Raw genomic sequence first — 72,089 nt, 5'->3', positions numbered from 1 at the left:
GGCTAAAGAAATGTGTATTGGCACCTAAAACCCTCCCAAACCTTTACAAATGCACAATTCAGAGAATACTGGGCTGTATCACCGCCTGGTATGGCAACTGCACCGCCCACAAACCCAGGGTGGTGCGGTCTGCCCAACACATCACCGGGGGCAAACTACCTGCCCTCCAGGACACCTACAGCACCCAATGTCACAGGAAGGCCAAAAAGTTAATCAAGGACAACAACCACCCGAGGCACTGCCTGTTCACCACTCTGTCATCCAGAAGGCGAGGTCAAGACAGGTGCATCAAAGCTGTGACCAAGAGACTGAAAAACAGCTTCTATCTCAAGGCCATCAGACTGTTAAATAGCCATCACTAGCACATTAGAGGCCTATATACATAGACTTGAAATCACTGGCCACTTTAATAAAATGTAACACTAATCACATGAATAATGTTTACATAACTCATCTCATTTGTATATACTGTATCTTAGTCTATGCCGCTCTGACATTGCTCGTCCATATATTTATATATTCTTAATTCCATTCTTTTACTTAGATTTGTGTGTTTTGGGTATATTTTGTGAAATTGTTAGATATTACTTGTTAGACACTGTCAGAGCTAGAAACACAAGCACCTGCTAAACACGTGTATGTGTAACAGTTTTGCTTCTGTCCCTCTCCTCGCCCCTACCTGGGCTTGAACCAGGGACCCTCTGCACACATAGACAACAGGCACCCTCGAAGCATTGTTACCCATCGCTCCACAACTACTTCAAGGTCTCAAAGCGAGTGACGTCACCGATTAAAGCGCTATTAGTTACCCCGCTAACTAGATAGCCATTTCACACCGGTTACATATGTGACCAAAACAATTTGATTTGAGTCCCATAGCAAAGGTTCTGAATACTTACGTAAATAATGCATTTGTGTATTTTTTTATATTTTTTTATAAATTTGGAAACATTTCTAAAACCCTGTTTTTGCTCTGTCATTATGGGGTACTGTGTGTAGATTGATGAGGATTTGTTTTATTTAATCCATTTTAGAGGCTGTGATGTAACAAAATGTGGAAAAAGGTCAAGGGGTCAGAATACATTCCGAATGCTCTATATAAAAGTGTGGTAATGTATTCTCCCAAACCTTATTTCCGAATGTAATCTGACATGGAAAAATGAAGGGCCTCAACCATGATATGTGAGAGGACTACATTGGATGGGCACAGGCTTTCTGTGCACGTACACATGTGCCACAAGCACATGCACACAACATGCAGTCCTCGCACATATATTGTCCTGAAAATCTCTCAATTTCTGCCTGACTGACATGCCCAAAGTAAACTGCCTGTTGCTCAGGCCCTGAAGCCAGGATATGCATATAATTGGTATAATTGGAATGAAAACACTCTGATGTTTGTAGAAATGTTGAAATAATGTAGGATACCCTAACACAATAGATATGGTAGGAGAAAATCCAAAGACAAACCAACCGTAATGTTTTGTTTCTTTGAGAGCCTGTGCTCTTCCAATGGAACGTATCGGTAAAAAAATGAAATCTAGCTCCCAGTATGCAATTCCAATGGCTTCCACTGGGTGTCAGTAGTCTTTGTTCAAGGTTTCAGGCTTGTTTCTTCCAAAACGAGGAATAATAATGAGTTTTAGTACAGGGACACAGACTTGGAAATTCGTGTATGTAGGCGCGTCAAAGAGGACACGCACTTTCTAATATCATTCTCCGATTGAACATATTTCTTTCCTTATGAAATATCATAGTTTAATTACATTTTAGGGTATCTGAGGATTTGATAGAAATGTATTTTGACTTGTTTTAACAAAGTTTAGCTGTAGCCTTTTGGATTCCTTTCTCTGCAGGTTGAACGAGTGGATTACTCAAATTGATGGAGCCAACTACACTGACCTTTTGGGATATAAAGAAGGATTTTATCTAACAAAACGAAACTACATGTTGTAGCTGGGACCCTTTGGATTGCAAATCAGAGGAAGATTTTCAAAAAGTAAGTGAATATCTAATCACTATTTGTGAATTTATGAAACCTGTGCCAGTGGAAAAATATTTTGATGTGGGGCACCATCCTCAAACAATCACATGGCATGCTTTTGCTGTAAAGCCTACTGTAAATCCGACAGTGCAGTTACATTAACAAGAATCTAACCTTTTAACCAATATAAGACACTTGTATGTACATAAATCTTTAATATCCAAAAATTGTGTGATTATTTATTTGAATTGCCCGCCCTCCAGTTTCACCGGAAGTTGTCCCGCTAGTGGGATGCCTAGCCTTAAGAAGATTTATTTTAAATAACATCTCTTATAAATACACAGAGAATGTGCAAAGGCTATACTCAAACATCTTTTCTGTCTGAAAGGACACTAGACACAGAGTAAACAACATCTGAAAAGAGCGAAAACAGGGGATGGGGAGGGGGTGAGAGCTAAAAAGGGACAGAGTAAGCTCTGGTCTCTCTAAGCAATGGGAAACATTCAAGAAAATATGACCCCACACACAAACTTCACCAGTAAGGACTAACAGTCTCTTTGGATCTAATAAGTGTGGGCTTTGGTTAGAATCTTTGCCACTAGTCCACTGACTTGAGCTGACCAACATTTGATACAAATGTAAGTATCAAGATTTAGGAAAACACCATGATCACGTAGCAAAGAGGACTTGGTCTCAAATATCGGTAGCACCCAGATGCCAGCCCTCCTAAATCCAGGGATCTGTCCAGGAAGCAGCATCGCGTGGACATCGGCGAATTTGTTGACATAGTGGACGATTCGCTAAATGTCCTCAGAGGAGAGTATCCATTTGCTGGCAAGACAACCACCACACCTCTTCTTCCTTGGAGCCATACCATGTACCTTGTATAACTGCAGTCAACTTATCGTATCTGTAAAAATTCGTAAACAAGAACATTTATTTAAAACATGCCTTTAATATGTGCTGAAAGGCACAATTTATCCTCAGCTGTTTTATTGCAGCTTGATTCAAAATATATAGCTAGATAGTTTGTAATTCATTCATGATTTCGGAATATGGGAGAGTTTTGATAGCACAGATAAAATAGTGCCGCAAAAGTGATATGTTACAAGCTAGCATCTTTTATTTTTTTTCCATCTATACCAAACCGATGTGAAAGTGCTCTATTGCTATGTTTTATCGTACGGTTAAGATTGCTAGCCAGCTGAGAATCAATTAAACAAATAAACGATTTATACACATTCATCATTGCTACCAAATCACAGAGAATGAGTTAGCTATATTATATTGAAAATTCTATTTTTAGTAACCTGTGTTTTCTAGTCAAAGTTTGAATAGTTGGCTACCATATTGAGTTACTCCTATTTGATAACGTTAGCTAGCAGTGGCTACCATGGCATAGGTGAAATTGATTGTCAGTTTGTAGCCAAAAGATAGCTAGCTAGCTGTATGATTTAGCTGATGTATTTTAGAGTTCAATACAGGACTGTAACGTTAGTTAGCTAGCTAATTTACCTAGTTCAGCTAGGCTAGCAAGCTAGCTAACATTACGTTACCTCTAATCGAGAATCTTCCGTTTTGTTGTGAAATAAAAAAACGATGGTATAACATAACTTCTCAGCTGTCGTCGAAATGGATTCTCCATCCATTCAGCCTGAAAATCCCTCTGATCTTTGGTCACAGTAAACATCATTCTTGATAGCCGCAAGTCACTTGCAGCCTTGGGGCAAATATCTGGTTGGTAGAACGGTGAAAGAGAACACGTTTTTGCGATTGGTTGTAATTAGCACAGCCTGACACAGAGCACCACACATGCATGATGATAAATGTTAGTGAAAAATACATGTTTCAAAAATATGTGTGCCTAGAGAAGTTCTAAGATTACTGTGTGTTGATTGTTCAAAGTAAACAACGCCATCAACCAATTCTTCTTCTGTGGATTTTATATGGCGGTTGGCAAGCAACTTTGTAAGGTGCATTACCGCCACCAACTGGACTGGACCAGAGAAGGTCTCAGAATCTAAGGTGGCAGTGACGAAAAGAGCAACGGATTATTTATCCGTTTACAAAATGGAGTTGTTGGCCATACTATTGGCTGCCGAGTGGGTGGAGGAGGTGAGGCCAGACAGGGTAGTCATCTGCTCTGACTCCTGTGAAGCACCGATGAGCTTAAATTCACGTGTGTCTAAGAGCAGACAGGATGTATTGTGTGAGGTTTTGCAGTGCTTGTATAGGGTGAAACTGATGCAGTATTTGTTATGTTCCTCTGGGTACCAGCTCATGTGGGAGTAGAGGGGTATGAGGAAGTGGATATTATCACCAAGCAGGCTCTTACATATCCTAATGTTGAGATGGAATTGTCAATCAGTAAAGCAGAAGCCAAGGGCGTAATAAGAACAGTGGTTCAAAACAAGTTGCAATAGTTGTGGAACAGGGAGAGAAAGGGAAGACCTCTTTATAATATCCAGGAAAAGCTGGGGGCAGGGAGGTCCTCAGGCTGAGAGAGAAGGGAGGAAAGAGTAGTCACAAGGCTGAGACTGGGACACACAAGGCTGAGACTGGGACACACAAGGCTAAATAGTACATTGAAATTGGTGGGGACACATCCGACTGGGAGGTGTGATCATTGTCAGGAGGAGAAGGAGACAGTGGATGTTCTATTTCAGTGCCAGAAATATGTGAGAGAAAGGGAGTGATTGTTATTAGATTAATAATGGGGTTGAAAAGCCAGGATTAAGTGAACTACTGGGGAAATCTTCAGGGGATGTAGAATTTAATTATGTATTTTGTTTCCTTAGGGAGATGAGATTATTGGGTAGGATTTAGACCTTAAAAGCTGCTCCTGTCCTCTCTGTTTTAGGGTCCTTGGATCCATCTGTGAATATATTCAAGAAATTGCATTGTGTTCTTAACTGTTCACTTACTGAATCTACTCCTTCCTCAACATATCTTACCCTCTTAAGCAACCTTAGATCTATCACTGGCTGAGGGAGAAACCTAGGTGGGATAGCAGGAAAACCACAGAGGGGCTTTTAAACTCCCTCCCAAACAACCCCATCTCTCTCGCCATGCAATTGCCTATCCACCCAAAGCTTGTATTCTATGGAACGCCGTTTGGGTCTTTGCGTGTCAAAAACATACACGTCAATTAACACTATTTGACGTGTCAAATAACAATATGTAAACTATATGCAAATGTTGACCAATTACTATATGAAAAACTTCTCATTCATCATCACCAGCAAACGACTACGTCATGTCGAACCTTGAAAACACAAGAGACCGTTTTTTCAGTTTTGCCAGCCAAGTGCAACCACCTTTACAATCACCCCAGGAGGATCGGGTGGTTCAAAGGTAGGATTAAATCTGGTAGGTTATGTCCTTGTAGATTTACCCAATATGTCATGGCTACCTGTTGTCTTCTTAACTTTAATGGCATCTCTCCCAACTCTACCTGCATCGCTGCCACCGGGGAGGTCCTGATTGCTCCACAACATATTCTTAGGGCTTGGGCCTGGATTACATCTAGCTTTTTTAAAGATGTCTGAGCTGCTGATCCATATGCTATACATCCATAATCCTTTGATTCCCTTAACAGTGCTATATATATCATTTTCAACACCATTATATCTGCCCCCCACTCCATTCCAGACAAGCAAAGCATCACATTCAATATTTTGTTTCATTTGATAACTACTCTGTTAATATACTCCGCCCATGTCATTCGAGTTTCAAACCCTCCCACCTCCAGATTCCTTCCATAGAAAACTTCAAGTATAATTCCTCCCCAACCTTCCATCTAGAAAAAAGGGACCACTGCTCTACTTCACTAATCGCTTCTTGAACTCTTCTGGATGTATGGGTAATATTTCTCCCTCTCTTCCACATCGCTCCATCATCCGCAAACATTGACCTCCCAATATCAGGTCTCACCTGAGAGAATACGTTGTCAATCATAATGGAGAAAAAAAAAGACTAATGACACTTCCCTGGGGGGGGGTATAATTATATACCTCAATGCTTTCTGATGTAGAGCTCCCCACACTCACTTGTATTGATCACACAAAAAGAAAATCCCTTATCCAGTTAAAAACCCTTCCTCCAACCCCCATGTTATCCATCTTGATAAGCAGGCCTTCATTCCACATCATATCATAAGCCATCTCTACATCAAATAAAATGTCTACCACCACCCCCTTATTTGCCTGTTCCTTCCGTATGACTGACTCAAGGCACAGTACAGGATCCATCATTCCCCTGCCTTTCCTGAACCCACTTTGATCTGGTGACGTTAGTCCTCTACTCTCCAGGATGTACGTCAGTCTTTCCGCTATCATCCTTTCCATAAATTTACATACGTGAGATGTCAACGCTATTGGCTTACAGCTTGAAGGACTAGTAGAGTCTTTCCCTGGTTTCCATAGCGGCACCATTACCGCCTGCTTCCACCCTCCAGGCAGTTTCCCTTCCTGCCACACCTTATTCTAAAGGCCCAATACTTTCCCCATTGCAGTGTCACTGAGATGAGCCATCATGATGTAACACATCTCATCCTTCCCAGGAAATGTTACCCCAGCTTTAGCTAAAGCTCTCTTCATCTCAGCACACATAAAAGGGCATATTCAATGTATCCCCCACCATCTCTCTCTGGTCCAGGACCCCCGGATGTTCTCCTCTGGCCATCTCCTTCCCACGCTGCCCCTCTTCTGTCAGATTATTTGAGCTGTGCACCTTCACAAATGCATGGGCTAACATCTCTGCCTTCTTCATCTCTCTCAACGCAACAATCTCCCCACTATTCAGCACAGGGAGATCCCAGTCTCTTCTGTCCCCACTCATCATCCCCCATACCTCTCCCAAAGGAGTGGTCCTACCTATGTTTCCATAGAACCAGCGCCAATACTTCCTCTTAGTTGTCCTTATGATCCTCCTTACTTCTACTGTTTGTGCTTGTTTATACTAAATCAGGTGTTGGTATTTATGGGACCTTTTCAACATTCTGTAAGCCCTGTTGCTACTCTTCACTGCTTCTCTACACTATTCACTCCACCAGGGGACTGCGTTACTCTTTCTCCCCCCTGTACTCATAGGAATCACCTGCCTTGTGCTCCTCTTATTCCATCATTGACTTTCTATATCTGAATTAAGATAGCTCCTGTTCACTCAACTCCTGAAACTGACCCCACTCCGCTTTCCCAAATATAACATCTCCTCAATCCATTTCCTACTGAATCTTCCTCCCTCAACCCTACAGTACACATTTTTTATTTTTTTATTTCACCTTTATTTAACTAGGCAAGTCAGTTAATTAAGAACAAATTCTTAGTTACAATGACGGTCTACCAAAAGTCAAAAGGCCTCCTGAGGGGACGGGGGCTGGGATTAAAAATAAAATAAAAATATAGGGCAAACACACATCACGACAAGAGAGACACTACAACATGACATAAAGAGAGACCTAAGACAGCAATATAGCATGGCAGCCACACATGACAACACAACATGGTAGCAGCACAACATGGTAGCAGCACAAAACATGGTACAAACATTATTTGGCAAGATTAACAGCATGAAGGGCAAGAAGGTAGAGACAACAATACATCACGCGAAGCAGTCACAACTGTCAGTAAGATTGTCCATGATTGAGTCTTTGAATGAAGAGATGGAGATACAACTGTCCAGTTTTAGTTTTTGTTGCAGCTCGTTCCAGTCCCTAGCTGCAGCGAACTGAAAAGAGAACTGATTCAGGGATGTGTGTGCTTTGGGGACCTTTAACAGAATGTGACTGGCAGAATGGGTGTTGTATGTGGAGGATGAGGGCTGGCCTAAGAGGGCTTTATAAAAAAGCAACCAGTGGGTCTTGCGACGTGTATACAGAGATGACCAGTTTACAGAGGATATAGAGTGCAGTGATGTGTCCTATAAGGAGCATTGGTGGCAAATCTGATGGCCAAATGGTAAAGAACATCTAGCCGCTCGAAAGCACCCTTGTCACATTCTGACCTTAGTTCCTTTGTTTTGTCTTTGTTTTAGTATGGTCAGGGCGTGAGTTGGGGTGGGCAGTCTGTTTGTTTTTCTATGTTAGTTTCTGTGTTCGGCCTAGTATGGTTCTCAATCAGAGGCAGGTGTCGTTAGTTGTCTCTGATTGAGAATCATACTTAGGTAGCCTTTTTCCACCTGTGTTTCGTGGGTGTTTATTTTCTGTTTAGTGTTGTACCTTACAGGACTGTTCGTTTGGTTGTTTATTGTCATGTCCACTCCCCGTACAGGTGCATGTCTAATGGTATCTAATGACCCAGACGCACATATAGAGTGCACTCACCTTGCTGACTCCTCTGAAATGTATAATGGACACATATGTATAGGAAAATTTCCAATAAAACCAAATCTACATTTAACCTTAGGCTGCAGCTTTGATATGTGCTGAGAGAAGGACAGTGTACATGCTAGCCATACTCCCAAGTACTTGTATGAGGTGGCTACCTCAAGCTCTAAACCCTCAGAGGTAGTAATCACACCGGTGGGAAGAGGGGCATTCTTCTTACCAAACCACATTACCTTTGTTTTGGAGGTGTTCAGAACCAGGTTAAGGGCAGTGAAAGCTTGTTGGACACTAAGAAAGCTTTGTTATAGAGTGTTTAACACAAAATCCGGGGAGGGGCCAGTTGAGTATAAGACTGTATAATTTACACATAAATGGATGAGAGCTTCCTACTGCCTGAGCTATGATGTTGATGTAAATTGAGAAGAGCAAGGGACCTAGGATCGAGCCTTGGGGTACTCCCTTGTTGACAGGCAGTGACTGAGACAGAAGATATTCTGACTTTATACACTGCACTCTTTGAGAGAGGTAGTTAGGAAACCAGGCCAAAGACCCCCTCAAAGACAGCAATACTCCTTAGCCTGTCCACAAGAATGGAATGGTCTACCATATCAAAAGCTTTGGCGAAGCCAATAAAAATAGCAGCTCAACATTGTTTGGACTCGAGGGCAATGGTGACATCATTGAGGACCTTTAAGGTTGCAGTGAAACATCCATAACCTGAGTGGAAACCAGATTGCATACCAGAGAGAATACTATAGACATCAAGAAAGCCAGTCAGTTGATTATTGACAAGTTTTTCCAACACTTTTGATAAACATAGTGAAATAGAAATTGGCCTATAACTGTTAGATTCAGCTTGATCTCCCCCTTTAAAAAAAGGATGCATTGTGGCTGCCTTCCAAGCAATGGGAACCTCCCCAAGGAGGAGACACATGTTAAAAAGTTCAAAGATAGGCTTGGCGATGCTAGGGGCAGCAACCTTACAGAAGAAAGGGTCTAAACACAGATTGTTTTTGGAGTCAAGTTTAAGGGGCTCATTTAGCAACTCGGACTCAGTGACCGCCTGCAGGGAGGGAGGAGCATAGGGGCTAGTCGCATTAGAAGGGGTGGGAGATGAGGAAATGTTGGATGGGCAAGGAGGCATGGCTGAGTCAAATATAAATCCTGACTTAATTAAGTGGTGATTAAAGAGCTCAGCCATGTGCTACCTTACAGTAACAACCACATCATCAACAGCAGCTGTGAGGAGGGTTTATTCTCCAGGTCTTTAACCGTTTCCCAGAACTTCTTGGGGTTAGACCCACAGAGAGAGAAATGCTCCTTAAAGTAACTAACTCTGGCCTTCCGGATAGGCTGAGTGCACGTATTTCTCATTTGTCTGAATGAGAGCCAGTCAGCCTGAGTATGGGTGTCCCGAGCCTTTTGCCATATTGATTTCTTGAGGTTGAGTAACTCTGCAAGATCACAGTTAAACCAGGGGCTGAACCTGTTTTTAATTCTAATTTTCTTTATGGGGGCGTGTTTGTTAACAATACCACTGAAAATATAATAAAAGAAGGTCCAAGCATCTTCGACGGAGGGGATCAGGCTGATTCTATACCAATTTACAGAGGCCAGGTCATGAAGGAAGGCTTGCTCATTAAAGTTTTTTAGCAAGCGTCTGTGACAAATCAGGACAGGTCGTTTCACTGAGCAGCCATTACGAACACAGGCTGTAAAACAGTGATCACTAAGGTCATACAGAAAACACCAGAGTAATACCTATCAGGATCATTTGTGAGGATAACATCAAGGAGAGTAGCCTTTTCTGAGGCTTATGGAGTCAAACCTTGTGGGTTTGGTAATAATCTGAGAAGGATTTAGGGAGTCCCATTGCATTAGGACTATTTTTTATTTCACCTTTATTTAACCAGGTAGGCAAGTTGAGAACAAGTTCTCATTTACAACTGCGACCTGGCCAAGATAAAGCAAAGCAGTTCGCATACAACGACACAGAGTTACACATGGAGTAAAACAATACAGTATAAACAAGTCTATATACGATGTGAGCAAATGAGGTGAGATAAGGGAGGTAAAGGCAATAAAAGGCCATGGTGGCAAAGTAAATACAATATAGCAAGTAAAACACTGGAATAGTAGATTTGCAGTGGAAGAATGTGCAAAATAGAAATACAAATAATGGGGTGCAAAGGAGCAAAATAAATAAATAAATACAGTAGGGAAAGAGGTAGTTGTTTGGGCTAAATTATAGGTGGGCTATGTACAGGTGCAGTAATCTGTGAGCTGCTCTGACAGTTGGTGCTTAAGCATGTCCCAGTTTAGGACACCTAGCAGGACACATTCAGACTTAGTGTAAGGGGCCAGGAGAGAGCTTAAGCCAGGTAGGGTACATGCCGATGCTGATGGAGGACGATAACACACAGTAACAATCAACAAAGAGCTATTTGAAAGTTTCATGTTTAAAACCAGAAAATCAAATTGTTTGGGAACAGACGTATCTTATAACAGAATCTTATTGAGGTCATCCTGTACATTTCCCCATGTCAGTCCTGTAATCCCAATATACCTCACTGCTCCACTATGATCTTTATCTTCTTAGTCCTCGATTGTAATTTTTCTGTGCAATTAATTGCACTTTTATCACGGCAACTGGTTTGATACATTCACCTCTGAAAGTAAATAATGTACTTACATTCAGTAATCTTGCTCTGATTTGTCATCCTGGGGGTCCCAGAGATTAAAGGTAGCATAGTTTTGTTTGATAAAATCAATTTTCACTGCCAGGTCTCTGACCACCTCCCTATCGGCTGTCTCATCATTGTCTGTGATCAGGCCTACCACTGTTGTGTTGTCAGCAAACTTAATGATGGTGTTGGAGTCATGCTTGGCCACGAAGGCATGGGTGAACAGGGAGTACAGGAGGGGACTAAGCACGCACCCCTGAGGATTAGCGTGGCAGATGTGATGTTGCCTACTCTTACCACCTGGGGGTGGCCCGTCAAGAAGTCCAGGATCCAGTTGTAGAGGGTGGTGTTTAGTCCCAGGGTCCTTAGCTTAGTGATGAGCTTTGTGGGCACTATGGTGTTGAACGCTGAGCTGTAGTCAATGAACAGCATTCTCACATAGGTGTTCATTTTGTCCAGGTGGGAAAGGGCAGTGTGGAATGTGATTGAAATTGCGTCATCTGTGGATCTGTTGGTTGCGGTATGCGAATTGAAGTGGGTCTAGGGTTTCTGGCATGATGATGTTGATGGGAGCCATGACCAGCCTTTCAAAGCACTTCTTGGCTACCGACGTGAGTGCTACAGGGCAGTAATCATTTAGGCAGGTTACCTTCGGTATCTTGGGCACAGGGACTATAGTGAACGGTTTGAAACAAACATGTAGGTACAACACTGCGAACCGAACCTCCCTCATCACTACTCTCCTCTGACAAGACCTGCAAAGGCTCCTCAGGCTTCATCTTCTTCTTAACCTTTACTCTTACTATACCTCCACCTTTTTCCACTCCACCAATACGCTCCATTCCGTCCTCCTCAACTCCTAACCCCCTTCCATCCATCTCTGCTCCAGTCACAGCCCAGTGTTGCTTAACCACCTCCACCGGATTTCTGTGTCAACCGAGAAAAAATCCTCATCAATCGACACCTCCCATAATAGAGGCTGACCGCCGTCAAACCAAGTTGGTGGGCACGCCCCAACTACTTAGCGGGGCAGAGTCTGCCTTCGCTATGAATGCCAGACTTTGTGGTTCACTATAAGCAGACGAATACACAGGAAGTCAAAACGTCCGAATTCTACCAGTGAAATTAAAATGCGTTCCTTCTAGCTTGTGGTTTGGATAATGTTGATGTTTATGTCAAAAACGTAGTGTTGTTAATATGACCACGGGCCATGTTTTGGTTGTAGCCAAAAGGCTACATTAAGGAACTGGCAGTCTCTCTCCCTCCCTTTCTCTGTTTTCTTCTATTGAGTTCAATATACAACCTTCTGTGTTTGTCAAAGAACGATGCCCGGGACTAGTTTATGTGGATAGATTTCCAGAGTTGTAATTTGTTTGACAGTGCCGTGCTTGTATTCATATCTTTCTGCCAAGAAGTGACAGGTTTTTCAGTGAATTAAATAAACTGGAGATAGGTGGGACACCAGAGTCACTTGTTACTACAGCTCATAAACTCACTTGCTGGGCTGAAGAGACTGAGATTCAGAAACATTGATAAAACAATTAAAATACATAGACAGTCCCCGAATTGACATTAATTGTAATAAATTATGACTTGTGTTTCGTAAAAAGCACTGTGTAAATGACTAGTAGATGGCTATTGCCTTACCTATGTGTTATAAAAGCTAATTTAACAACGTGTTGGGCTTTATGGCAAGTAGACTAGTGTCTAAATGTTTCCCAAAATCCCCCTTCCCTAATTGGCCTACTATTGTAGTTATGAAATAAAAACATTAAGAACACCTTCCTAATATTGGGTTTCTGGTTTCCCTCAGAAGAGCCTCAATTCATCAGGGTATGGACTCTACAAGGGGGGGTGGGGGCTTGCTTGTTATTTTGGCATTAATACGTGTCACATCAGTTTGCAAACAATGAAATTGAGTTAAAGACGCATACAAACATGGTCTCTTTTTTGCTTTCTTGAGTAAGGCAGCTCCAAAATGCAAGTGTTTCAGCTTAGCTCTGTGCTTCCTGCGGGGGTGGGGCTAGCGAGCAGAAAATACAGAGCATTGAGCATGATTGGCTCAGTTCTCTGTCATGATTGGCTCAGTTTTCTGTCACTCATGGGACAGTACATCATCCCCAATTCTGAGGTAAGAGCTCGAAAAGTTTAGCCACCTTGGGTTCCTCCATTGACTTATATTAGAAGTGCCCATCCAAGAAGGCTCAAGGTCATTGGCCACAGATAGAATGACATCAAATCTCGTTATATATCGACAGTAGCTTTGATTGGACTTTCAAAATCTTAGCTAGCAAGCTAGCAGTCATCACCATGAATCAAGTCGAGAATCAAATACTTTTCAATCCTTGTCATGTGAAGAGAAATTAGAGATAAAACGTCTCGTGCTCATCAGCCATTGGACATAAAAATGACACGACAAGTTGTAAATCTCAAATTCAACAATGAATGATTTGGGAAGGAATCAGTGGCTAACTGTGAGTTCAAGACAACTGGGAACTCAGGGGAAAAAACGAGCTACGACTGGGAAAATCAGTTTTGAACGGTCTTTCAACTCGGAATTGTAAATTCTCTTTGATGACAAAAAAGGACCGTTCAAAAATGGACCGTGAGTCCAAAAATGTTTTATGCTGCTTCATAAATTATATAGGATGCCAGAGAGATACAGTGGCAAGAAAAAAGTATGTGAACCCTTTGGAATTACTGGGATTTCTGCATAAATTGGTCATAAAATTTGATCTGATCTTCATCTAAGTCACAACAATAGACAGACACACAGTGTGCTTAAACTATATATTGAATATATCATTTAAACATTCACAGTGTAGGTTGGAAAACGTATGTGAACCCCTAGGCTAATGACTTCTCCAAAAGCCAAATGGAGTCAGGAATCCGCTAACGTGAAGTCCAATCAATAAGACGAGATTGGAGATGTTGGTTGTGGTTCCTTTTCTTTTGTGTCGTTTACTAAACGGGTTTTCTTTCACCCGACAAATAACTCCTGTACAGGGAACAGCCAATGCTGAAAAACCAGCGTAACAAAACTAATAAACCTAAACTAAGCCATTGACATAAAGGCCATGGCCAGAAATGGAAAGCAAAACAACAAAGGCTACTCCTGTCTTAGACAATCATCTACCCATAAGAGTAACAGGAGGAACACTTCTCTCTGCCTAAAGCCTGCCTAGGTTAGAGAGACAAGGTGCCCAGTCACAGACGCTTTCTCAGAGGTAGGAAAAAACCGACGTCCTCACAGGTCCACGTCTCTACTCCCAATCCTCCCCCAGCTCCTCTCCTGACACACCTGTCTAGAGGAAGAGACAAAGCAATTAGTGGTCCCAGCTGTGTACTAATTGGTTTTACACTGAGTACCTTTCCCCCGAGGAGGGTGCTGTTGTGTCGTCATCCTCCGGCTGATAACTGAACTCCCACAATTGCAATAAACGATACATAGTCCACCTTTTTAACATGCATTATATCAGGATCCATTGGTTGCCGAGAAACATTCACTGGTGCAGGTTCTACTACCCTTGCATCTTCAACACAGCTCAGTCCTTTGACGCTTCTCACCGCCTTCGGATAGGAGACTTGCTGGCCAGCCATTACTCTTGGCACCTCTGTATCTTTCACCAACAGGGCAATCCGGGATTTCGGGTGCATGTTCGCCACCACAATTGCAACATACAGTGGCAAGAATTGGAATTACCTGGATTTCTGCATAAATTGGTCATCAAATTTTATCTCATCTTCATCTAAGTCACAATCATTGCCAAACATAGTGTGCTTCAACTAATAGCACACAAAGTATTGTGTTTTTCTTGTCTATATTGAAAACATCATTTAAACATTCACAGTGTAGGTTGGAGAAATGATGTGAACCCCTAGGCTAATGACTTTTCCAAAAGCTAATTGGAGTTAGGAGTCAGCTAACCTGGAGCCCAATCAATAAGATGAGATTGGAGATATTGGTTAGAGCTGCCTTGCCCTATAAAAAACTATCACAAAATTGAAGTTTTCTATTCACTAGAAGCATTGCTTGATATGAACCACCATGCCTTGAACAAAAGACATCTCAGAAGACCTAAGATTAGGAATTGTTGACTTATATAAAGCTGGAAAGGGTTGCAAAAGTATTTATACAAGCCTTTATGTTCATCAGTCCACGCGCTCTCACCACTGGCGTCCCCCAGGGCTCTGTTCTAGGCCCTCTCCTATTCTCGCTATACACCAAGTCACTTGGCTCTGTCATAACCTCACATGGTCTCTCCTATCATTGCTATGCAGACGACACACAATTAATCTTCTCCTTTCCCCCTTCTGATGACCAGGTGGCAAATCGCATCTCTGCATGTCTGGCAGACATATCAGTGTGGATGACGGATCACCACCTCAAGCTGAACCTCGGCAAGACGGAGCTGCTCTTCCTCCCGGGGAAGGACTGCCCATTCCATGATCTCGCCATCACGGTTGACAACTCCATTGTGTCCTCCTCCCAGAGCGCTAAGAACCTTGGCGTGATCCTGGACAACACCCTGTCGTTCTCAACTAACATCAAGGCGGTGGCCCGTTCTTGTAGGTTCATGCTCTACAACATCCGCAGAGTACGACCCTGCCTCACACAGGAAGCAGCGCAGGTCCTAATCCAGGCACTTGTCATCTCCCGTCTGGATTACTGCAACTCACTGTTGGCTGGGCTCCCTGCCTGTGCCATTAAACCCCTACAACTCATCCAGAACGCCGCAGCCCGTCTGGTGTTCAACCTTCCCAAGTTCTCTCACGTCACCCCGCTCCTCCGCTCTCTCCACTGGCTTCCAGTTGAAGCTCGCATCCGCTACAAGACCATGGTGCTTGCCTACGGAGCTGTGAGGGGAACGGCACCTCAGTACCTCCAGGCTCTGATCAGGCCCTACACCCAAACAAGGGCACTGCGTTCATCCACCTCTGGCCTGCTCGCCTCCCTACCACTGAGGAAGTACAGTTCCCGCGCAGCCCAGTCAAAACTGTTCGCTGCTCTGGCCCCCCAATGGTGGAACAAACTCCCTCACGACGCCAGGACAGCGGAGTCAATCACCACCTTCCGGAGACACCTGAAACCCCACCTCTTTCAGGAATACCTAGGATAGGATAAAGTAATCCTTCTCACCCCCCCTTAAAAGATTTAGATGCACTATTGTAAAGTGGCTGTTCCACTGGATGTCTTAAGGTGAACGCACCAATTTGTAAGTCGCTCTGGATAAGAGCGTCTGCTAAATGACTTAAATGTAATGTAAATGGTAAGACAAATTGTCTATAAATGGAGAAAGTTCGGCAATGTTGCTACTCTACCTTGGAGTGTCTGTCCTGCAAAGATGACTGCAAGAGCACAGCGCAGAATGCTCAATGAGGTTAAGAATAATCCTAGAGTGTCAGCTAAAGACTTACAGAAATCTCTAGAACATGCTAACATCTCTGTTGACAAGTCTACGATATGTAAAACACTAAACAAGAATGGTGTTCATGGGAGGACACCACGGAAGAAGCCACTGCTGTCCAAAAAAGTTCGCAAAAGAGCACCTTGATGTTCCGAAGCGCTACAGGCAAAATATTCTGTGGACGTGGACAGATGGAACTAAGTGTGGAGAAAAAAGGCACATCACACCAAATATGAATTCCCAAGTTTATGAAGACATTTTGCAGGAGAATGTAAGGCTATCTGTCCGCCAATTGAAGCTCAACAGAAGTTGGGTGATGCAACAGGACAACGACCCAAAACACGGAAGTAAATCAACAACAGAATGGCTTCAACATAAGAAAATATGCCTTCTGGAGTGGCCCAGTCAGTCCTGACTTCAATCCGATTGAGATGCTGTGGCATGACCTCAAGAGAGCGATTCACACCAGACATCCCAAGAATATTGCTTAACTGAAAAAGTTTTGTAAAGAGGAATGGTCCAAAATTCCTCTTGGCCGTTGTGCAGGTCTGATCCGCAACTACAGAAAACATTTGGTTGAGGTTATTGCTGCCAAAGAAAGGTCAACCAGTTATTAAATCCAAGGGTTCACATACTTTTCCCACCCTCCACTGTGAATGTTTACATGGTGTGTTCAACAAAGACATGACAACGTATAATTTTGTGTGTGTTATTAGTTAAAGCAGACTGTGTTTGTCTATTGTTGTGACTTAGATGAAGATCAGATCAAATGTTATGACCAATTTCTACATAAATCCAGGAAATTCCAAAGGGTTCACATAGTTTTTCTTCCCACTGTATGTATACTGTAGCTAAAGTAATACTAAGTGTATGTTGTGTAGTAAGCAGTTAGTAGCCCATGTGCCTCACCCTAATAATTTGGGTCTATTTTCACCAACGTGGTATTGTAAACACATTGTTCGTGGCCAGTGTGTGTTTGTTTGCCAATAACTAGTTTTAGAGAAATGCAATCATTGAATATTGTAAGAGCTTTCATTGTCTGTTTATATGTAAGAACGGCCCATGTTCTGAACTCTGTCGCTGTACATTTCAAAACTGCTGAACAAATAGTTATATTGACTACGTCCGTCATCTCTCGCTCATTAACGTCTTAATCTAAATGACGGATTGCCTCTCATCCGCTTGTCGTTCCCTTATGCCATAGTTTGTACACCTCAATTGTCAGTAGAAATCACATTTGTTTAACCAAGTCAGCCATATCAGCTATGTTTTTCTAAAAGACAGTAAATGTGGCTGAATGAACTGTAGCAGTGGTAAGGTGTTGGGACGGCTGTGGGACTCTGCTGTTGGGACAGCTTTATGTAGGCCCTAACATTTTGTGGGCACCGTTTGTCACCGTTATAGTGAAATTAATGTATTGTTTAGTGTTGTTGCTTTGCTGGCATGCATCCCACATTTTCTTTTGCCTCACCAATATTTATAAACTAAAATCGACCCTGCTCTTCCCTTTCATCTACACTAATTGAAGTGGATTTAACAAGTGACAGCAATAAGGGATCATAGCTTTCACCTGTATTCAACTGGTCAGTCTATGTCATGGAAAGAGCAGGTGTTGTTAATGTTTTTTACACTGTGTATATTTCATACAATATACAGCCAAAATATTGGGCTCCAGGAAACAGCAGAGGGAGCACCCCCCTATCCACATGGATGGGACATCGATGGGACAGTAGTGGAGAGGGTAGTACGTTTTAAGTTCCTCGGCGTACACATCAAGGACACACTGAATTGGTCCACCCACACAGACAGCGTCGTGAAGAAGGCGCAGCAGCGCCTCTTCAACCTCAGGAGGCTGAAGAAATTTGGCTTGTCACCAAAAGCACTCACAAACTTCTACAGATGCACAATCGAGAGCATCCTGTTGGGCTGTCTCACCGTCTGGTACGGCAACTGCTCCGCCCACAACCGTAAGGCTCTCCAGAGGGTAATGAGGTCTGCACAACGCATCACCGGGGGCAAACTACCTGCCCTCCAGGACACCTACACCACCCGATGTCACAGGAAAGCCATAAAGATCATCAAGAACAACAACCACCCGAGCCACTGCCTGTTCACCCCGCTATCATCCAGAAGGCGAGGTCAGTACAGGTGCATCAAAGCAGGGACCGAGAGGCTGAAAAACAGCTTCTATCTCAAGGCCATCAGACTGTTAAACAGCCACCACTAACATTGAGTGGCTGCTGCCAACACACTGACTCAACTCCAGCCACTTTAATAATGGGAATTGATGAAAATTGATGTAAAATATATCACTAGCCACTTTAAACAATGTTACTTAATACCCTACATTACTCATCTCATATGTATATGTATATACTGTACTCTATATCATCTACTGCATTTTTATGTAATACATGTATCACTAGCCACTTTAAACTATGCCACTTTGTTTACATACCCTACATTACTCATCTCATATGTACAGTGGGGCAAAAAAAGTATTTAGTCAGCCACCAATTCTGCAAGTTCTCCCACTTAAAAAGATGAGAGGCCTGTAAATTTCATCATAGGTACACTTCAACTATGACAGACAAAATGAGAGAAAGAAATACAGAAAATCACATTGTAGGATTTTTAATGAATTTATTTGCAAATTATGGTGGAAAATAAGTATTTGGTCACCTACAAACAAGCAAGATTTCTGGCTCTCACAGACCTTCTTTAAGAGGCTCCTCTGTCCTCCACTCGTTACCTGTATTAATGGCACCTGTTTGAACTTGTTATCAGTATAAAAGACACCTGTCCACAACCTCAAACAGTCACACTACAAACTCCACTATGGCCAAGCCCAAAGAGCTGTCAAAGGACACCAGAAACTTTTTTGCCCCACTGTATATACTGTACTCGATACCATCTACTGCATCTTCCCTATGCCGTTCTGTACCATCACTCATTCATATATCTTTATGTACATATTCTTTATCCCTTTACACTTTTGTGTATAAGGTAGTAGTATTGGAATTGTTAGATTAGATTACTCGTTGGTTATTACTGCATTGTCGTAACTAGATGCACAAGCATTTCGCTACACTCGCATTAACATCTGCTAACCATGTGTATGTGACAAATACATTTGATTTGAACTAGTAGTAGTAGGCTACATGATCTGTGTCATTGTGCATGAATGTGTCTTTCTCTGTGGTTTTCTTCCTACCCTGACTGCACCACAGAAGATGATGTCATTTGTCACAGACATAAAAAGCACTCGAACCAGCAGAACCAGAAATTTTAGCAAATAAGTCAGTTAATTTCACACATTTAGCAGCATCATCCTTAAGCACTTTTTTGGTGCATCACCTTTCCATTTTCCGGTTTTGACTGAGTGACTGGCAGAATCAAAGCGGGTTTCATTCTCTTTGATGATGGGTGTTTTACTTTTAATGTGAATTAACGTTTTTTTATATATATTTTTGACCAGCCCACCTTAATAGAAGATGGTCCGGCCCTTCTGGCATTTGCCAGAATTGCCAGACCGCCAATGCTTGAAAATGGTTTTCGCAGATCAGGAGGCTCCTTGCTCCCCACAGCCCCAAATCGAAATCTATGCACTGTATTGTGACGTTTTATTGATAACGGCATATGCAGCAAACTAATAAAAATGATTGTATTAAATTACTTGCACTGGTAGCATTTTGGCAAAGCAAGCGTCTTCCTTCCTTAAAAAAAAATGATTTTCCTTCCTTTTCCCCCCCTGTTGGTAAAAACTACACGGCGAGTTCTGATTGGACGTGGAGCGGCACAGCCTGCGGAGAACCAATCAGCGTGGGCCACGGTAATATTTTGTCGCCCTCTCTTCTAGCGCTGCGCATGACAAGAAATTGGAGAGGTGCACAGAGAACCATGAGACTTTTACTTGGTAAGAAAGTCGAAACAGCTTGTGTTCGGATGTTTTTGTATTATAACTAGGTTAATATCATGGTGGCCATAATACGATGTGTGCAAGATTGCTTACGTTAGCTAGCTATTGAATCAGGTTACAGTTTGCTTCACTGTAGCTAACCATATGCATGTTCGTGGCCTTGTAAACAAAACAGTAATGACAGCTACAGGATGGCCTAAAAGACGACCAGCAAAATGAATACCTGGTGACGGCTCAAACAGCTCCTGTATTGTAAGCTAACTAACTAGTTAAATGGTTATTTGCAGTTTGGCTTGATGTGCCAACTTTTGTAGCGCTAGCTACCTATGCCAACTAGCTAGCTAGATAGATAGATAGATATTTTTTTCTGCTGAACTGTAGACAATGGAATTGTGCTGTTGTGTTAGTTTGCTTATGTATGCAATATGACAATGTGAACAGACGCATCTCACATTCAGCTCCTTCCTATTTCCCAGCAGCTCTGTTGGGGTGTTCCCTGGTCTTTATGGTCCAAGGCTTCTACTCTGCTAGCGATGATGTGGTTGAACTCAACCCCTCCAACTTCAACCGGGAGGTTCTTCAGAGCGACAGCCTATGGCTCATCGAATTTTACGCACCTTGGTGAGTGGTCAAGTCTTCCCTGGGCCCAATGAAATACTGAGAACTTGCTCGAGATTGAAATTGTCACCAAGCAGTAGTTAGTGTTGTACGTAATCTCCTTATCCCAATATCCTGTCAAGTAGGGATAACCAAAACTGTAGACCTGGGGCGCATTCAGGAGGGTGTAACATTAGAAAATGTTTAGATAGAAATGTCTGGTGTAGAATGGATTACATTGTCTGTCAGGCAGAATAGGGAATTGTGTCAATTACATTTCTGCAGCTTTCTGATCACGGCACCTCACTGAATACCCCCCAGTTTATAAGGGTCAATTATGACAATGATAAAGAAGTTGATATATTAGTAAACCGATATTCCCTTTGACATGATCTTGAAGCCACTGCACGCATCCTGTCTCAACAAACATCTGTTGCAGGTCTATGCAAAACCAGAATTACTCACTATCCCTCCGATTGTTATGAAAGTCTTTGCATGGGATTTGTGTAGACTTCACTTTGTCGATTTTATGAGGCTGTGTGTAGTCTGGTGCCTCAGACTTAACTGTTTCCCTCCACAGGTGTGGCCACTGCCAGAGTCTGACTGCTGACTGGAAGAAAACAGCTACAGCCTTGAAGGTAAACTGCACATTTGTTATTGCAGTGTTATGACACTGTCTTTTGGTTTAATTACACCAAAATGAGATCAACTTAAGATGTTTTATTACAGTGCTATGTCACTAGAGACATAGACTACACATTACTACAGGTCATTCCACATACAGTGATCACAGCTGTGCAGGACAATTTGATCACTAACTGAATTCACAATAAGCAGAGTGTACCTTTTCATGACAACTTTGTGAGATTGCTATGGCCTGGGTGAATATCTTTATAGTTTTGAGTACAAAACAAATGGAACTCACTAGCACTCTATGAGCTATACCAATGACAGTAACCTCTCGCTTTTTTCTCTTCCCTCAGGGGATTGTTAAGATCGGTGCGGTGGACGCCGACCAGCACAACTCCCTGGGTGGTCAGTACAGTGTCAGAGGCTTCCCCACCATCAAGATCTTTGGTGCCAATAAGAACAAGCCAGACGATTACCAAGGTACGTCTAATAGCTTTTCAATTAAAAAATAAATAAATCTGCATTTCTTATTGGTTCAGGTAGTCCCTCCCTGTTTCAGTCCAATTTTCTTCCTTTTTGTGCCTAATGAACACAACCCTGGGTTTGTATTCATTAGTGCACACCCATAGCAAAAAGTTTTGCAATGGAAAACAAAAACGAGTTCAGTTTATCATCCCTATTTTGGTTTTTATTTTGGTGTCTAGTGTAGTGGTTTTCAAACTGTGGGGTGTTTAGGAAACTGGTGTTAATAATCTTTCTCCCTCCCTCAGGTGGGCGCAATAGCCAGGCCATTGTGGACGGGGCCCTTAATGCTCTTCACACTCTGGTGAAGGACAGGATGAGTGGCAGGTCGGGTGGCTCTGACTACAGTAGACAGGTAACTACTACTTACACCTAGGCTGGGTCATGTTAAGTAGGAAGAAAATGTTTAGAAATGGGGAGGTACTATCTGATCTCGTCCAATAAATACAGATAGTTTTTCCCGTTACAAAACGTTTTGCTACGTTGTACCCTATTGCACATGACTCCAGTGTCCTACAACATTTATCCACCTGTTGAAAGAATTTTAAAATGACAGTGTGGGTTTTAAGAATCATGTCAAGTCTCTTTTTGTTGAAACATACAGTGCCCTCTGTAATGATTTGGACAGTGATACATTTGTTGTTTTGGCTCTGCACTTCAGATTTGAAATGATACAATGACTATGAGGGTAAAGTGCAGAATGTCAGCTTTAATTTGAGGGTATTTTCATCCATATCGGATGAACCGTATAGAAATTACAGCACTGTCCCCCACCCCCCATTGTGTCATTTTGGAGTCACTATTATTGTAAATAAATAAAGGTATAAAAAAAATAAGAATAGATGTTTCTAAACACAACCAAAACAAACAGCAAATGCATTTAACGAGATTGTAGAGTCAGTCACAAGCTTGATGTAATTGTTGCGTGCTAGGAATATGGGACCAAATACTACACTTTTGACTACTTTAATACACATATTTGAATTTGTCCCAATTCTTTTGTTCCCCTAAAATTGGGGGATTATGTACAAAAAGTTCTGTAATTTCTAAATGATTCACTTGTATATGGATGAAAATACCCTCAAATTAAAGCTGACAGTCTGCACTTTAACCTTAGTCATTGTGTCAGTTGAAATCCAAAGTGCTGGAGTACAGAGCCAAAACAACAACAACGTGTCCCTGTCCCAATAATTACGGAAGGCACTGTATATTTTGAGCAGAGTGTAAGCGGTGCGTCTAAGTTAACGTATTTTCGTGGTTGTCTTTCTCTAGAGTGGTGGTGGTGGCAGCGGCAGTAAGAAAGATGTTGTGGAGCTGACCGACGACAACTTTGACCGGCTGGTTCTGAACAGTGGTGAAGTGTGGCTAGTGGAGTTCTTTGCCCCCTGGTGTGGCCACTGCAAGAGCCTGGAGCCTGAGTGGGCGGCTGCAGCCTCGGCCGTCAAGGAGCAGACCAAGGACAAGGTCCACCTTGGAGCAGTGGATGCCACCGTGCACCAAGGTCTGGCCAGCCGCTATGGGGTGAGCAGAAAACACCCACCAAAACATCACACCAGTCAGCCTTACCACAGATGAGCCGTGCACCACTGTCTGTTCATCTGTACACAACAGCAGAAAGTTTAGATGGAATGAAAGATCTAGAAATTAAGGAATCACGTTCGCCTATTCATGACATCTCTATCGGCAATGTTCCACCAAGTTTGCCAACTGAATGTGGCCATGGACTGAGGTTTGTCCTGTTTCTCTCTCCGTATCTGCAGATCCGTGGATTTCCCACCATTAAGATCTTCAAGAAGGGGGAGGAGCCTGAGGACTACCAGGGGGGGAGGACCCGAGGTGACATCATTGCCGGGGCTCTGGACTTGTTCTCCGACAATGCAGCTCCTCCGGAGTTGCTCGAGGTTCGTGTCTGCGAGTCCGTGTCTGCATGTACAATAAGTAAATTTATTCTGATGGAGAGCATAAAAACAAATGTATATGTTTTTTTCATTCCTCCACAATTTCGTGATTATGATCTTGTCTCATCGCTGCAACTCTCCAATGGGCTCGAAGGTCGAGGCGAAGGTCGAGTCATGCGTCCTCCGAAAAATCATGACCCGCCAAACTGGGCTTCTTAACTTGTTATGGCTGCAATCCCGATATCGGGATAAGTGTCATCAACAACCGCTGAATAGCATAGTGCTACATTCAATAAATATTACTACAAATATTTATATTCATGAAATCACAAGTGCAATATAGGAAAACACAGCTTAGCCTTTTGTTAATCTACCTGTCGTGTCAGATTTTGAAATTATGCTTTTCAGCGAAAGCAATCCAAGCGTTTGTGTAAATTGATCGATCGCACTACAAAACATTAAGTACACTTAGCATCAGGAAGCTTGGTCGCGAAAGTTAGAAAAGCAATCAAATTAATCGTTTACCTTTGATCTTCGGATGTTTTTACTCACGAGACTCCCAGTTACACAACAAATGTTCCGTTTGTTCCATAAAGATGATTTTTATATCCAAAATACCTCCGTTTGTTTGTCGCGTTATGTTCAGAAATCCACAGGAAAGAGCGGTCACGACAACGCAGACGAAAATTCCAAATAGTTTCTATAATGTCCACAAACATGTCAAATGTTTTTTTATAATCAATCCTCAGGTTGTTTTTAAAATATATAATCGATAATATATCAACCGCAAATGTCTTTCACAGTAGGAGAGGGGAAGACAATGGCTGTCCAAATTCTGTTGCGCGAGCAAAACTCATGTGACCACTTGACGCGATGTTATCGTTCTGGCTCACTTTTCAAAATAAAAGCCTGAAACTGTGTCTGAAGACTGTTGACACCTTGAGGAAGCGATAAGAAAAGGAATCTGGTTCATATCCCTTTAAATCCAGCAGAGGCTATGGAACATGGAGTTTTCAAAATAGAAGCCACTTCCTGTTTTGATTTTCCTCAGGGTTTCGCCTGCAATATCAGTTCTGTTATACTCACAGACAATATTTTTGACAGTTTTGGAAACTTTAGTGTTTTCTATCCAATACTAATAATACTATGAATATATTAGCAACTGAGACTGAGGAGCTGGCTGTTTACAATGGGCACCTTTTCATCCAAGCTACTCAATACTGCCCCTGCAGCCATAAAAAGTTATCTCGCTTAACCCGGAAGCCTGCCGCATCAATGTATCGGAGAAAACAACTGATGACGGAAGTCAGCCTGCAGGCGCACTGCCCACCACAAGGAGTCGCTAGAGTGTGATGAGCCAAGTAAAGCCCCCGGCACCTGTCTAAGGATCATGCTTTTTAATCAGTTTCTTGATATACCACACCTGTCAGGTGGATGGTTTATCTTGGCAAAGGAGAAATTCTCACTAACAGGGATGTAAGCACGTTGTGTACAATGCTTTTTGTGCATTCAGAACATTTCTGGGATCTTTAATTTCAGCTCATGAAACATGGGATCAACACTTTACATGTTGCATTTATATTATTGTTCAGTATATAAATCTAAACACGAGGCCTATAGGCTATGCCTACGCTGCGTTGTATGCCATTGCCTCATGAGTAAATTCTGAGCTGAAAACATTGTAGGGTATTCTGTTAAAACAACTACAGCCTATGCGCACGTTGTAATCAAAATTATAATCTTAATTGGTGATTTCAAACTATTCTTTTGTGAGGTGCAACCGGGACCAGTAAATGGTGGGATCGATAAACCAGAATTGGAGAGGATCCTACATAATTGTTTAAATCTCCATATTTTGAAACATATATTTTTTAGGGGGTAGATCAGCTTTAATATTGCAGATTGTGCCTTCCATTAATGTCATTTTCTGCATCATTCCCAATCCCCCATATATAAAAAATATAAAAATAGATTGTCCTTTATTTTTTTCCCTTAACCCTACCACCCTTTTGGGAACATTTTGGCTGCACAGTCAATTACAATGGCAATGGACAGAGTTGTAGATAAGATAATAGTATGTTCTCCACTGTTCAACAAGAATAGCCTATGCATCTTGTTGTTGACGCCAATCACAAGTCATCAAAGTGCCACTACAGTCATTTTGTAATTATTTTTTATTTTTTCACCTTTATTTAACCAGGTAGGTCAGTTGAGAACAAGTTCTCATTTACAACTGCGACCTGGCCAAGATAAAGTAAAGCAGTTCGACACATACAACAACAGTTACACATGGAATAAACAAACATACAGTCATTAATACAATAGAAAAAGTCTATATACAGTGTGTGCAAATGAGGTAGGAAAAGGGAGGTAAGGCAATAAATAGGCCATGGTGGCGACATAATTACAATATAGCAATTAAACACTGGAGTGATAGATGTGCAGAAGATGAATGTGCAAGTAGAGATACTGGGGTGCAAAGTAGCAAGATAAATACAGTATGGGGATGAGGTAGTTATGGCTGTGTACAGGTGCAGTGATCTGTGAGCTGCTCTGGCAGCTGGTGCTTAAAGCTAGTGCGGGAGATATGACTTTCCGGCTTCAGTGATTTTTGCAGTTCGTTTCAGTCATTGGCAGCAGAGAACTGGAAGAAAAGGCGGCCAAAGGAAGAATTGGCTTTTGGGGTGACCAGTGAGATATACCTGCTGGAGTGCGTGAAACGGGTGGGTGCTGCTATGGTGACCAGTGAGCTGACATAAGGCGGGGCTTTACCTAGCAGAGACTTGTAGATGACCTGCAGCCAGTGGGTTTGGCAACAAGTATGAAATGAGGGCCAACCAACGAGAGCGGAGAGGTCGCAGTGGTGGGTAATATGTGGGGCTTTGGTGACAAAACAGATGGCACTGTGATAGACTGCATCCAATTTGTTGAGTAGAGTGTTGGAGGCTATTTTGTAAATTACATCGTCGAAGTTGAGGATCGGTGGGATGGTCAGTTTTACGAGGGTATGTTTGGCTGCATGAGTGAAGGATGCTTTGTTGCAAAATAGTAAGCCGATTCTAGATTTTAATTTGGATTGGAGATGCTTAATGTGAGTCTGGAAGGAGAGTTTACAGTGTAACCAGACACCTAGGTATTTGTAGTTGTCTACATATTCTAAGTCAGAACCGTTCAGAGTAGTGATGCTGGATGGGTGGGTAGGTGTGGGCAGCGATCGGTTGAAGAGTATGCATTTAGTTTTGCTTGCATTTATGAGCAGTTGGAGGCCACGGAAAGAGTTGTATGGCATTGAAGCTCGTCTGGAGGTTAGTTAACTTCATTGGGATAGGAGGCAGCATTTTCACTTTTGTATGAAAAGCGTGCCCAGAGTAAACTGCCTGCTACTCAGTCCCAGATGCTAATATATGCATATTATTAGTAGTATTGGATAGAAAACACTCTGACGTTTCTAAAACTGTTTGAATGATGTCTGTGAGTGTAACAGAACTCATATGGCAGGCAGAAATCTGAGAAAAAATCCAACCCGGAAGTGGGAAATCTGAGGTTTGTAGTTTTTCAACACGGCCCCTATTGAAGATAGGGGGATATTGGTCATCTTGCACTTCCTAAGGATTCCACTAGATGTCAACAGTCTTTAGAATGTTGTTTCAGGCTTCTACTGTGAAGGGGGGCTGAATGAGAGGGGAATGAGTCAGAGGTATGCCAGCAGCCAAGAGCTTGTGACGCGCGGTCATGTGAAGGTTTCCTCGCGTTCCATTGCTTTTCTACAGACAAAGGAATTCTCCGGTTGGGACATTATTGAAGATTTATGTTAAAAACATCCTAAAGATTGATTCTATACTTCGTTTGATATGTTTCTACGACCAGTAATATAACTTTTTGGACTTTATGTCCGACCTTTCTGCTGGAAATGCACGCACGTTTGGATTTGTTTACCAAACGCCCTAACAAAAGGAGGTATATGGACATAAATTATGAACTTTATCGAACAAATCAAACATTTTTTGTGGAACTGGGATTCCTGGGAACTGGGATTCTTAACTTTGACGTTTAGTGTGTTTTTCTTCTAACAGACAGTTTCTGAATGTGTGTGTGTGACTCTCAGATCCTTAATGCAGATGTCCTGAAGAAGACCTGCGATGATTACCAGCTCTGTGTCATTGCTGTGCTGCCCCACATCCTGGACACAGGTTAGATGGAACTACTCTCTTCAGTTAGTCCCCTGATCACGTTCATGCTTTTATTCTCAGGCTGTTTGATATGGCACGTGGCGTTTTACCTCATGACGGTTCATTGATTTTTGCCGTTTTGGATCTGTACAAAACTGACCTGTCCCTTTCTTGACTCGTTGCAGGTGCAGCAGGCAGGAATGGCTACCTGGAGGTGATGATGAAGATGGCAGAGAAGTACAAGAAGAAGATGTGGGGGTCAGTATATAGAAAGAGCCTGCATTTGAACACTTCACCAACTGAGCAGACCGACTGATATACAAGTTATTTTATCCTATGTTAGTACTCAATAGGATTTGTGGATTAGCCGATTAGCAATGCAAGTCTTCTCTCTCTAGCTGGCTGTGGACTGAGGCTGGTGTTCAGATGGAGCTGGAAGCGTCACTGGGCATTGGAGGGTTCGGCTACCCTGCCATGGCGGCCATCAACGCCCGCAAGATGAAGTTCGCCCTGCTCAAGGGCTCGTTCAGCGAGACTGGCATTCACGAGTTCCTCAGGTAGGGGTGCCCATTTAGTGTTTTACACAGTATAGTATAGACCATGGATGCATCCTAAATGGCACCCTATTCCCTATATAATGCACTACTTTAATAGTGCCTATAAAGGGAATAGGGTGCCATTTGGGACGTAGCCCATACCCAACCCTCTTCCTGGAGAGCTACTGGGTCACAAAGGCTTTTGCTCCAACTTGATTCAGCTAATTAGGGTCCTGGTGAGCAGCTAATCAGATGTGGTACACTATCATTCTAAGGAATCTTTTCTCTTTTTTTTTTTTTTAGGGATCTGTCCGTAGGCCGCGGCTCCACTGCTACCGTCGGGGGCGGGGCTTTGCCTAATATCAACTCTGTGGAAGCCTGGGACGGCAAAGACGGAGAGGTGAGTGGGAGTGGTCAAAGGTCACAGGGTGTATGTGATCCTCCGAGGTCCTCGTACCATAATACAGTTTTGGCTGGACTAGGTGATTTGAGCTTTTACCCAAATCTTGCCTCGGGCCAGTTCATGACGATGTAACGTTACAGAACATCCAGATAGAGATAGTGTAGAACCAATATGATGGTATGTCCAAGAGAATAGTTTCACCCCACTGAATACACCACAGGGTCTTATTCATTTGTGCACATCATTGGGAATATTTGGGAACAGAATAAGTTGTGCAAAAAAGTTAACCCCTCCCAGTTTTGGTTCGCTTTCTTACGTTTGGTTTCTAATGAATATGTTATTGTTTGCTCAATCCTCTCTCTCCCTCTCGCTCCTCTTTTATCCCCAGCTTCCCGTGGAGGATGACTACGACCTGAGTGACGTGGACCTAGACGACAACTTTGGCAAGAATGAGTTGTGAGCCCAGCGTTCCGGTTTGACGACATCTTGTCTGTCTGGTCTACCTCGTTGTGGCCAGTCTCTCCTCTCCCGTGGAGCAAGTTGGAGACTGGGTCGCCCTGTTACTGAAATATCCCAGAAGATAAAATAAATTTAAGAGAGTGTGGCCCTGTTGAGAAATGCAATCTTCCCTCTGTTTCCTTCAGGTTAACACAGATCTATAAGCAATTAGAGAGGTGTTAGGAAGCTTACCACCCGTTTACTTTCATCAGTCCAACAAATTCAGATCTGTGAGTACTTCAAAGAAGGTTGGAAAGACTCAAGGATGCATTGCTGAAGTAATTGAACCACAGGAGGCTGCTGAGGAGAGGTTGGCTCATAATAATAGCTGTAACGTTACAACCATGTGTTTGATTTCGATACCATTCGACTTCTAACGTTCCAACCATTACTGTGAACCCGTCCTCCAAGTTAGATGCCACCAACCTCCTGTGAATTGAATCAGAAAGTCACCTGCAGCTTCTCACATCGGCCGATTTCCACTGCTTAGATATTGCAACGCCTGGATAGGTAAAATACTTATGAGCTGTCGATGTCCGTAAGACTCCGCCTCACAGACCTGCTGAATATTAGTCACTGCATTAATTATGCAGGCCCTACCTTTTTGGAAAGAGTTGAGGGTTTTCTGGATATGGCTGTCCAGTTGGAACATTCCTTTCTGCAACCGTCCCCTCTTCCTTGTTTCGCCACTCTGACGTCAAGCTAATCAGACATGGTTGTATTCGATTTCACTTTCATGCCCGGCCTGATGTGACTATATATATATATTTGGGGGATTTAGTTGTCGTATTTTTATTTTATTCTGTCGGTGACTGTGCAGGACAAAGGGCAATACCGCGGGACTTCTTGTTTTTCTTACAAAACTTTATTTAGATTGTGTGAAAACAAAATTACATTTTTGTTACAAAATAAAAAGAGAATACTGTTTCATCATTATTTATGTATGTGTATTCTGTGTTGGGAATTGACCAGCTTCACTGTCAATATATTTTTAGCTAGGAACACAAAATAATTGAGTTTCTCACTTTAACAATGTACCATTGCTGTAGCACAGGTATTTTGAAAAATATTTTTTTATGGCCCCCAACTGTACTGGTAGTTCCAGTGTATTAAAACCATCTTTTGCAGATACTGGTTTGTTTAACTCCACAGGGATAGAGGTCATTCACAGCCATGGCCGTAGTGAATCTCTAACCCTGAAACTAGACTGCAAAGGTTGCATATGTTTTTCGGACTTTAGTCGCCTGTAATGGACACGCTAGCTACAGAAACCATAGAAGCAGCATTTCACCGAGGCTTGTGTTGCATAATCTCTTTACAGTACAAGTCTACTTCTAGCACAAAGATGTGTGTCTGAGAAGTGAACAACTGATAGTTGCTTATGTTTTTTTTCCCTCTTCTGATGCTTCTGGTGGAGCAAGCTTAAAAACAACGCTAAGGGAACGCACACATTTGCAGTGTAGTCTTCAGGGTGCGTATCCCCAGGGTTTCCTTATTGGAAATTAGTTTATCCTTTGGAGTTAAACAAACCAGTGACTGCAAAAGATGACAAGATACTGGTTTTAGTACACTGGAACTGCCTGTACAGTTGGGGGCAATAAAAAAAGTAAATTGTTGAAATACCTGTACATTGTGAAAAACTCTTGTTCCTAGCTAATATTACAATAAGACTCAGGATGGTTAATATACAAAATATTAGTTTTAGTTGATTTCTTCTTACCGTAACACGTCCATAATACATACAAGTGTAATACATTCAGTACAAATATTAAGATTATTAAGCACTTCACTTTGACTGAAGTAAGGCAAGTAAAAATAAAACCATAAGCATTTAAACATTTGCAAGGAAATGTAAGAGTCTTATCAGTGGTACTGTGGATGCAGAATGGGATGTTTCATAACGGAAAACATTATTCGCTGTAGGAAGCATTTTTCAGACCGCTGCATTGGCATATGGGAAACTGCTAGTTTGGTCTCAGATCTGTTTGCATGGAGTTGACAAGAAAGCACAAACAGATCTGGGATCAGGCTAGGGAACTACTGCTAATGTAAACAATAATACATGGAATAAGGTATTAGTGTTGTAATGACAACTGAACCTCTTTCTTGTGTGAACTGTGTGGTTGTATGTGTTGGATGGGGGATGATACAGGGTCCATCTGTCCGCTTTCCTGTGTTCGGGACTGTGTGTGGTTGTCCATTTGTCTTCATAACTAGCGAGAGGTTCCCTGGTCAGATTGCAGGAGCCGGACGATGGAAGGGTCACTCTTGGCACCTTTGATGAACTCCTCCAGAGAGAGTTTGCCTGCATTCCAGAAGAGACCCCGAGTTAGCAACACACAATAGACTATGGACATCAATCTCATTTTGCATAGCTACAGGCAGAATATTTTGAAAGAGGACACCAGAAATGTCATATAAGAGCCCAAGTGAAATACCCATTCAAGACAATGTGGGGCAAAAAATGTACAGTGGGGCAAAAAAGTATTTAGTCAGCCACCAAAGTTCTCCCACTTAAAAAGATGAGAGAGGCCTGTAATTTTCATCATAGGTACACTTCAACTATGACACAAAATGAGAGAAAGAAATACAGAAAATCACATTGTAGGATTTTTAATGAATTTATTTGCAAATTATGGTGGAAAATAAGCATTTGGTCACCTACAAACAAGCAAGATTTCTGGCTCTCATAGACCTGTAACTTCTTTAAGAGGCTCCTCTGTCCTCCACTCGTTACCTGTATTAATGGCACCTGTTTGAACTTGTTATCAGTATAAAAGACACCTGTCCACAACCTCAAACAGTCACACTCCAAACTCCACTATGGCCAAGACCAAAGAGCTGTCAAAGGACACCAGAAACAAAATTGTAGACCTGCACCAGGCTGGGAAGACTTCATCTGCAATAGGTAAGCAGCTTGGTTTGAAGAAATCAACTGTGGGAGGAATTATTAGGAAATGGAAGACATACAAGACCACTGATAATCTCCCTCGATCTGGGGCTCCACGCAAGATCTCACCCTGTGGGGTCAAAATGATCACAAGAACAGTGAGCAAAAATCCCAGAACCACACGGGGGGACCTAGTGAATGACCTGCAGAGAGCTGGGACCAAAGTAACAAAGCCTACCATCAGCAAGGGCATTGAAGATGAAACGTGGCTGGGTCTTTCAGCATGACAATGATCCCAAACACACCGCCCGGGCAACGAAGGAGTGGCTTCGTAAGAAGCATTTCAAGGTCCTGGAGTGGCCTAGTCAGTCTCCAGATCTCAACCCCATAGAAAATCTTCGGAGGGAGTTGAAAGTCTGTGTTGCCCAGCAACAGCCCCAAAACATCACTGCATGGAGGAATGGGCCAAAATACCAGCAACAGTGTGTGAAAACGTTGTGAAGACTTACAGAAGACGTTTGACCTCTGTCATTGCCAACAAGTATTGATATAAACTTTTGTTATTGACCAAATACTTATTTTACACCATAATTTGCAAATAAATTAATTAAAAATTCTGTCATAGTTGAAGTGTACCTATAATGAAAATTACAGGCCTCTCATCTTTTTAAGTGGGAGAACTTGCACAATTGGTGGCTGACTAAATACTTTTTTGCCCCACTGTATAGGCTTGGGGTTTTGACAGTGGACTCAAGTTTACACTGTAAATTCAGTGCCACTAAGTTCCAGCTCGGGAATAACGGGTAATAACTATGTATTTACTAGGTAATTAGCTAGTACACCTTGAGTGGCCTAGTTACAGGATGCACCGGAGCTCCATTGAGTCTCATAGCTAAGGGTCTGAATACTTATGTAAATAAGCTATCTGTTTTTTATTTTTAATACATTTCCAAACATTTCTAAAAACCTGTTTACGCTTTGTCATTATGGGGTGTTGTGTGTAGATTTGAGGAAAATGTTTAATCAATTTTAGAATAAGGCTGTCACGTAACAAAATACTTTCTGAATACTTTCCAAATGCACTGTATGTCCTTGTAAAATGACACAAAATTGCTATGGCGTGACAAAGCCCAGTTGTCATTATTAGCTTTATTTACATTTACATTTAAGTCATTTAGCAGACGCTCTTATCCAGAGCGACTTACAAATTGGTGCGTTCACCTTAAGACATCCAGTGGAACAGCCACTTTACAATAGTGCATCTAAATCTTTTAAGGGGGGTGAGAAGGATTACTTTATCCTATCCTAGGTATTCCTGAAAGAGGTGGGGTTTCAGGTGTCTCCGGAAGGTGGTGATTGACTCCGCTGTCCTGGCGTCGTGAGGGAGTTTGTTCCACCATTGGGGGGCCAGAGCAGCGAACAGTTTTGACTGGGCTGCGCGGGAACTGTACTTCCTCAGTGGTAGGGAGGCGAGCAGGCCAGAGGTGGATGAACGCAGTGCCCTTGTTTGGGTGTAGGGCCTGATCAGAGCCTGGAGGTACTGAGGTGCCGTTCCCCTCACAGCTCCGTGACAGGCAAGCACCATGGTCTTGTAGCGGATGCGAGCTTCAACTGGAAGCCAGTGGAGAGAGCGGAGGAGCGGGGTGACGTGAGAGAACTTGGGAAGGTTGAACACCAGACGGGCTGCGGCGTTCTGGATGAGTTGTAGGGGTTTAATGGCACAGGCAGGGAGCCCAGCCAACAGCGAGTTGCAGTAATCCAGACGGGAGATGACAAGTGCCTGGATTAGGACCTGCGCTGCTTCCTGTGTGAGGCAGGGTCGTACTCTGCGGATGTTGTAGAGCATGAACCTACAAGAACGGGCCACCGCCTTGATGTTAGTTGAGAACGACAGGGTGTTGTCCAGGATCACGCCAAGGTTCTTAGCGCTCTGGGAGGAGGACACAATGGAGTTGTCAACCGTGATGGCGAGATCATGGAACGGGCAGTCCTTCCCCGGGAGGAAGAGCAGCTCCGTCTTGCCGAGGTTCAGCTTGAGGTGGTGATCCGTCATCCACACTGATATGTCTGCCAGACATGCAGAGATGCGATTCGCCACCTGGTCATCAGAAGGGGGAAAGGAGAAGATTAATTGTGTGTCGTCTGCATAGCAATGATAGGAGAGACCATGTGAGGTTATGACAGAGCCAAGTGACTTGGTGTATAGCGAGAATAGGAGAGGGCCTAGAACAGAGCCCTGGGGACGCCAGTGGTGAGAGCGCGTGGTGAGGAGACAGATTCTCGCCACGCCACCTGGTAGGAGCGACCTGTCAGGTAGGACGCAATCAAGCGTGGGCCGCGCCGGAGATGCCCAACTCGGAGAGGGTGGAGAGGAGGATCTGATGGTTCACAGTATCGAAGGCAGCCGATAGGTCTAGAAGGATGAGAGCAGAGGAGAGAGAGTTAGCTTTAGCAGTGCGGAGGGCCTCCGTGATACAGAGAAGAGCAGTCTCAGTTGAATGACTAGTCTTGAAACCTGACTGATTTGGATCAAGAAGGTCATTCTGAGAGAGATAGCGGGAGAGCTGGCCAAGGACGGCACGTTCAAGAGTTTTGGAGAGAAAAGAAAGAAGGGATACTGGTCTGTAGTTGTTGACATCGGAGGGATCGAGTGTAGGTTTTTTCAGAAGGGGTGCAACTCTCGCTCTCTTGAAGACAGAAGGGACGTAGCCAGCGGTCAGGGATGAGTTGATGAGCGAGGTGAGGTAAGGGAGAAGGTCTCCGGAAATGGTCTGGAGAAGAGAGGAGGGAATAGGGTCAAGCGGGCAGGTTGTTGGGCGGCCGGCCGTCACAAGACGCGAGATTTCATCTGGAGAGAGAGGGAGAAAGAGGTCAGAGCACAGGGTAGGGCAGTGTGAGCAGAACCAGCGGTGTCGTTTGACTTAGCAAACGAGGATCGGATGTCGTCGACCTTCTTTTCAAAATGGTTGACGAAGTCATCTGCAGAGAGGGAGGAGGGGGGGGAGGAGGATTCAGGAGGGAGGAGAAGGTGGCAAAGAGCTTCCTAGGGTTAGAGGCAGATGCTTGGACTTTAGAGTGGTAGAAAGTGGCTTTAGCAGCAGAGACAGAAGAGGAAAATGTAGAGAGGAGGGAGTGAAAGGATGCCAGGTCCGCAGGGAGGCGAGTTTTCCTCCATTTCCGCTCGGCTGCCCGGAGCCCTGTTCTGTGAGCTCGCAATGAGTCGTCGAGCCACGGAGCAGGAGGGAAGGACCGAGCCGGCCTGGAGGATAGGGGACATAGAGAATCAAGGGATGCAGAAAGGGAGGAGAGGAGGGTTGAGGAGGCAGAATCAGGAGATAGGTTTGAGCAGAGGGAAGAGATGATAGGATGGAAGAGGAGAGAGTAGCGGGGGAGAGAGAGCGAAGATTGGGACGGCGCGATACCATCCGAGTAGGGGCAGTGTGGGAAGTGTTAAACAATGCCGATTTTGCAGGTTTTCCCACTTACAAAGCATGTAGAGGTCTGTAATTTTTATCATAGGTACACATGAACTGTGAGAGACGGAATCTAAAACAAAAATCACATTGTATGATTTTTAAGTAATTAATTTGCATTTTATTGCATGACATAAGTATTTGATCACCTACCAACCAGTAAGAATTCCAGCTCTCACAGACCTGTTAGTTTTTCTTTAAGAATCCCTCCTATTCTCCACTCATTACCTGTATTAACTGCATCAGTTTGAACTCGTTACCTGTATAAAAGACACCTGTCCACACACTCAATCAAACAGACTCCAACCTCTCCACAATGGCCAAGACCAGGGAGCTGTGTAAGGACATCAGGGATAACATTTTAGACCTGCACGAGGCTGGGATGGGCTACAGGACAATAGGCAAGCAGCTTGGTGAGAAGGCAACAACTGTTGGCGCAATTATTAGAAAACGGAAGAAGTTCAAGATGACGGTCAATCACCCTCGGTCTCATGAGGAAGGTGAGGGATCAGCCCAGAACTACACGGCAGTTCAATGACCTGAAGAGAGCTGGGACCACAGTCTCAAAGAAAACCATTAGTAACACACTACGCCGTCATGGATTAAAATCCTGCAGCGCACGCAAGGTCCCCCTGCTCAAGCCAGCGCATGTCCAGGCCCGTCTGAAGATTGCCAATGACCATCTGGATGATCCAGAGGAGAAATGGGAGAAGGTCATGTGGTCTGATGAGACAAAAATAGAGCTTTTTGGTCTAAACTCCACTCACTGTTTTTGGAGGAAGAAGAAGGATGAGTACAACCCCAAGAACATCATCCCAACTGTGAAGCATGGAGGTGGAAACATCATTCTTTGGGGATGCTTTTCTGCAAAGGGGACAGGACGACTGCACCGTATTGAGGGGAGGATGGATGGGGCTATGTATCGCGAGATCTTGGCCAACAACCTCCTTCCCTCACTAAGAGCATTGAAGATGGGTCGTGGCTGGGTCTTCCAGCATGACAACGACCCGAAACACACATCAACTAAGGAGTGGCTCCGTAAGAAGCATCTCAAGGTCCTGGAGTGGCCTAGCCAGTCTCCAGACCTGAACCCAATATAAATTCTTTGGAGGGAGCTGAAAGTCCGTATTGCCCAGCAACAGCCCCGAAACCTGAAGGATCTGGAGAAGGTCTGTATGGAGGAGTGGGCCAAAATCCCTGCTGCAGTGTGTGCAAACCTGGTCAAGAACTACAGGAAACGTATGATCTCTATAATTGCAAACAAAGGTTTCTGTACCAAATATTAAGTTCTGCTTTTCTGATGTATCAAATACTTATGGCATGCAATAAAATGCTAATTAATTACTTAAAAATCATACAATGTGATTTTCTGGATTTTTGTTTTAGATTCCGTCTCACAGTTTAAGTGTGCCTATGATACAAAATTACAGACCTCTACATGCTGTGTAAGTAGGAAAACCTTCAAAATCGTCAGTGTATCAAATACTTGTTCTCCCCACTGTATGTATATATATATATATATATATAATGTAGCCTCTTGATGGTTTTTACAATGCAAATATATTTTGCTGCTAAATACTACTGATTGAATAACCTCAGATGATATGGAATATTGATTTGAACATTAGTGATAGGTAATATGTGAATGTGTAAATGTATGGCTATAGTTTTTTGAACTTGTGACCTTTATTTTTTATACTGAAATGATGTGTAATTGATTTTGACAACAAAAATATTTAAAAAAGAGAACAATATTTTAATAAATCTTGGAGAAGGCCTACTATTGAATACCACTGCCGTTTCTCCGTCTCATAATTTTTTCCTGTTAATTCATGTTTATTGTTTTCTGACCACTTCCGAGGTGTGTAACACTTACAGCATGATTATAGCGGGTTTACTAACGTGTTCTCTCTAGTAGCTATGTTGACTATGACGTTAGCTAAATATGGCTGTGTGAAGTGTTTAGCGGTTATGATAGGTTTTGCTTGGAATATTTTTTTTGCCTGGTCACATACAACTGATGTGTTGTGCACTGAAGTCCACAAGCAAAGAGAAAAGGTGAGAGGAGCAGAGCGTGTAGATGCAAGAAGGAATTATAGAACAAGAAAAGTGATCATGCTGTTTGTATGTGGCTGCCTTGAAAGTGTGTTTGCACTTGTATTCATTCCACCAATTCTGTTGAAAAACATTTCTTAAATGGAAGAAAACAGAATGAAATGGGGATAAACTTTAATTTGTCCAATAGAAACTCTCGTTTACAACTGTTATATTGATTACACCCTACATTCAGAAGGTGGCTCCCCTTCCTGCTCGGGTGGCGCTCGGCGGTCGTCATCGCCGGTCTATTAGCTGCCACTGATCCCTTTTTCCTTTTCGTTTGTTTTTGTCTAATTGTTTTCACCTGTTCCTTGTTGGGGTTTTGGGATGAGTGTTATTTAAGTTAGTTTTGCCCGCTGGTGTTTGTGCGGGCTTGTTGGTTGTTACGTTTGGTGATGTATCGTGTTTTGGTTTTGGGTTTTTCGCTGTCCAGTGTGTGTCTAGGTTTTGGGTTGGTTTAGCGCCAGTGTTTTGGGCATTCACCCATGTTTTGGACCTGTTACGACATTAAAGCGTTTTCCCGTTCATTTCACTCTCTGCATCTGACTCCTCACTCATTTCATTCACCCGTCGTTACAGAAGCCCGCACCACCAGATGGAGTGAGCAGGAGCAGCGACCACCCCTCTCCCCACGATGGAGGTCCTTCAGCATACGTCCATCCTCCATCGCATCGGATCAGCAATAGATCAAATGATGGAGAGGATGGATCGTTGGGAAAGGAGTGGTCTCCCTACTACCCCACCTACCCTCCCACCAGTAACTCTACCATCTCCTCCAGCGGGATCCAGTGCCAGCGCTCTGCGCATCACGCCTCCGAGGGAGTACGATGGAGCGGCGGAGGAGTGCCAGGGATTTCTGCTACAACTAGAACTCTAGCTGGCCACCGTTCGGCCTGTTCCCTCGGACGAGGAGAGCGTGAGTGTCCTCGTCTCCTGCCTGACGGGTAGGGCCCTGGAGTGGGCCAACGCCGTTTGGAACGGGCCCGACTCAGCGAGGGGCCACTACCTGGAGTTCACCCACCGTTTCCGGGCTGTGTTCGATCATCCTACGGAGGGCCGAGCGGCGGGTGAGAGGTTGTTCCAACTCCGGCAGGGGACGAGGAGCGCGCATGACTTTGCGTTGGATTTCCGGACTTTGGCTGCTGGGTGGAACGACAGGGCCCTGATAGACCATTATAGGTGTAGCCTAAGAGAGGACGTCCGCAGGGAGCTGGCTTGTCGGGACACTACGCTCAGCTTGGATGAGCTGATCAACATGTCTATCCGGCTAGACCATCTGCTGGCTGCTCGCGGACGTTCTGAAAGGGTCCTGTCAGTTCCACCACCTGCCCCCCCCAGTCAACTTACCTGGTAAAATAACGGATAAATAAAAATAAAATAAATAAATGTCACGGAGGCTCTGGGACAGGGGTACAGTCGGCCCTCCATGTCACCAGTCTCCTCGAGTTTCTTTTTCGTGAAGAAAAAGGAGGGTGGTTTGTGTCCGTGTATTGATTATCGAGGTCTAAATTCCATCACTGTGGTTTTTAGTTACCCACTACCTCTCATCGCTACGGCGGGCGGTGGAATCATTTCACGGGGCGCGATTCTTCACGAAACTGGACCTCAGGAGCGCGTATAATCTGGTGCGTATTCGGGAGGGAGATGAGTGGAAAACCGCATTTAGTACCACATCTGGCCATTATGAGTACCTCGTCATGCCGTACGGGTTAAAGAATGCTCCAGCCATCTTTCAATCCTTTGTTGATGAGATTCTCAGAGACCTGCACGGACAGGGTGTAATGGTGTATATTGACGACATCTTGATCTACTCCGCTACACGCGCCGAGCATGTGTCTCTGGTGCGCGAGGTTCTTGGGCGACTGCTGGAGCATGACCTGTATGTGAAGGCAGAGAAATGTGAATTTTCCAAACAAACCGTTTCCTTCCTGGGTTATCGCATTTCCACCTCGGGGGTGGTAATGGAGGGTGATCGCGTCAAGGCCGTGCGTAATTGGCCGACTCCCACCATGGTAAAGGAGGTGCAGCAGTTCTTAGTGTTTGCCAATTACTACCGGAGGTTTATCCGGGGCTTTGGCCAGGTGGCGGCCCCTATTACCTCACTGCTGAAGGGGGGGGCCGGTGCGTTTGCAGTGGTCAGTGTCGGACAGAGAGGCGGACGGAGCGTTCCGCCGTTTGAAGGCGCTGTTCACCAGTGTTGGCGCATCCGGATCCTTCTTTGGAATTTATAGTTGAGGTGGACGCATCCGAGGCTGGGGTTGGAGCTGTGCTCTCCCAGCGCTCGGGTACGCCACTGAAGCTCCGCCCCTGTGCTTTTTTCCCGAAGAAGCTCGGGCCAGCGGAGCGGAATTATGATGTGGGGGATAGGGAGTTGTTGGCCATGGTTAAGGCTCTGAAGGTGTGGAGACACTGACTTGAGGGGGCTAAGCACCCTTTTCTCATCTGGACTGACCATCGTATCCTGGAGTATATCCGATCAGCTAGGAGACTGAATCCTCGTCAGGCATTTCACACGATTTCGTTTTACGATCTCGTATCGACCAGGTTCCCTCAATACTAAGGCCGACACGCTGTCCCGCCTATACGACACTGATGACCGGTCCATCGATCCTACTCCCATCATTCCGGCTGCCAAGCTGGTAGCACCGGTAGTATGGGAGGTGGACACGGACATTGAGCGGGCACTAAGGGAGGAACCTGCGCCTCCACAGTGCCAGGAGGGTCGTAGGTACGTGCCGCTCGCTGTTAGTGATCAATTGATTCGATGAGCACATAGTCTACCCTCATCAGGTATTTCGAGGACGGTGCGAAGTACTGGTGGCCTACCTTGGTGAGAGATGTGCGATTCTATGTCTCCTCCTGTTCGGTATGCGCTCAGAGTAAGGCTCCTAGACATTTGCCACGAGGGAAATTACAACCCCTCCCCGTTCCACAAAGGCCGTGGTCCCATCTATCGGTGGATTTTCTCACGGATCGTCCCCTGTCTCAGGGGAACACGACGATCCTGGTCATTGTGGATCGGTTCTCTAAGTCCTGCCTTCTTATCCCGTTGCCCGGACTCCCTAAGGCCCTGCAGACTGCGGAGGCACTATTCACCCATGTCTTTCGGCACTACGGGGTGCCCGAGGATATCGTTTCTGATCGGGGTTCCCAGTTTACGTCCAGAGTATGGAAGGCGTTTATGGAGCGGCTGGGGGTCTCTGGCAGCCTGACCTCGGGTTATCACCCGGAGAATAATGGGCAAGTGGAGAGAGTGAACCAGGAGGTGGGTAGGTTTCTGCGGTCGTATTGCCAGGACCGGCCAGGGGAGTGGGCGAGATACATCCCCTGGGCAGAAATGGCCCAGAACTCACTAAGCCACTCCTCTACCAACATGTCACCGTTTGAGTGCGTGTTGGGGTACCAGCCGGTTCTGGCACCATGGCATCAGAGCCAGACCGAGGCTCCTGCGGTGAAGGAGTGGGTGCAGCGCTCTAAGGAGACCTGGAGAGCTATCCAGGAGTCATTGTGTCAGGCGAGTGGACGACAGAAGAAGAGCGCTGACCGTCACCGCAGTGAGACCGCGTGTTAGAAACCGGGGGACAGGGTCTGGCTCTCGAACCGAAACCTGCCCCTCCGCCTGCCCTGCCGGAAGCTGTGTCCGCAGTGTGTAGGGCCATTTAAAGTCCTGAGGAGAATAAACGAGGTGTGTTATCGATTGTTACTCCCTTCGTATTATCGTATTAACCCCTTATTTCATGTATCTCTCCTCAGGCCAGTGGTAGCTGGTCCCATGCAGGAAAGTGAGGTTCCGGAGGTCCCTCCGCCCCCTCTGGACATCGAGGGGTCCCCGGCGTACATGATACAGTCCATTCTGGACTCCAGACGCCGGGTGAGGGGCCTGCAGTACCTCGTGGACTGGGAGGGGTACGGGCCGGAGGAGAGGTGCGGGGTCCCGGTCAGGGATATATTGGATCCCACTATACTAAGGGAGTTCCATCGCATCCATCCGGATTGCCCTGCGGCTCGCCCCCCGGGTCGTCGCCGAGGCCGGTAGTCGGCGCACTGTGGGAGCCGCGCGTCGGGGGGGGGTACTGTCACGAATACCACCGAAGGTGGCTCCCCTTCCTGCTCGGGTGGCGCTCGGCGGTCGTCGTCACCGGTCTATTAGCTGCCACCGATCCCTTTTTCCTTTTCATTTGTTTTTGTCTAATTGTTTTCACCTGTTCCTTGTTGGGGTTTTGGGATGGGTGTTATTTAAGTTTGTTTTGCCCGCTGGTGTTTGTGCGGGCTTGTTGGTTGTTACGTTTGGTGATGTATCGTGTTTTGGTTTTGGGTTTTTCGCTGTCCAGTGTGTGTCTAGGTTTTGGGTTGGTTTAGCGCCAGTGTTTTGGGCATTCACCCATGTTTTGGACCTGTTACGATTTGAAGGACATTAAATTGTTTTCCGTTCACTTCGCTCTCTGCATCTGACTCTTCACTCATTTCACTCACCCGTCGTTACAGCAACTAGCTACTGTTGCAATCAAGTAAACTTGCTAGCTACTTCAGTGGATGTTGAACACATTTCTACCTGCAAATGAACACATTTCTAGTGGGAAATGTGTTAAATTATAGCCTGATATGAAAGATAATCAACTCGGGCCTCTTGATGTTCTCTGGAAAATAATGCAGCTCTGTGGAAGTTCCACGACGCGCTACACCCTTCTTTCCACGTTGTTCATTATTTTCCAGAGAATGCATAGCCCCTTGTTGATTATCCCTTACATAATGCTAAAATCACAACATTAGGAAAGGATTCGTGAAATATACATAAACGTGTTCTAGCGACACTATTTAAATTAAATATTAATAATAAATAAATAAAACGAGGTCAAACTGGGAAACATTGTTTTGAACGATCATCCAACTCGGCATTCCAAGGGCCCGGTTTCCTAAAAGCATCTTAAGTTCATCGTTAACTATAAGTTCATCGTTATCATTATAGTTCATCGTTAACTATAATATTATTTTGGGAAACCAGGCCCTGGTTGTAAACTGTGCTTTGTTTGTCATGTCATAGCAATTGTGTGTCATTTTACAATGACATATATAACTGCTAAGTTATGTTTGTTATGGGGAAGGGATATAATGGTTTAACTATTTCCATGTAACAACCATGGGCTGGTTGGGATATTTAAAGGGATAAAATGGTAGAACTAAAGAGAAACAGGTAATGTTGCATTTTCCAGCACTGTTCAGCGTTATTATATAGAACTGCCATCTCTGTTTCCAGGTAACAACCATGGGCTGGTTGGGATATTTAAAGGGATAAAACGGTACAACTAAAGAGAAACAGATAATGTTGCATTTTCCAGCACTGTTCATCGTTATTACATAGAACTGCCATCTCTATTTCCAGGTAACAACCATGGGCTGGTTGGGATGTCAGGAAAGAGGATTGGTTGAAACAACATGGTAACTACTAATGGTAATTACATAGTTCTTACCTGGTTATTACCAAGCTGGAATGTAAATTATTATGTCACTATAAAAAGTTGAATTAGAGGTTTAAAAACAAACAAGACTCACCATCATTGTCTACATCCATCTGTCTGAAGATCTTATCTGTCCGTTTCTCCGGTGTCGACTCATCTTCTGGCATCTTCATCACTGAGGACACCATCTTGTAAATCGCCTGCAGAAGGAAGAACAATTGACCTTGGGTAAGAGAGTTGCACAAAGCACATAAGGTTTTAGAAACAACATTCTTGAATGTGTATACAGTAGTAACTTCCAAATAGTGCCTTTAACAAATAATACAATATTCTCTGTCAGAATGGAACTATTCTACTAGTTACCTATGCAGTCAGGTTACCACCTGGAAAATTCATCACGGTTCTCTGGCTTTATAAAAAAAACAAGGTATTTGAGCCTAACACCAATGAGACGGGAACTGAAATTTCCATCCCTAACTATAACATTTTCTGACAAGATAGAACTGCCAAAGGGGGCGGAGTTGCAATCTACTACAGAAATAGCCTGCAGAGTTCTGTCATACTATCCAGGTCTGTGCCCAAACAATTCGATCTTCTACTTATAAAAATCCACATTTCCAGAAACAAGTCTCTCACCATTGCCGCTTGTTATAGACCACCTTCTGCCCCCAGCTGTGCCCTGGACACCATATATGAATTGCTTTCCCCCCATCTATCTCCAGAGCTCGTACTGTTAGGTGACCTAAACTGGGACATGCTTAACACCCCGGCCGCCCTACAATCTAAACTAGATGCCCTCAATCTCACACAAATGATCAATGAACCTACCAGATACAACACCCCAAATCCGTAAACACGGGCACCCTCATAGATATCATCCTGACCAACCTGCCCTCCAAATACACCTCTGCTGTCTTCAACCAGGATCTCAGCGATCACTGCCTCATTGTGTGCTTCTGTAATGGGTCTGTGGTCCAACGACCACCTCATCACTGTCAAACGCTCCCTAAAACACTTCAGCGAGCAGGCCTTTCTAATCAACCTGGCCCGGGTATCCTGGAAGGATATTAACCTCATTCCGTCAGTAGAGGATGCCTTGTTATTCTTTAAAAGTGCTTTCCTCACCATCTTAAATAAGCATACCCCGTTCAAAAAAATGTAGAACCGGGAACAGATATAGCCCTTGGTTCACTCCAGACCTGACTGCCCTTGACCAGCACAAAACATCCTGTGGCGTACTGCATTAGCATTGAATAGCCCCCGCGATATGCAACATTTCAGGGAAGTTAGGAACCAATATACACAGGCAGTGTATATTTTTTTTCAAACAGAAATTTGCATCCTGTAGCACAAACTCCAAAAAGTTCTGGGACACTGTAAAGTCCATGGAGAATAAGAGCTGAGGCTAGGAAACACTGTCACCACCGATAAATCCACCATAATTGAGAATTTCAATAAGCATTTTTCTACGGCTGGCCATGATTTCCACCTGGCTACCGGTACCCTGGTCAACAGCCCTGCACCCCTCACAGCAACTTGCCCAAGCCTCCCAATTTCTCCTTCACCCAAATCCAGATAGCTGATGTTCTGAAAGAGCTGCAAAATCTGGACCCCTACAAATCAGCTGTGCTAAACAATCTGGACCCTCTCTTTCTAAAATTATCTGCCGCAATTGTTGCAACCCCTATTACTAGCCTGTTCAACCTCTCTTTCGTATTGTCTGAAGTCCCCAAAGATTGGAAAGCTGCCACGGTCATCCCCCTCTTCAAAGAGGGAGACACTCTAGACCCAAACTGTTACAGACCTATATCTATCCTACCCTGCCTTTCTAAGGTCTTCGAAAGCCAAGTTAACAAACAGATCACTGACCATTTCGAATCCCACCGTACCTTCTCCGCTATGCAATCTGGTTTCCGAGCTGGTCATGGGTGCACCTCAGCCACACTCAAGGTCCTAACGATATCATAACCGCCATCGATAAAAGACAATACTGTGCAGCCGTATTCATCGACCTGGCTAAGGCTTTCGACTCGGTCAATCAGCACATTCTTATCGGCAGACTCAACAGCCTTGGTTTCTCAAATGACGGCCTCGCCTGGTTCACCAAATACTTCTCAGACAGAGTTCAGTGTGTCAAATCGGAGGGCCTGTTGTCCAGACCTCTGGCAGTCTCTATGGGGGTGCCACGGGGTTCAGTTCTCGGGCCGACTCTTATCTCTGTATACATCAATGATGTCGCTCTTGCTGCTGGTGATTCTCTGATCCACCTCTACGCAGACGAAACCATTCTGTATACTTCTGGCCCTTCTTTGGACACTCTGTTAACCTCTTACCTCTACCTGGGACGCTTGCGTCCCAACTAGAGCTCTGGAAATGCAAATGCGCTACGCTAAATGCTAATAGTAATAGTATTAGTTAAAACTCAAAAGTTCATTAAAATACACATGCAGGGTATCAAATTAAAGCTACACTCGTTGTGAATCCAGGCAACAAGTCAGATTTTTAAAATGCTTTTCGGCGACAGCATGAGAAGCTATTATCTGATAGCATGCACCAATACACTACAACAGAAAAGCACAGCAGGGGACGTAAACAAAATAATTAGCATTTCGGCGTTACACAAACCGCACAATAAAATAGAAAACAGTCATTACCTTTCACCATCTTCTTTGTTGGCACTCCTAGATGTCCCATAAACACTATTGGGTCTTTATTTCGATTAAATCGGGCCATATAAAGCCAAGATATCGTTATATGTACACTGTGTGATAAACGAAAAAAACAGCGATTTCACAACGTAACGTCATTTTTTAAAATTCAAAAAGTAGACGATAAACTTTCACAAAACACTTCGAAATACGTTTGTAATGCTACTTTAGGTATTAGTAAACGTTAATAAGCGATAAAAATCATCCGTAGGCGATGTACATATCATTAGCTGTCGTCTTGGAAAAAAATTCAGGAGAGAGCTCTTCCGGAATGATCTGGGCGGAGACCGGAGGTACGTCGTGCCCCTCTTTCGGTTCAACCAAGACTGTGAAAGAGGTTCAATCAAAGAGGATTAAATTCACAAGATACTCGACTGCATGGGGATGCTGTGGGAGTTGAATGCTCGGTCTTATCTAATTCGGCTCACTGTTAACAATTGCTGGAAGTGGCGCAATGATATTTATTTCCATTTTCTGTGATCAGGTTTTCCTGCGCTTTCCGATGTAACGCACGTTATGTAATAGCCACAGTCGTGATTTAACCAGTTTTAAAAACGTCCGAGGGTTTCCTATACACACATTCTAACCATATGAACGTACTATATTCCTGGCATGAGTAGCAGGGCGCTGAAATGTTGCGCGATTTTTAACAAAATGTTCAAAAAAGTAGAGGGTAGGAGCAACTAGTTAACTAAACTCCAGACGAGCTTCAATGCCAACTCTCCTTCTGTGGCCTCCAACTGCTCTTAAATGCAAGTATAACTAAATGCATGCTCTTCAACCGATCGCTGCCCGCACCTGCCCACCCGTCCAGCATCACTACTCTGGAAGGTTCTGACTTAGAATATGTGGACAATTACAAATACCTAGTCATCTGGTAAGACTGTAAACTCTCCTTCCAGGCTCACATTAAGGATCTCCAATCCAAAATTAAATCTAGAACGGCTTCATATTTCGCAACAAAGCATCCTTCACTCATGCTGCCAAACATACTCTCGTAAAACTGACCATCCTACCAATCCTTGACTTTGGTGATAGCCTCAACACTACTCAGCAAATAAGATGCAGTCTATCACAGTGCCATCCATTTTGTCACCAAGCCCCATATACTACCCACCACTGCGACCTGTATGCTCTCGTTGGCTGGGCCTCGCTTCATATTTGTCGCCAAACCCACTGGCTCCAGATCATCTATAAATATTTCCTAGGTAAAGCCCCGCCGTATCTCAGCTCATTGGTCACCATAGCAGAACCCACCCGTAGCACACGCTCCAGCAAGTATATTTCAGTGATCACCCCCAAAGCCAAATCCTTGTTTGGCCACCTTTCCTTCCAGTTCTCTGCTGCCAATGACTGGAACAAATTGCAAAAATCACTGAAGCTGGAGACTCATATCTCCCACACTAACTTTAAGCATCAGCTGTCAGAGCAGCTCAGAGATCATTGCACCTGTACAAACTCATCTGTAAATAGCCCATCCAACTACCTCATCCCCATATTGTTATTATTTTTTTGCTCCTTTGCACCCCACTATCTCTACTTGCACATTCATCTTCTGCACATCCATCACTCCAGTGTTTAATTGCTAAATTGTAATTATTTCGCCACTATGGCCTATTTATTGCCTTACCTCCCTAATCTTACTTCATGTGCACACACTGTATATAGAATTTTCTATTGTGTTATAGTCTATACATTTGTTTATTCCATGTGTAACTCTGTGTTGGTGTTTGTATCGCATTGCGTTGCTTTATCTTGGCCAGGTCGCAGTTGTAAATGATACTTGTTCTCAACTGGCCTACCTGGTTAACTAACGGTGAAATAAAAATACATAAAAAAATGGTCTGAGGACTTTAACAGGAGAATGTGTTCACTTGTGTCACCACCACACACAATCGCCTGAGTCAACACTGATACGGGACATGCTGCTCTGGCCACAGTGGGGGGGAGCAAATATGACCATGATTAAGGGACACAAAAATAGAATGAGTTGCAGCCAATGTCCATGGTGAAAATATGTTTACGATATCATGGACGTGAGTAATAAAGAACGTATCATTCATTAGATTAAACACAAAGACAAGTAAAAAAGAAGACGCTGAAGTGAGCAGAAAACATATTGGAGGGTGTTCTGACTAAATCCACCTGTAAAATCCACCACAGGAGGTTAGCAAACACTTTTATCCCAAGCAACTTACAAAACTGTAAGCTATCCACAGTGAACATATTCATAGTATGTGGTCCATGCAGGAATCGAACCCTTAATGATACCTGCAGCATGCTCAGTTTCTAATCCATTGAACCACCGGAACCAACTCATTCTCATCTCAACTCACCTGTACGATCTCCAGCATCTCAGCCCGGCTGATGTAGCCATTCCCATCCAGGTCATACATGCTGAAGGCCCAGCGCAGCTTCTGCTCCAGGCCGCCGCGCGATGTGACACTCAGCGCGATGATGAATTCCCGGAAGTCGATGGTGGCATCGCCGTTGGTGTCGAATGTCCGGAAGACGTGCTCAGCAAACTTGGAAGCGTCGCCATACGGGAAGAAGTTGGCGTAGATCTTTTTGAACTCTTCGACTGTCAGGTGGCCCGTTGGGCAGTCTTTGAGGAAGCCTCGGTACCACTCCTGGAGCTCATGGTCGGAAAACTCTGTGTTTTCGCGCAGGTCGTTCAGCACTTCAGGCCGCAGTTTGCTGTTCTGTTTCCCCATGACGGCCCACTGGAACGGAGTTTCAAACCTCAAGGGCCTTTTCTGGTTAAAGGAAGGTGAAATGAAATGTGGAGCCTCTCACAGTCAGCTCTGCTATTAGTCTTGGAACCTTATCTCCACCACGCAGGACTGTAGGTCCCCTTCTGCTCTCCTTACGATGTCTGTCTGCTGGCTGGCTTGCTGGCTGCTCAATCTGCGTCCTCTTCCTCTGTTCCTACAGGAGATTGAACAATCTTATTAGGAACATCAAGTGAAACACTCAAGTGATAAATTGGTTTAATCCAAACCGCATCTGGATGTTGCATTATACTGTAACTCGAGAGGTAGAAGAACCACCTCAAATTGCCCAATGTTTATTCATATTGAATTATGGTTATTATAATGTTTGACTGTAGAGGCTTTAAACAGCATATGAGCAGCGGCAGAGTGATACTGATAAGATGACAACAGATGTTCTGAGTGCCACATGGGAGGGTGAGGCCTGGTCTCCATGGACACCATTTACATCCCCTCGCAATGTGAGAATTTATTTATTGACCGTTCGCCAAGTGGTGGAGGGAGAGTGTCCGGGATCATTCTAGGCTTCAATAACTCAGTCTGTTGCCTCAAAAGGTCAGCACGGCACAAGAAGCTAAGGTTGTTACTTCAGAAAATCCAGGCACCTAGGTTAGGATGCCACATGGGAGACAGTCACACACACAGGCATGCGTTTTCAGCTGTACGTGTATTAAAGGTTACTGGAAAAGTAACACATAGGTGGAAAAACCATCATGCATGCACATGGCACACATTTAATGACACGTCATATAACATTTCCACTCCCTCCGCTTTACCCATAAAGCTTTTATTGGCCAGAGAGAGAAACGGTCACGTGACCCTGTTCTTGCTTTACCTCTCTTTCTCTCTCGCTCTGCTTGCCTTTTTTCTCTCTCCTCTCTGAGATTATTGGCCCAGGACAGATTATATCAGAGACCGGAGCGGAGGACAAAGGAGGACAGAAACTAATTGTTTGTTTGTGTCTGACTGTGCTCCAAGAGCTTTCTAGAAAGAGTCGAGTTCACACTCTGAAATCTTTAATGTAATTTCCTGCAGTTTCCTCGGTCTGACTTGCAATTACAATGCAAGATGAGAGCTCTAAGGGGGAAAGCGGACTGGGAGTAGCCTACACTCCCTCTGACACACCAACAACACCCTTAGCTTGGTTTGCCAGGCTTACAGGAGTGCACAGCTGGGAATGAGACACCACACACACACACACAGCCACAAACGCACACACACACACACACACACACACACACACACACACACACACACACACACACACACACACACACACACACACACACACACACACACACACACACACACACACACACACACACACGAGCACACGCCCATCCAGAACCCGACCACACCCCCTGGCCCAGAGCATAACAGGACCAGGATGCAACTGGCAGCACCTCCCCTGGACTGGGTCGCATGGTCACATGGACAGTTTTCCACTAAATCTCACTGTGGTGGCAGGGCCAGGACAGACATAAACACGGGCGTTGCTATTTATTCTCTCCCTGCACACAAACCCACAGAACATCCAAAAAGTGGGGGATATCCCCGGTGGCTGGTTTGTTGTTCTAATTTTAAAGTTGTGTAGAAGAACACTTAATAGCCTACACTCCAAAAGATGCCCATGGAGTTATACACTTATACACTTATTATACAGTTGTATGATAATGCATTCCATTTCTATTGCAAAAATAGCATGTAGTATTTTCAAAGATAGAGATTTGCTTGATAACAATGCAGGTTCACACACAGTGCAGGACAAAAGATAACCGCAAGGTTGATAGGCATAGGTTTGTAAAAAGCAATGGGAGACAGGCGCAGGAATGCGTAATATTTTTTTTCACTGTACCCAAATTATGGTGTGCCATGTAAAGGCAAGGGGACGAAGACCAAACAAACACGTAACAAAAACACAGGGTAGTAACCCAAAACAAAAGAGTGACGAGTACCTTGAATAAATAATACACTCGCACGATGATTAACACACGGGACGAGACCCGTAATCATCTGCGCAATCCACAAGGGCACGAAAGCACAAAACACACAGCACAGGTACTCACACGCACCAATGGACATTGTAACAATAATCGACCCCCAATGGAAACCAAAGGGCACATATATACAAATACTAATCAGTGGGAATAGGAGACAGGTGTGTGTGATGAAAGTTCCGGAGGGATCCATGACATGTTTTCATAGCTGGAGCCTTAGCCTAATATTGACAATTCCAATGAAGTATTCAGTGCAGTGAACAGCAGTTGGGATAGCAATCTAGCCCTGTTTTCTTGTGTCAAGTTTCGTGCGACATCAGTCCAATGCGGTTTGTTTGCATCCCCGTCTTTGTTAGAGAACTTGGGACTATAAGGGTCTATCTGTATTTTTGTTCTGTTAGACATAGCCTTATTCTATTCAATGTTCTCTATCTAAATACAGTAGGACTCCATTTCGTGCAGACGGTTTGTTGCGCTATCTGAGGTAAGATAATACTTTTCCACTCAATTCAATGTTTTTTTTGGTTAGTGTGTGTTTTTATTTGTGGATAGAACCACACTTTGTATATGTTAGGGGGAAAAGAACAGGCCTTACTAAATTCACATATGACCGCCAATGAAATCCATTAGGCCTTTGTTTTGAGATTGTGTAACAGGTTATCCCTAATGAGCCTAGATTCCTTCCTCAGCCCTATGGGCCATGGTCAAAAGGAGTGCACTACATAGAGAATAGGGTGCCATTTGGGACACAGAAACATCTGCTTATCCCCTCAGTTACACTGCAACAGTCTTTCCCTTGTCGGTCTGCCACTTACTGTAGTCTGAAGAAGCCGCCCTGCCCCCATCCCTCTCAACTCTTCCCCAATAACTATGGCTGTTATGGTTCCACTTTTTCCACTAGCTAATGAGAATGTTTCACACAGCTTCCAGATTCCACACACTCACACGGCATGTGTTTCCCCTAAGGCCAACTGGGAGTCCTTGCCCTGTCCCACCTCTGACTCCCCTAAAGTTCCACTCGCAGGCATACAAACATAGTTTTTCCCTTGGATGCCACCAACAATAGGATCACACAAGACAATCATTATCCTTAATGTGTCCAAGCAGCCAGAGCTAATTTATCCATGCATCCAGGAAAACCCCATAAACCTAATTTTAGTTAAAAAGTGTGCATGTTTGCCTGTGTACGTGCGTGTGTCCGCATCCTCTCACACTGACAGGTATATGAAATATCATCATGTCCAGTAAATGATACATTAAACATGACTCTAGTAACCCCTAACCTCAGTATCGGCGATCGTTGCCTTAGAGCTTGCTATGCTAAACATATCCCCTGGCTACAGGTAGGCTTAGTGACATCATGACATGACAGTGTCAAAATATTCCCCCCCCCCCAACGTAAAGCACCATATTTCTCCAACTCCATTCAACCAGATGACAAGTTAAAACAAACAGCCGGCTGCATACCCCCGGAATAGCATTGTTGTTAATGGTGCTCCATTTAATGATGTCTGTACATCTCCCATCGCTGAATACTGCTGCCGAGATGGATTGAACTGAGAAAATATTTGGGCCGTCTGTATTTATGGTAGCGTCTTGATAGGAATGCAAATGACGTAGTTTCATGTGATGTGCTTTGGGCAGAGAACCAAGCTTGAAATATTCTGAGTAACAGTCTCTAGCTAACATTCCATTTCAGCAATCTCAACGTTCAATATGCGCTGGATTTACAGTGGAGTTGCTCATTGGTTGTTGGAAATAACTTTCATATTTTCCATGAAAACATGTGGAGCCTCAAAATTACTGCAATTCCTAAAAAGGTTGGAATTGCAGTATGTATTTACTTTGGACAGATTGGTTTCATCTGGACAAACAAAAAATGGTTGCTTAGCATACAGAGTTCAAATATTTGCATAATCGTTGTGATTGGAGGATAGCTGTAAAGGTGATCGAATCAGGATCAAATCCTTGGTTCTCCTCGAGCTCATTAATTATATAATATTCATACTTAAAGATGGCAGATAGGCCAGTCTTTTTGGCAAATGGCATGAAGTGCAGGGAGTGGATTAGCTAAAGAGACTAGTACACAGGCTAAACTTGACAGCCTTCTAGCATTGAAAAGCTCATTACTTTAGCGTGCTGTGAAGCCGACTGTGCTTCAATGATGTAGGACTAGGATTTTATTGGTAATGTGTAGGCTACTAACTAGGGCCCGATTCCAATTTAGGAAATTACGGCTTTCTTACACAAGCCTTTCCTACGCATTTCTCAGTAGTTGGTATTCAGACTTACCTCATTAACGTGCGTAACAGGCTTTGAGTGCACTGAATATATGTAATTAAATCGCTTAAAACCCTCCCACTTGCTGACCAACAGATTTTCTCGTGGAGTTTTCATTCAATAGGGTTTTCACTATATTTATTGCCATCCCTTTAAATACAATGTACATTTAATTACAATTTTATTGACAGATTAGAATGCCATCTATCTTCAGAAAATAGGGATCAATGAAAGAATGCCATCTATGCATCTTTTTCTCAATTTCAGCACCAACTGGTAGATTAAAAAAATACTCTGATCTTGTAGATTATTTAGGCAAGTTTTAGGGTTAGGAAAGTATATACTGTATCAATCATTAAAGATGCAGAAATCGCTCCCGCCATTTCCTGGTTGCTAAAATTCTAATAGTTTGCCTAATTTCAGTTTATGTGACAAATCAAGCAAGTATAGTGTAGAGAATCATTGTACCATCTAAACCGCTGTGAAATATATTTTCCATAACCCAAAATATTTTATTTTTAGCTTTTTGAAGCTGGTGTACAAACCTGAAAGTAAAAGACACAAAAAGAATGGGAAGCATATAAATAGTGCACATATAACAAATCTACTGCTTCTTAGACTTGCTTTTGATGAGAAAGACAGATCTATAACTCACATTTCTATGTGAATTTTGCCAGGTCACCCAAAAAGTTACACAATGCAGATAAAAAAAAAAAAGTTTGGAGAGCCTTGACATGCAAAATATATGAATAAATAAATGCAGTGGTTTGATTCATCCTGAAATGTGTCATATTCAAGTTCAAGCCATGAAATATTTGAAGGTGGAAAAAAGTGTACAATAGAGGTTGAACAATAGTCCTATAAATCTAGCCTAATTCTCACTAATAATAGAACTGTGTGACAACGGTCCAGTCATCATGAACCGTGCACCAGGCTCCAGGTTTAACCTGCCACGTGTGGTCTGAGTTCCATAATGATTCAAATAGGCTACTTATGCCAAATTATTGCACAACGTTAGCCTAAAATGATCCACTAATTCTAGCAACCCTGAGGAACAACTTGCATGGACGTGACAGAAGAAAGATGAACGGAACGTAATGGAAGGATGCAAATGGAAGAAAACTAATACTAAAGTGACAGTTATAAATGGATTTGGGTATTACTGGCAGTAGCTCCCGATAGTGGCAAATATTTAACATGATTGTTTTACAAATTGTAAAAGAAAACGGAGAAAAGCCCGGGCATAGGCTATAATTAAAACATTCTAAAGAGCTTACATCAACTCAGCAGGTTCAGCCATACATAAACCTAGAGCTTGGGTGTTCAAATTTCATCCATGCAAATTATGAGGGCACACAATTCAAATTCGGAAATAATGGCACAGCTATTTAGAGCCTATTTCACTGTGGAGAAGGGGCCGCAATACATGTCATGTTGATATGATTTTCAGTTTGCTTCCATATGGCTGATTTCACATTCGTCTCCAGTGATCATAAGGAAAAATAATCTAAAACAATTTCTGTTTTTACAATCCCCTTCTCCAAAGGGATTACTTATTTTCCTAGCTCTTTTAAATAGCTCTTATCCATTTATAAATTGCACTGCATGGATAATGCTGTTATTTCTATCAGAAAAAATAAAGTAGAGTCTTTTTCCACTTGGAACCGGCAGGTTCGCTCAACCTTATTCATGGTTTGCTCGCACATAAAGGTGGTGGAGTTATCAGTGAATTAAGTCTTGCTCAGAATAGACACACCTCCACCACACCTTCATTTCTTAGAGCTCCATCTTGAATGAATAGCGGGGTGAATAGCATGCTATTCTAATGCTTAAGTTGTGGGTAAGAATGTGCCTAGAGAGAAAGGTGCATAAAAGGGAATAATGTTCCATGTACATGCGCTTAACCAGGTCGGAATCGGGGCCTAATGAACTAGTATATAGAGCAGGAGGATGGTGGCACCTTAATTGGGGAGGACGGGCTCGTGGTAATGGCTGGAGTGGAATTTGTGGAATGGTATGAAATACCTTAAACCCACTGTTTCCATGTGTTTAATGCTATTACACTCCAATAGCTCCATTCTGGGCATTATTATGAACCGTTCTCCCCATGGCAGCCTCCCCTGATATGGTGGATTAACTTCAAAGTGATTTGATTTGATTTGACTTGGTCACATCTCTCCATCAAAGTTGACTGTGAAGAGACTTTTGAGAAGAACTAGGGAAGGAGGTGACCCGGTATTTGGTTGAGAAGGAGAAAAGGCATTTCCAAATCATTCTCACTTCCATCCGTGAGTGTGAGGTTTACTGAGGCAGTGTCAGAGAAAACCATATACTGTATCGGGAGTAGCCTATAGTCCCTTGACACACCCGTCTCCACGGCAACACCAGCAGTGCTAAGGCTGGTTTATGCAAGGGTAAGAGGCAGTAACTACCCAACTGGGGCACAACTTCAACAGGGCACAGCGTTCAATTCATTGCAGACAGAAATGGAGCGTATAGTAGTTAAGTAGTTAAGTGTGTTATTTCTATAAATTATACCTGTTCTGTCTCCAAATAAATTATAGTGACTTGAAAAAAAGACGGTCAGATAGGACACAATGTGACAATATATGCTAGAATACGACACATCTTCATCAGTGAAGTGGTAAAACAAATTGGTGGTTAAACTCTGATCACCGGTTGCGGATAAAAAAAAGTTTCGCTCCCTATAGGCCTCCTTTCAAAGCATTTTTCCCCAAAAGGTGGATAAATGGTAGGTCAAAAAAGTGTGTAAACTGCATTTACCCTCCACTACACCACTGACTTCATCCATAATCTTCCCACATTTTGGGATTATAAAAAAAAAACAATAACATTTATTTTGACAATTGCCACAACAGATAATATGCCATTTTATTTTCCTGGTCCATAACCCCATATGAGATTCTCTCTGCTCCAGGCAAAAACACCACTGTGCCAAGATAAACTACATACGCATATCAGATACTGTTTCTCACCATGGCAAGAAAGTTTCAATTTTTTTAACTAGTCTGAAGGACGCGTAATTACGCACGTAAATGCATCGCCAAATTAGTCATCTGATTGAACCAACATCGAGTACATAAACCGACAAAAATAGATATCGAACTGTCAACAAATTCAAAGTTTTATACTTGGTCCTGGCTTACGATGTTGTATTATGCTTTGAATACGGTTAGGGCTATCCAGTCCTGTCGTGTCCAAGATGCTGCTCAATACCGTTAACGTTTATTTCTAACGTTTCAATAGAAAACTCAATTTAAGCTATTGGCAAAAGTAAAGTAAGGTTACCCAATTACCTTGAGATGGTATAAGCAACCTTATACAACTATCTTTGAAGGAAGTTTTCAAATATATTCAGAGATCGGCATAAAATTCATCGTTCTTCATGCAGCGCAGTTTCATCATTTTACAGAGATTCGACTTGCACGGCTGTTCGGCTTTCACCGGACTCGCCCAGTTCTCTGGTGGGGGATGGCGGTTCCAACAAATAGCAGTCGTATTTAGTTTAGCTGCCTTTGAGTGGCATTTGCTAGGCTATAATAAACGAGCATTTCCGTCAATGGAATCTGTGTATTTATGTACGGGCATACAATAATACATACTCGAATATGTATGTCCAATAGGCCACTCATGCTTGGATATAGAACAATCCACACTCATATACAGATACAGTAGTGGGAATGTAATTGTAACTGCTGGGTCAAATATGTGGTTAAATGGCAGGTTAGCTGATAGGTGGTATTTAATTGCACATTCTGGATTTGTTTAAACTTTAGGTTTTAGTTCTGCAACCGTCGATTATTGCATTAATTATTAATTAATAAGACGTTCGGCACTACTTTACTATAGTAAATAGTTAAACACATGCCCTGGGACTTTGGAAAATTGTGCTAAACTATGTCAGTGTTTTTAAACCTCACGTTTTGGACTGGGTGTTTGTGTCCATGTGTATTTCATGCATGCATAATCTATGAGCAGAATTACTGGGGTGTTCCGCTGCCCAGGCCATGAAACCTGCCAGATCTTACAATGCCTGGATAGGTACAGTGCATTCAGGAGAAAGCATTCAGACCCCTTGACTTTTTCCATATTTTGTTATGTTACAGCCTTATTCTAAAATTGATTCAATTGTTTTTCCACCTCTCATCAATCTACACACAATGACAAAGCAAAAACAGGTATTCAAAATGAAGAATCACATTTACATAAGTATTCAGACCCTTTACTCAGTACCTGGTTGAAGCACCTTTGGCAGTGATTACAGTCTTGAGTCTTCTTTGATATGACTCCTCAGGCTTGGCACACCTGTATTTGGGGAGTTTTTCCCATTCTTTTCTGCAGAGCCTCTCAAACTCGTTGCTGCACAGCCATCTTCAGGTCTCTCCAGAGATGTTAGATCGGGTTCAAGTCCGGGCTCTGGCTGGGCCACTCAAGGACATTCAGAGACTTGTTCTGAAGCCAATCCTGCGTTGTCTTGGCTGTGTGCTTATGTTTGTTGTCCTGTTGGAAGGTGAACCTTCGTCCCCGTCTGAGGTCCAGAGAACTATGGAGCAGGTTTTCATCAAGGATCTCTCTGTACTTTGCCCACTTCATATTGCCTCGATCCTGACTAGTCTCCCAGTCCCTGCCGCTGAAAAACATCCCCACAGCATGATGCTGCCACCTCCATGCTTCACCTTAGGGAAGGTGCCAGGTTTCCTCCATATGTAATGCTTGGCATTCAGGCCAAAGAGTTAAATTATGTTTTTTTCAGACCAGGGAATCTGGTTTCTCATGGTCTGAGAGTCTTTAGATGCCTTTTGGCAAACTCCAAGCGTAGTGTCATGTGCCTTTTACTCAGGAGTGGCTTCCGTCTGGCCACTCTACCATAAAGGCCTGATTGGTGGAGTGTTGCAGTAATGGTTGTCCTTTAGGAAGGTTCTCCCATCTCAACAGAGAAACTCTAGAGCTCCGTCAGAGTGACCATCGGGTTCTTCCTCTCCAAATGTCTCTCATCCTCTGCAAGCCCTCTTGACCGTGCATCTAGACCTAATAGAACTCAGTAAATAAATGCACCAGTCTCAAGTCATGCATATTCATATAATTCATATATAATCTGAACTGTATCCCTTCAAACATGTAATAGGGCCATGTATGCACCAGGAGTAATACAGGAGTAATAAACCTAGTGTTACACGGAAACTACTTTTATAAATCGGCTTTCCGCGTTCTCCTTTGGCATCCCTTCCTTGACTTTCAGAATGTCCTCAAAAGATACTGACATGGTCCTCAGTGACATCCTCGTAACTTACAGGGAACTAGACAAAGGTCCACCCTGGAACGTTCATTTGGGACCATCACTCGATGTCCTAAGAACTAGTACATTTAAAGTCCAGCAAAATCCTCAAAAAGGTCCTGACATGATCCTCAGTGACGTCCTGGTAAATTACAGGGGACTAGTCAAAGGTCTCCCAGAGAACATTGCCTTGGGACCGTAAAGCGATGTCCTAAGGATTAGTAAAATTAAAGTCCTGAGAACGTCCTAATAAGATCCTGACATGGTCCTCAGTGACGTCTTGGGAACTAACAGGTAACTAGACAAAGGTCTCTCAGAGAACGTTCCCTTGGGACCATCAAGCAACGTCTTAAGAACTAATAAATGTTATGTGCTGAGATCGTCCCCAAAAGGTCCTAAAATGGTCCTCAGTGACATCCTGGTGACCTACAGGGATCTAAAGGTCTCACAGAGAACATTCCCTTGGGAACTTCACTCAACGTCCTAGTAAAATAAAATTCCTGAGAATGTCCTCAAAAAGGTCCTGACATGGTCCTCATTGACATCCTGTAACCTTTTTGGGATAGGGGGCAGCATTTTCACTTTTGGATGAATAGCGTGCCCAGAGTGAACTGCCTCCTACTCTGTCCCAGATGCTAATATATGCATATTATTATTAGTATTGGATAGAACACACTCTGAAGTGTCTAAATCTGTTTGAATGATGTCTGTGAGTATAACAGAACTCATATGGCAGGCGAAAACCTGAGAAAAGGTTTTAGAGGTTTGTAGTTTTTCAAAGCTCGGCCTACCGAGTACATATTGAGATATGGATGAGGTTGCATTTCCTAGGGCTTCCACTAGATGTCAACCGTCTTTAGAAACTGGTTTGAGGATTCTACTATAAAGGAGGGGCTCATGAGACCTCTTTGAGTCAGTGGTCTGGCAGAGAGACTTGGTCTCATGACGCACGCTCCCGACAGAGTTACCTCTCGTTCCAGAGCCTTTCTGAAGACAAAGGAATTCTCTGGTTGGAACATTATTGATGTTTTATGTTAAAACCATCCTAACGATTGATTCCATACATCATTTGACATGTTTCTAAAGGACTGTAACGGAATGTTTTGAGTTTTTGTCTGGATGAAATGCTCGCGCCTCATGAAGATGGATTACTGGGCTGAACACGCTAACAACAAGTGGCTATTTGGACATAAATGATGGAACTTTATGGAACAAATCAGTCATTTATTGTCGAACTGCGATTCCTGGGAGTGCCTTCGGATGAAGATCAAAGGTAAGTGACTATTTATGGTGTTGTTTCTAACTTGGTTGATTCCAAAATGGCGGCTATTCCTCGGCTGTTTTGGGTTCTGAGCGCCATTCTCAGATTATGCTTTTTCTGTAAAGTAAAAAAAAATCTGACACAGCGGTTGCATTAAGGAGAAGTCTATCTTTAATTCTGTGAATAACACTTGTATCTTTTATCAATATTTATTATAAGTATTTCTGCAAAATCACCGGATGTTTTGGAATCAAAACATTACTGCACGTAAGGTGCCAATGTAAACTGAGATTTTTGATATAAATATGCACATTATCGAACAAAACATACATGTATTGTGTAACATGATGTCCTATGAGTGTCATCTGATGAGGATCAAAGGTTAGTGATTAATTTGATCTATATTTCTGCTTTTTGTGACTCCTATCTTTGGCTGGAAAAATGGCTGTGTGTTTTTTTCGACTTGGCGGTGATCTAACATAATCATATGTTGTGCTTTAGCTGTAAAGCATTTTTGAAATCGGACACGATGGGTAGATTAACAAGATGTTTATCTTTCATTTGCTGTATTGGACTTAAGGTGTGAAAGTTACATATTTCTAAAATATATTTTTGAATTTTGCGCACTGCCTTTTCAGCGGAACGTTGTCGAGGTGTTCCGCTAGCGGTACCCCTGCGCTAGAAAGGTTAACTTACTCGGAACTAGACAATGGTCTCTCAGAGAATATTTCCTTGGGACCATCACGCGACGTCCTATGGACTAGTACATTTTATGTTCTGAGAACGTCCTCAAAAGATCCTGACATAGTCCTCAGTGACGTCCTTGTAACTTTCAGGGAACTAGACAAAGGTTGCCCAGAGAACATTACCCTGGGACCATCCCATGGTGTCTTAAGGACTAATACATTTTAAGTCCTAAGAAAGTCCTGAAAAGGGCCTGATATGGTCCTCAGTGACATCCTGGTGACTTCCAGGGAACAAAATAAAGGTCTCCCAGAGAACGTTCCTTTGGGACCGTCACTCAATGTCCTAAGGACTTGTAAAATAAAATTCCTGAGAATGTCCTCCGAAGGTACTGACATGGTCCTCAGTGATATCCTGGTATCACATCGGGAATTAGACAAAGGTCCCCCAGAGAACATTTCCGTCAGTGACATCCTAAGAACAAGTCAAATTAAAGTCCTGAGAATAACCTTAAAAGGTACTGACATGGTCCTCAGTGCCATCCTGGTAACTTACAGAGAACTAGACAAAGGTCCCCCAGAGAACATTTCCATGGGACCGTCATTCAATGTCATAAGGACTAGTAAAATGGAAGCCCTGAGAATGTCCTCAAAAGGTACTGACATGATCCTCAGTGACATCCTGGTGACTTACAGGGAACTAAATAAAGGTCCCTCAGAGAGCATTCCCTTGGGACCATGACTCAATGTCCTAAGGACTAGTAGTATAAACGTCCTGAGAATGTCCTCAAAAGGTGTGTGCATGGTCCTCAGTGACATCCTCGTAACTTACAGGAAACTAGACAAAGGTCCCCCACGGAACGTTCCCTTGGGACCATCCTGCAAAGTCCTAAGGACTAGTAAAATGAAAGTCCTGAGAACGTCCTTAACTAGTTGCTCCTACCCTCTACTTTTTCAACATTTTGTTAAAAATCGCGCAACATTTCAGCGCCCTGCTACTCATGCCAGGAATATAGTACGTTCATATGGTTAGAATGTGTGGATAGGAAACCCTCGGACGTTTTTAAAACTGGTTAAATCACGACTGTGGCTATAACATAACGTGCGTTACATCGGAAAGCGCAGGAAAACCTGATCACAGAAAATGGAAATAAATATCCTTGCGCCACTTCCAGCAATTGTTAACAGTGAGCCGAATTAGATAAGACCGAGCATTCAACTCCCACAGCATCCCCATGTTGTCTAGAGTCTTGTGAATTGAATCATCGTTGATTCTTGGTTGAACCGAAACAGGGGCACCACTTACCTCCGGTCTCCGCCCAGATCATTCCGGAAGAGCTCTCTCGTGAAATTTTTTCCAAGACGACAGCTAATGATTTTTACATCGCCTACGGATGATTTTTATCGCTTATTAACGTTTACTAATACCTAAAGTAGCATTACAAACGTATTTCAAGTGTTTTGTGAAAGTTTATCGTCTACTTTTTTGAATTTTAAAAAAATGACGTTACGTTGTGAAATCGCTGTTTTTTTCGTTTATCACACAGTCTACATATAACGATATCTTGGCTTTATATGGCCCGATTTAATCGAAATAAAGACCCAATAGTGTTTATGGGACATCTAGGAGTGCCAACAAAGAAGATGGTGAAAGGTAATGACTGTTTTCTATTTTATTGTGCGGTTTGTGTAACGCCGAAATGCTAATTATTTTGTTTACGTCCCCTGATGTGCTTTTGTGTTGTAGTGTATTGGTGCATGCTATCAGATAATAGCTTCTCATGCTGTCGCCGAAAAGCATTTTAAAAATCTGACTTGTTGCCTGGATTCACAACGAGTGTAGCTTTAATTTGATACCCTGCATGTGTATTTTAATGAACTTTTGAGTTTTAACTAATACTATTAGCATTTAGCGTAGCGCATTTGCATTTCCAGATGTTTAGATGGGACGCCTGCGTGTCGGGTAGGAGTAAGAGGTTGACATCCTGGTAACTTACAGGGAACTATACCAAGGTCCCCAGAGAACATTTCCATGGGACCGTCACGTGATGTCCTAAGGACTAGTACATTTTATGCCCTGAGATTGCCCGCAAAAGATCATGACATAGTCCTCAGTAAAGTCCTTGTAACTTGCAGGTTACTAGACAAAGATCCCCCAGTGAACATTCACTTGGGACCAATACGCAACGTCCTAAAGACTAGTACATTTTATGTCCTGAGAACGTCCTTAAAATGTCCTGACATCATCCTCAGTGACATCCTGGCAACTTACAGGGAACTATACAAAGGTCCCACAAAGAACATTTCCTTGGGACCGTCACGCAATGTCCTAAGGAATAGTACATTTTATGTCCAGAGAAGGTCCTCAAAAGATCCTGACATAGTCCTCACTGATATCCTTGTAATTTACAGGGAACTAGACAAAGGTCCCCCGGAGAACGTTCCCTTGGGACTGTCACACAATGTTTTAAGGACTAGTACATTTGAAGTCCTGAGAAAGTCCTGAAAAGGTCCTGGCATGGTCCTCAGTGACATTCTGGTGTCTTTCAGGGTACAAATTAAAGGTCCCCCACAGAACGTTCCCGTTGGACCATGCCGCAACATCCTAAAGACTGGTAAAATGAAAATCCTGAGGACATCCTAATAAGGTCCTGACATGGTCCTAAGTGATGTCTTGGGCACCTACAGTTAACGGGATTGCAGCCATAACAAGTTAACGGGATAATTGTCATCAACAACCGCTGAATAGTATAGCGCTACATTCAATGAATATTACTAAAAATATTTATATTCATATATAGGAAAACATAGTTTAACCTTTTGTTAATCCACCTGTCATGTCAGATTTTGAAATTATGCTTTACAGCAAAAGCAATCCAAGCATTTGTGTAAGTTTATCGATCGCACGACAAAACATTATGTACACTTAGCATTAAGTAGCGGTGGTCACGAATTTCAGAAAAGCAATCAAATTAATCGTTTACCTTTGATGATCTTCGGATATTTTCACTCACGAGACTCCCAGTTACACAACAAATGTTCCTTGTGTTCCATAAAGATTATTTAATAATATCCAAAATACCTCCGTTTGTTTGGCGCATTATGTTCAGAAATCCACAGGAAAGAGTGATCACGACAACGCAGACAAATTCCAAATAGTTTCCATAATGTCCACAGAAACATGTCAAATGTTTTTTATAATCAATCCTCAGGTTGTTTTTAAAATATATAATCTATAATATATCAACCGCAAATGTCTTTCACAGTAGGAGAGGGGAAAACAATGGCTGTCCAAATTCTGTTGCGCGAGCAAAACTCTTGTGACCACTTGACGCGATGTTGTCCTTCTGGCTCATTTTTCAAAATAAAAGCCTGAAACTATGTCTGAAGACTATTGACACCTTGAGGATGCAATAGGGAAAGGAATCTGGTTCATATCCCTTTAAATCCAGCAAAGGGAGGCCATGGAACATGGAGTTTTCAAAATAGAAGCCACTTCCTGTTAGTTCTGTTATACTCACAGACAATATTTTTGACAGTTTTGGAAACTTGAGTGTTTTCTATCCAATACTAATAATAATATGCATATATTAGCAACTGAGACTGAGGAGCTGGTCATTTACAATGGGCACCTTTTCATCCAAGCTACTCAATACTGTCCCTGCAGCCATAAGAAGTTAACTAGATAAAGGTCTCTCAGAGAACATTGCCTTGGGACCATCAGGCAACGTCATAAGGACTTGTACAAGTTAAGTCCAGAGAATGTCCTCAAAAAGGTCCTGATATGGTTGTCAGTGACATCCTGTTGACTTACAGGGAAATAAATAAACATCCCCAGAGAACTTTCCCTTTGAATGATGGTCCCATGTCCAAAGGACTAGTAAAATAAAAGTCCTGAGATTTTCCTCAATATGTCCTGACATCGTCCTCAGTGAAATCCTGGTAAGTTACTGGGAACTAGACATAGGTCTCTCAGAGAACGTTCCCTTGAGACCATCACGCGACATCCTAAGGACTAGTACATTTCATGTCCTGAGAACGTCCACAAAAGATCCTGAAATAGTCCTCTGTGTCGTCCTTGTAACTAACAGGGAACAAGACAAAGGTCCCCCAGAGTTCTGAAGTTCTGTAAAAGGGACGTCTTTGACTAGTGAGACTACTCTGTGAACATGTATGACTAGTGAGGTTAAGCCAAAAGCCTTTGGTGTGAATTGTTTCACAAGGGTTTATGACTAGTGATGCTGAAACTGATTAAAACTCTAGGGTTGTCACGCCCTGGTCGAAGTATAGTATGTTTGTCTTCATTTATTTGGTCAGGCCAGGGTGTGACATGGGTTTTTGTGGTGCGTTTTTGTCGTGGGGTTTGTGGGGTGTCTAGCATAGTCTATGGCTGCCTGAGGCGGTTCTCAATCAGAGTCAGGTGATTATCGTTGTCTCTGATTGGGAACCATATTTAGGCAGCCATATTCTTTGAGTATTTCGTGGGTGATTGTTCCTGTCTCTGTGTTAGTTGTCACCAGATAGGCTGTATAGGTTTTCTCATTCCGTTTGTTGTTTTTGTATTGTTCGTGTTTTTTTCTTCATTAAAGATGTATCGAACTAACCACGCTGCATTTTGGTCCGACTCTCTTTCGACGGAAGAAAACCGTAACAGAATCACCCACCACACCAGGACCAAGCAGCGTGGTGACAGGCAGCGACAGCAGAAGCAGCGAAAGGAGGAATGGACATGGGAAGACGTTTTGGATGGCAAGGGTTGTTACACTTGGGAGGAGATACTGGCTGGAAGAGATCGCCTCCCATGGGAACAGGTGGAGGCACTTAGGAGAGCAGAGGCAGCCGGAGAGAGGAGCCGACGATACGAGGGAACACGGTTGGCAAGGAAGCCCGAAAGTCAGGGGGGGGCTCAGGGAGAGTGTGGCAGAGTCAGGGTGCAGACCTGAGCCAACTCCCCCTGTTTATCGTGAGGAGCAGCGATCACAGGACTTCTGGACTTGGGAGGAGATATTGGACGGAAAAGGACCCTGGGCACAGCCTGAAGAATATCGCCGCCCCAAAGAAGAACTGGAGGCGGGGAAAGCGGAGAGGCGCTGGTATGAAGAGGCAGCACGGCGACGCGGATGGAAGCCCGAGAATCAGCCCCAAACATTTATTGGGGGAGGCTCACAGGGAGTATGGCTACGCCAGGTAGGAGACCTGCGCTAACTTCCTGTGCTTACCGGGGGGCTAAAGAGACCGGGCAGGCACCGTGTTATGCTATGTAGCGCACGGTGTCTCCAGTGCGGGTGCATAGCCCGGTGCGGTACATACCAGCTCTTCATCGAGCCAGGTATGGGTGGGCAGGCTCGGTGCTCAAGAGCTCCAGTGCGCCTGCACGGTCCGGTCTATCCAGTGCCACCTCCACACACCAGTCCTCCGGTGGCAGCTCCCCGCACCAGGCTTCCTGTGCGTGTCCTCGGCCCAGTACCACCAGTGCCAGCACCACGCACTAGGCCTTCAGTGCGCCTCGCCTGTCTAGCGCTATCAGAGCCTTCCTCCTCTCCAGCGCTGCCGGAGTCTCCCGCCTGTCCAGCGCAGCCAGAGCCTTCCTCCGCTACAGCGCTGCCGGAGTCTCCCGCCTGTTTAGCGCAGCCAGAGCCTTCCTCCTCTACAGCGCTGCCGGAGCCTCCCGCCTGTTCAGCGCAGCCAGAGCCTTCCTCCTCTACAGCGCTGCTGGAGTCTCCCGCCTGTTTAGCGCAGCCAGAGCCTTCCTCCTCTCCTGTGCTGCCGGAGTCTCCCGCCTGTTCAGCGCTGCCAGAGCCTTCCTCCTCTACAGCGCTGCTGGAGTCTCCTGCCTGTTCAGCGCAGCCAGAGCTGCCAGCCTGCATGGAGCAGCCTGAGCTGCCAGCCTGCATGGAGCAGCCAGAGCTGCCAGCCTGCATGGAGCAGCCAGAGCTGCCAGTTTGCATGGAGCAGCCAGAGCTGCCAGTCTGCATAGAGCTGCCAGTCTGCATAGAGCAGCCAGAGCTGCCAGTCTGCATGGAGCTGCCAGTCTGCATAGAGCAGCCAGAGCTGCCAGTCTGCATGGAGCAGCCAGAGCTGCCAGTCTGCATGGAGCAGCCAGAGCTGCCAGTCTGCATGGAGCAGCCAGAGCAGCTAGATCTGCCAGTCAGCCAGGATCCGCCAGCTAGCCATGATCTTCCAGATCCGCCAGTCAGCCAGACTCTTCCAGATCTGCCAGTCAGCCAGACTCTTCCAGATCTGCCAGTCAGCCAGACTCTTCCAGATCTGCCAGTCAACCAGACTCTTCCAGATCCACCAGTCAACCAGACTCTTCCAGATCCGCCAGTCAACCAGACTCTTCCAGATCCGCCAGCCAGCCAGGATTTGCCGGATCCAACTACCTGCCTGAGCTTCCTCTCAGTGCTGAGCTTCCTCTCAGTGCTAAGCTTCCCCTCTGTGCTGAGCTTCCCCTCAGTGCTGAGCTTCCCCTCAGTCCCGAGCTTCCCCTCAGTCCTGAGCTACCCCTCAGTCCCGAGCTGCCTCAGTCCCGAGCTGCCCCTCAGTCCCGAGCTGTCCCTCAGTCCCGAGCTGCCCCTCAGTCCAGTGGGGTTCTGAGTGAGGACTACTAGGCCATGGTCGGCGGCGAGGGTGGACTATCCTAGGACGCGAGGGGGAGGAACTAAGACATTGATGGAGTGGGGTCCACGTCCCGAGCCAGAGCCGCCACCATGGACAGACGCCCACCCGGACCCTCCCTATTGTTTTGATGTGCGTCCGGGAGTCCGCACCTTAGGGGGGGGTTCTGTCACGCCCTGTCGAAGTATAGTATGTTTGTCTTCATTTATTTGGTCAGGCCAGGGTGTGACATGGGTTTTTGTGGTGCGTTTTTGTCGTGGGGTTTGTGGGGTGTCTAGCATAGTCTATGGCTGCCTGAGGCGGTTCTCAATCAGACTCAGGTGATTATCGTTGTCTCTGATTGGGAACCATATTTAGGCAGCCATATTCTTTGAGTATTTCGTAGGTGATTGTTTCTGTCTCTGTGTTAGTTGTCACCAGATAGGCTGTATAGGTTTTCTCATTCCGTTTGTTGTTTTTGTATTGTTCTTGTTTTTTTCTTCATTAAAGATGTATCGAACTAACCATGCTGCATTTTGGTCAGACTCTCTTTCGACGGAAGAAAACCGTAACAAGGGTGTAGGATATTATCAGTGATTAGATCAAATGTAGGTAATGTAGATGTATGAGTTACGGTATCCCAGGAACTAACCCTGAGATAAAAATGAGAAAATATTCCTGCTGGTTATAAAAAGAAATACATTGTATAAAACAACAAATTGATTAGTGTGTTTTGGGAACAGTACTATTGTGAATGTGATATGTGAGAGAATTTGAATTTTGGCTAACAAGAGATTGACATTTGCATAATAAACTGATTGAAATTGGAATAATAAATGTCTATATACAGTGAGGCAAAAAAGTATTTAGTCAGCCACCAATTGTGCAAGTTCTCCCACTTAAAAAGATGAGAGAGGCCTGTAATGTTCATCATAGGTACACTTCAACTATGACAGACAAAATTAGAATTTTTTTCTCTCCAGAAAATCACATTGTAGGATTTTTAATGAATTTATTTCCAAATCATGGTGGAAAATAAGTATTTGGTCACCTACAAACAAGCACGATTTCTGGCTCTCACAGACCTGTTGTCACGTTCTGACCTTTATTTCCTGTGTTTTGTATTAGTTAGTATGGTCAGGGCGTGAGTTGGGTGGGCAGTCTATGTTTGTTTTTCTATGATTTGAGTATTTCTATGTTTCGGCCTAGTATGGTTCTCAATCAGAGGCAGGTGTCATTAGTTGTCTCTGATTGAGAATCATACTTAGGTAGCCTGGGTTTCACTGTGTGTTTGTGGGTGATTATTCCTGTCTCTGTGTTTGCACCAGATAGAACTGTTTTGAGTTTCACATTTCTTGTTTGTTGTAGTCAGTTGTTCATGTGTATCTTAACGTATTAAAAAAGAACCATGGACACTTACCACGCCGCATATTGGTCCTCTGATCTGTTTCGCCTCTCCTCTTCGGAAGAAGAGGAGGAAATTCATTACACCTGTACTTTCTTGCCTCACTGTATATAGACATGTATTATTCCAATTTCAATCAGTTTATTATGCAAATGTCAATCTCTTGTTATCCAAAATTCAAATTCTCTCACATATCACATTCACAATAGTACTGTTCCCAAAACACACTAATCAATTTGTTGTTTTATACAATGTATTTCTTTTTATAACCAGCAGGAATATTTTCTCATTTTTATCTCAGGGTTAGTTCCTGGGATACCATAACTCATACATCTACATTACCTACATTTGATCTAATCACTGATAATATCCTACACCCTTGTTACGGTTTTCTTCCGTCGAAAGAGAGTCTGACCAAAATGCAGCATGGTTAGTTCGATACATCTTTAATGAAGAAAAAACAAGAACAATACAAAAACAACAAACGGAATGAGAAAACCTATACAGCCTCTTCTTTAAGAGGCTCCTCTGTCCTCCACTCATTACCTGTATAAATGGCACCTGTTTGAAATTGTTATCAGTATAAAAGACACCTGTCCACAACCTCACAGTCATACTCCAAACTCCACTATGGCCAAGACCAAAGAGCTGTCAAAGGACACCAGAAACAAAATTGTAGACCTGCACCAGGCTGGGAAGACTGAATCTGCAATAGGTAAGCAGCCTGGTTTTAAGAAATCAACTGTGGGAGCAATTATTAGGAAATGGAAGACATACAAGACCACTGATAATCTCCCTCGATCTGGGGCTCCACGCAAGATCTCACCCCGTGGGGTCAAAATGATCACAAGAACGGTGGGTAAAAATCCCAGAACCACACGGGGGGACCTAGTGAATGACCTGCAGAGAGCTGGGACCAAAGTAACAAAGCCTACCATCAGTAACACACTACGCCGCCAGGGACTCAAATCCTGCAGTGCCAGACGTGTCCCCCTGCTTAAGCCAGTACATGTCCAGGCCCGTCTGAAGTTTGCTAGAGAGCATTTGGATGATTCAGAAGAAGATTGGGAGAATGTCATATGGTCAGATGAAACCAAAATATAACTTTTTGGTAAAAACTCAACTCGTCGTGTTTGGAGGACAAAGAATGCTGAGTAGCATCCAAAGAAAACCATACCTACTGTGAAGCATGGGGGTGGAAACATCATGTTTTTTTGGCTGTTTTTCTGCAAAGGGACCAGGACGACTGATCCGTGTAAAGAAAAGAATGAATGGGGCCATGTATCGTGAGATTTTGAGTGAAAACCTCCTTCCATCAGCAAGGGCATTGAAGATTAAACGTGGCTGGGTCTTTCAGCATGACAATGATCCCAAACACACCGCCCGGGCAACGAAGGAGTGGCTTCGTAAGAAGCATTTCAAGGTCCTGGAATGGCCTAGACAGTCTCCAGATCTCAACCCCATAGAACATCTTTGGAGGGAGTTGAAAGTCCGTGTTACCCAGCAACAGCCCCAAAACATCACTGCTCTAGAGGAGATCTGCATGGAGGAATGGGCCAAAATACCAGCAACAGTGTGTGAAAACCTTGTGAAGACTTACAGAAAACGTTTGACCTCTGTTATTGCCAACAAAGGCTATATAACAAAGTATTGAGAAACTTTTGCTATTGACCAAATACTTATTTTCCACCATAATTTGCAAATAAATTCATTAAAAATCCTACAATGTGATTTTCTGGATTTTTTTCTCATTTTGTCTGTCATGAAAATTACAGGCCTCTCTCATCTTTTTTAAGTGGGAGAACTTACACAATTGGTGTCTGACTAAATACTTTTTTGCCCCACTGTATGATGGTTATCTAGGGGTTTCCATCCATCACTGCCCATTTTAGTAATATCACAAGGTACGTGGTGCATTATTCCGATGACCAGCCGGGCAACGTCCGGGACACCAAAGTCTTTGGGTTCCTGGGGGAATTATGGTTGCACAGCTCAAACTTTGCAGCAGTGGAGAGTCATTGGAATGCACATGGAGTGGTGTTGACGTAAGTAGCTAAGATTATAACGTTATATATGGATTCTGTGTAGGCATGAAGAAAAAAATGAAATTGTATGTGTGTTTAATCGTTTACTGGAGATATTAAGTAATAATAATAATAATATGCAAACTTGCACATACCCCTAACCTATAAAACTATAAATGCTTATGGTATTTCCTCCGTCCTGATAACACATCTTGAAAAAACATATGCCCTGTTAAATAGAATCATTGAAATGTTGAACATGTGTCTGATTTCATGTCTACACCATCTCAGGCACCAGCCTTATTATGGACAAAGACCGCCATCTACAGGGGACTGATGGACAGTGCAAAGCCAGTTATAGTGAAAGTTATAATCAGAAAGAAACCTAGTCTCGAGAGCTACCTTAGAAAGTAAGCTCCCTCCAAAGTTTATATTTTCCCTTCTGAAATTGGCGCATTACATGTTACATGTATTACATGTTCATCTTAAAATAATAGACATACATTTTTAAAGGGGGAGGACAGTGGCCTCCCTGTTAACAGAAGTGTCATGTTTTGTTTTGTCTATCATTTAAAACTTTTTGTTCACCTGGTTAAGTAACCTTCGACGGAGAGATTGTAGATGGAAACAAGTATTTGAGTGGAAGAGAAATGTACTGGGTGATGGTGATTGAGAGGGCTTCTGAGTTGAAGTAAACAGATACATAGACTTGTGAAAGTAACAAAGAAATTGGGAAAGAAAGGAAATGGGAAGTTAGTTGGAAAGTAAGAATTACAATGTTGAATTGTTTAGACTGATTAAGATTTCACAAAAATGTTTATTTTCTCTTTAGGATAGGATGTGGTGTCCAAATCTCTCTATTTGAAAAGTTTCTGGAGGCTGTTGCCTTGGGAGAGCAGTTAGTGAAATTCTGCAGTTCTATTAGGCATAAAGGTACGCACATCTGGTCATAAAGGGAGCTCCCAATTAAGTAAGGCCTGGCTATTTGTTTTGTCCTATGTTTTACCGCACATACACCAGCACACACACACACACGCACAACCCACCTTTTATGAAAGTTTTTTTAGTAGTGTTAATATTAATACTATGTTTGATTTATTGTATGGGGTCTTTTCATTTGGTTTAGGTGGGTTTTTCACAGGTTAGAGAGGGTGTACCTTAACCTCTTATGGTATAGGGGACGGTTGCGTCCCACTTGGGAAAATGCAGCGCGGCAAATTTTTTAAAATTATATAAAAATCAAACTTTCATTAAATCACACATGTAAGATACTCAATTAAAGCTACACTCTATGTGAATCCAGCCAACATGACAGATTTTTTAAAGGCTTTTCGGCGAAAGCATAAGAAGCTATTATCTGATGATAACAGAATAGTAAACAAAGAGGGTAGCATATTTCAACCCTGCAGGCGCTACACAAAACGCAGAAATAAAATGCAAAACATGCATTACCTTTAACGAGCTTCTTTTGTTGGCACTCCAATATGTCCCATTAACATCACAATTGGTCCTTTTGTTTGATTAATTCCGTCCATATATATCCAAATGTCAATTTATTAAGTTTGATTCAGAAAAAAC

The 72,089-nt window shown here is 43.6% G+C and overlaps 2 protein-coding genes across 5 annotated transcripts; one reads left to right on the top strand and one right to left on the bottom strand.

The window, feature by feature from the left end:
• Positions 1 to 20,224: 20,224 nt before the first annotated feature.
• Positions 20,225 to 30,509, top strand: LOC115139553 (protein disulfide-isomerase A6-like). Of its 3 annotated transcripts, none has more exons than XM_029677078.2 (12): positions 20,225 to 20,317; positions 20,797 to 20,941; positions 21,498 to 21,555; positions 21,901 to 22,027; positions 22,318 to 22,424; positions 23,342 to 23,590; positions 23,830 to 23,970; positions 28,073 to 28,157; positions 28,322 to 28,394; positions 28,535 to 28,693; positions 28,976 to 29,072; positions 29,464 to 30,509. In XM_029677078.2, the coding sequence occupies exons 1-12, from the start codon at positions 20,269 to 20,271 to the stop codon at positions 29,533 to 29,535; spliced, it is 1,362 nt and encodes a 453-aa protein (XP_029532938.1). In that variant the 5' UTR covers positions 20,225 to 20,268; the 3' UTR covers positions 29,536 to 30,509. The 3 variants fall into 3 exon arrangements, with proteins under 3 accessions (XP_029532938.1, XP_029532940.1, XP_029532941.1); XM_029677080.2 differs by having other exon boundaries at positions 20,227 to 20,317; positions 20,800 to 20,941; XM_029677081.2 differs by lacking the exon at positions 20,225 to 20,317 and adding an exon at positions 20,392 to 20,572 and having other exon boundaries at positions 20,800 to 20,941.
• LOC115139554 (hippocalcin-like protein 1) lies at positions 30,188 to 56,733 on the bottom strand. Of its 2 annotated transcripts, none has more exons than XM_029677082.2 (4): positions 56,563 to 56,733; positions 48,534 to 49,125; positions 43,584 to 43,689; positions 30,188 to 31,878 (listed from the first exon to the last, which is right to left on the bottom strand). In XM_029677082.2, exons 2-4 carry the CDS (start codon positions 48,909 to 48,911, stop codon positions 31,787 to 31,789), a joined length of 576 nt encoding a protein of 191 aa, XP_029532942.1. In that variant the 5' UTR covers positions 48,912 to 49,125; positions 56,563 to 56,733; the 3' UTR covers positions 30,188 to 31,786. The 2 variants fall into 2 exon arrangements, with proteins under 2 accessions (XP_029532942.1, XP_064882506.1); XM_065026434.1 differs by lacking the exon at positions 56,563 to 56,733 and adding an exon at positions 52,433 to 52,495.
• Between the last annotated feature and the right edge of the window lie 15,356 nt (positions 56,734 to 72,089).

Source organism: Oncorhynchus nerka, linkage group LG13 (assembly GCF_034236695.1).
Source record: "Oncorhynchus nerka isolate Pitt River linkage group LG13, Oner_Uvic_2.0, whole genome shotgun sequence".
Taxonomy (NCBI): Eukaryota; Metazoa; Chordata; class Actinopteri; order Salmoniformes; family Salmonidae; genus Oncorhynchus; species Oncorhynchus nerka.
This window is presented reverse-complemented; position numbering and strand designations above follow the sequence as displayed.

Coding starts and splice junctions, on each gene's coding strand:
- LOC115139553 (XM_029677078.2), top strand. CDS start 20,269: ATGACAAGAAATTGGAGAGGTGCACAGAGAACCATGAGACTTTTACTT. Junction 20,318..20,796: donor AACCATGAGACTTTTACTTG/GTAAGAAAGTCG, acceptor CCTATTTCCCAG/CAGCTCTGTTGGGGTGTTCC. Junction 22,425..23,341: donor GCTCTGACTACAGTAGACAG/GTAACTACTACT, acceptor GTCTTTCTCTAG/AGTGGTGGTGGTGGCAGCGG.
- LOC115139554 (XM_029677082.2), bottom strand. CDS start 48,911: ATGGGGAAACAGAACAGCAAACTGCGGCCTGAAGTGCTGAACGACCTG. Junction 43,690..48,533: donor AGATGCTGGAGATCGTACAG/GTGAGTTGAGAT, acceptor TTCCTTCTGCAG/GCGATTTACAAGATGGTGTC. Junction 31,879..43,583: donor GATGGATGTAGACAATGATG/GTGAGTCTTGTT, acceptor TCTGGAATGCAG/GCAAACTCTCTCTGGAGGAG.